Source organism: Equus przewalskii, chromosome 3, assembly GCF_037783145.1.
Source record: "Equus przewalskii isolate Varuska chromosome 3, EquPr2, whole genome shotgun sequence".
In the NCBI taxonomy this organism is placed as follows: Eukaryota; Metazoa; Chordata; class Mammalia; order Perissodactyla; family Equidae; genus Equus; species Equus przewalskii.
The window spans coordinates 9,938,340-10,006,483 of NC_091833.1; the positions used below are offsets into that span (position 1 = coordinate 9,938,340).

Below are 68,144 nucleotides of genomic sequence, written 5' to 3' on the forward strand. Positions count from 1 at the left end.
CCCTACTGGCCATCCCCCACCGGGCCCACCTGGCCAGCCCCCAGGCCACTTTCATCACTAACCGTCTGGCGTTGGGCAGCCCCTGGACTTCTCAAGGGCCAGCCCAAAGGGACTACTCAGGCCTGCCCTGCCCACCTCATAGAGATGGCATGAGGCTCAGACCAGCTGGTGGATGGAAAGGTCTTGTGAACGGGGTGTCAGGGGTGCGGGTGGAGAGAGCCCTGACATTCAGGTGGCAGAGCTAGGCTGGCTCCCTCCTGCCTCTGACCTCCCAGTGCTCTGCTTTCCTGAGTGGCCACAAAGGGCCAAACACTCCACACAGGTGTTCCACTGTGCCCTCACCCTAAGGCTGGAAGAAAGCATCACTGTCTCCACTCCACAGATGAGGAAAATGAGGCTTGGAGGGGTCCAGCCACCTGCCCTGAGCCTTGCTGCTGATGAGGGGCAGAGGCAGGACTCTAGCCGGTCTGACTGTGATGCTCTTATCCACGACACCACACCACTGCCACCGTGGTTCACGAGCACAGGCTCCACTCCCGGGAGCAGGGCCCGCTCCCACTGTCGCCCTGTGGGCCGAGCACAGAGCCAGCCACACGGTGGGAGTTAGACGAAGCTGTCAGGACGATGAGCTCCCTAGAAAATTTGTCCTTGGTGGGCCAGCCTACCCTGGCATGACTTCTAGGCCCCGGAGGAATGCCCCTCCCCCCCTTGCCATACCGCTTTTCCCAGCCACTAAAGGGAGCTCTAGTTTGTACCCCTAGTCACAGCGTCTGAAGCTCTCCATGAGAATGCTATGCTCTAAGAGAGAGAGAGATTTGCATCAGATATGGGACACAGGAAGCTGTGGGTTCCTGGGCAGGCAGGAGGAAGAGGTACGTGTGTATGTGACCAGGTATGGTGGGCAGCCACTTAAGCCAGTTGCTGCTGTTTCTGTCACTTACAACCAAGAGAGTCCAGACTGAGACAGGAGGGGAGCAGGCTGGAGGCCAGGAGAGGCATGGAGGGAAAAGGAGACACAGAATGACCCTGTCCCTTCCAGAACCACAGCGTCAGATTGCTGAGGACCTTCAGAGATCAGGGGTCAAGACCTCTGCTTCAGATGGGGAATTGAGGCCCCAAGAGGGGAAGAGACCTGCCTGGGGTCACTTGTTATCAAAGGGCTGGGACTTGAACCTGAACATCCAGGTTTCCGGGCCAGGGTTCCATTCACTGCCCTGGTTTTGGCCCAGGCTGCAGGAACCCCACTGCTTCGTGAGGGGAGGTGCAGGGGAGCACAAAGGAAGAAAAAGTCATCGCAGGCTCCATGTGAGCTCAGCCATGCCCAGCCAGGGCTCCTCCCGCCCCTGGCACGCGCAGACCATGCTCCATTCGGGAAGGGCCACCTGAAGCTATAAATCACCGAACACATGCCAGTGCCTTCCAGGAGTCTCTGCGAGGTGGCTGAGTTTTGCCTAAGGTCACTCAGCTAGAAAGAAGCTGGGATTCAGGCCTGGCACAGACACAAAGGGCCCTGGGCATCCTCTTGCTGACACCTGCAGGAAGGAACCACGGGGCTTTTCAAGGACAGGGTCCTCCCATGGCCACACAGAGGGAGTAAGAGGAGTGTGGGGTCCAGGTCACATCTGGGTCCCCTTTGCCTTTCCACAAAGCTGTCTACACCCAGGTTTGAGCTCCCTGCAGCATGGTGGCTCCCTGTCCTCTTGACTTTTTACCTTCACCTCCCCCACCCCCAGGGCAGGGTGTCCCTGCAGACCACCCTCCACTGGCTCTCAGATGCCCAGACCTGAGGAGGTTGTTTCTCCTCTCTCCCCACCTCCACCCTTACCTTTGAGAAAGGGAAGAAGCCTGAGTTGCAGTCAGCCCACTAAGGGACAGGGATGGGGCTACAGAAGAAAAGGTGTAGGAAGGCTGAGGTGGAGGTGGCTGGGTTGGGCGTGTGGACGGATCGTGTGCACAAGGTGCATGGAAGTGGGCCGGGAGCAGGTGACCCTCTGGGGCGGGGCCTGTCTGGCTGAGTCTACTGCCACTCCAGGCAGGCCCTGGTTTTCCACTGGGGGTGAGCAAGCTCTTATGCTTACCAGGCCCAGTCCCTGGCTTCTGACCATCCATGAGCCACTGTCCCTCATGGCCCAGCTCCCTTTGCAGGGGCGGTGGTTAAAGCCCAATGAGGTCAAGCGGCTACGGGCCCATTCCCAAGGCCCCAGGTGTCCTGCCCACAGTTGGGAATGTCAGCATCTTCACAGCTTCCCCACCAGGGCCTCCATACAGGATGGCACTTAATTCTCACAACAACTAAGCAAGACAAGGGCTTACCTCCCCATTTTATAGATGAGGCAACTGAGACCTAGAGAGGTTAGTGACTTGCCCAGAGTCACACAACCAGGACATTCAAAACTCAGGATTGGGACCTAGCCTTGTGTCCCAGTGCCAAGCCTGCCCCCTGGCCTGCACACCTCTCTCCCTCTCACGTCCCATCATTGCCCCGTCAAAGAATGACCAGAACAAGCAGGGCTTGGGTCTGTGATGGTCAATGTCTTTACTTCTAAAGCATACATTGGACTCACTATATATTAACATCAAAAGGGGCTATCTAAAATGGAGTCATTCTTTTTAAAAATCCAGATTCTCACATTTTTATAGAAGATCCAAAATGACATGAAATTAAACTATACAATGTTATGAATAGTATAACAACTGCTTTTAGAAAGCAAAATGAAAGGAAAAAATTAGCCGTTGAGACTGTTGTCAGCCTGGGTTCCCCGTCTTTTGAGGCATTGTGACTGAGAGCCAGCACCCAGGGGAGCCCCAGCCCCTCTCTGCAGGCACAGGAAGGGGACCCAGGCAGACAGAGGCGGCCCACGTGGGCTGTTTAGACTTAGCTGAGAGTGGGACCAGGCGGGTCTCCTGCTCCTCTGGGCCCTGGGTGCGTGCACTGATCAAAGTCATCTTTTAAGACCCACGACCAGGGGAGGGGGCTGGGAGATGGCAGGGGCACAGCTGGGTTCAAAATCATCTCTTTGATAATAAAGGTCCTCTGGGCTTCCTGAGGGCCCCTGCCGTCCAGTGAGATCAGTCGATTGCAGCTACCTACTGGTTTCCTTAACAACCCTCTTTCCCTGCCTGCTCCCTAAGCCCTGGACATCCTTGGCTGCACAAGCCCTCTGGGCAGCCAGAGACCCAGGGGGACCCTAGGAAGACCCAAGGGAGAATGCTCTGGCCTTGGACGTAGCTGGATGCTGTACAGAGCATCTTGGCAGCGCAAGCCCCCTGGGGTCCAGGCCAGCAGCCAGACTGATGGGGGAGGGTTCCCATGGGCTGGGAGGGCACTGTGCAGTCAGATGCCATTCCCAGAGTCCTGTCACCTCCCCCAGCCCCTCGCTACCCAGGCCTGGCCTTGGCCCTGAAGTAGGGCTGAGGCAAACTGACTGGGGCCATGCCCTTGACGCTTTGGTTCACACAATTCAAGTGGGAGGACACGTGTTCGCATCCACTGGGAAGATCACGGGCTCGGCCCTGCTTCCTCCCAGGCACCAGGTGGTCTAACAATCTCCTTCTTTCACATCAGCAGTTCTATCTGGCTGACAGCACATTCCCGACCAGAGCTAGGTGGGCACCTGCTGCACAGGCAGAGGGGCCCTTCCCAAGCAGCGAGATTCGACTCAGTGCAAAGGCCGCCTCTCCTCCTCTCCCTGTGGACCACACTCTCTGGCTGAGTGGTCACAGGAGAACCTCTCTGTCTCCTTCCTCCGGCTGGGCCAACAGCTCTCCAGGCAGATCCAGCCCATGGATGTACAGCCCTCCTATACGCCTCACCTGTCAGAAACAGAGAAAGCATCGCCCCCGGCTGGAGCAGCGAGGCCTGTGGCCCACAGTCTGCCCTCCTGGTCCCCAGGACCACATCACAAAGCTGGCCTTCTTACTCAAACAGCAACTCGAAGGGGGATGCCCTACATCCAGCCCACCTCTGGGGTCCAGCCCTTCTCCCAGGCCCCACCATGACCATCCTCTTTCCTAACCTATCTGGTTTCTAATTAGGCAAGGCTGGGGAAGCTTAGGCTGGTACCACCCCCTCCTGGGGGCAGAGAGAGGCCACTTGACTTCCAGCCTGGCTCCAGGCCCCCTGAGACAAGGGAGGCTGACGGCTCTCAAGAAAGCGAATCCTGTAATGGAAAAGAGGTTTGTGGAATCAGGACCAGTCACAGCAACCAGACTCCCCCCACCTCCAGGCCGGTACCAGGAGTGCCAGGCACCCACACCCTCCACCTGCCCCGTGCCCTTTCATCCTCCTGCCCTGGGCCTGAGAACACCCAGCTGGATGGAGGGCTGGGTGTGAGGAGGCTGGGCTGGGCTGGGCCTGGTGGGGGCCATGGCGGGACTCAGGGCAGGCAGGCGGCTACCTGGTAGGCGCCCTCGGCAGCTGCAGCGGCCGCGCTATGCTGCGCGCTGTGCTCCTGCAGCAGGGCCACGTCCAGGAAGCGCTCACCACACCACACACACTTGAACTGCTGCTCCCGGGCGTGCACCCCCTGGTGCTTGTTGAGATGCTCCCGCTGCTTGAAGGCCTTGTCACAGTTGGGGCACTTGTAGGGCTTCTCGCCCGTGTGCACCCGCCGGTGCCGCTGCAGGTCTGACGCGTACTTAAAGCGCTTCTCGCAGTCCGGGCACTTGAGGGGCTTCTCGCGGGCTGGGTCGCAGCGGTGCTGCACGAACTCCGAGGACGAGAAGAAGCGGCGCTCGCACAGCGTGCAGCGCAGCGGCTTCTCGGCCGCGGAGCAGTGCGCCAGCTGGTGCTTCTGCAGCGCCGACGCCCGCTTGTAGGCCTTGTTGCACACCGGGCACTTGAAGGGCCGCTCGGCCGCGCCCGGCAGGCACTTGTGCCGCAGCAGCTCGGCCGACTGGTCGAAGCCCTTCTGGCACACGGGGCACTTGAAGAGGGTCTCGAGGGAGTGCACGTGCTGGTGGTAGAGCAGGTGGCTGGGCTGCCCGAAGCCCTTCTCGCACAGGCCGCACTTGAAGGGCTCCTCGGTCTTGTGCGTGCGCCGGTGCCGCATGAGCGCGTACTGCTGCTTGAAGCCCATGGGGCACAGGTCGCACTTGAAGGGCCGCTCGGCGCTGTGCGTGCGCTCGTGCTGCCGCAGGTCCGACGGCCGCTTGAAGGCCTTCTGGCACTCCCCACAGCGGAAGGGCCGCTCCCCGCTGGGCGTGCACGGGTGCTGCAGCAGCTCTGACGACTCCTTGAAGTGCAACTCGCACACGTTGCAGCGGAACAGGTGGTGCTCGCCCGAGTGCGCGTACATGTGGCGCACCAGGTGGGAGCGGTGCTTGAAGGTCTTCTCGCAGACCGCGCACTTGTAGGGCCGCTCCGAGCTGTGCGTGCGCTTGTGGTGTACCAGGTGCGAGGACTGGCTGAAGCTCTTGTCACACAGCGTGCACTTGTATGGCTTCTCCCCGGTGTGGATCCGCTCGTGCCGCGAGAGCTCCGACAGGTGCTTGAAGGGCTTCTGGCAGATGGGGCAGCTGTAGGGTTTGTCGGCCTGTTCAGCAGGAGCGACTGCAGGTGGAGGGGCAGCTTGGGGCAGCGAGGGGGCAGCAGTGGCCGCTGGCTCAGCCGCCTCGGCGGGCTTGTAGGTCTTCTCACAGATGGAACATTTCACGAGGCCACCGGTGCCACTGTGCGCGCTGTGGTGCTGCGCCAGCGAGGTGAGCAGCGAGAAGCCCATCTTGCAGACCCCACAGACAAAAGGCTTCTGTTCGGCCTGCACGCACTGGTGCTCCAGCAGGTCAGTGGCCTGGTGGAAGATCTTGAGACACTGCGTGCACTGGAATGAGCGGTCGTGGCCTGCCAGGCACTGGTGCTCATGCGGGCTGGACAGGTGTGCCAGGTCGTGACCACACACACCACACTTCGGGCCCGGCTCGCCTGCTGCCTGCAGGGGCGCGTGCTGGGGGGGCTGCAGGCCCGGGTCGGGCTGCAGGAGGATGCCATAGACCGCACAGCCCAGCGGGTTCTCAGCTGTGCCCGGGGGCAGTGTGTGCTCGGCCAGGGCCGGTGGTGGCTCTGCGTGGTGCTGAGGCTGTGGCGGCTGAGGCTGCTGCGGCTGCGTCTGTGGCGGCTGCTGCCAGCTTTCCGACATGCTTGGGAAGATGAAACAGGGTTTGGAGAGTAATGGCTTCAGTTTCCCTGCTTAAGGTGACCCAACCCAGAGAGAGAAGTTGCCCAGGATCAGGTATGGAGAAGGACCTCAGACAAGGCACAGAAGAGGGACTGGTCAGACGGCGCAAGTCATTAACCAAGACGGACTACAAGGCTCTGCCTACAGGACGGGGGGGTTCTTCGAGGCAGGGTGCCAGCAATGCCAGGGAGCCTCTGCCTTCCCTGAGGACTGGTTCTGTAGAGAAGAGAGAAATCGTGAGCGTGAAGCAGGGACACACAGCTGTTCCCTGGGCCCTCTCCCTACGCTGCCTGCATGCACCACATTGCCATAAACCACATCAGGGAAGGGAGAGAGGCTCAGGGCTGGAGATCTGCTGTCTTCACACACTGACGAAGTCTGCTGGCAGCTCAGCCCCTCCAGGAAAGCGCATGGTGCTGTCTCTACCCTCACGCCCCCTCAGTTCCCCATCCCTGGGCCAGGGCACCCCAGCGTCCCAGCTTACTGCCAACCCCCTTTAGTCAGCTGTCTCACAGGTGAGAGGCTGGGGTGATCTGCTCACAATACAAAGAAATCACCGATTCTGCTCATGCTCCAAGGCAAGAAGGAGGGGAAGACCGACCAGTTAGGGCCATGGTGTCCAAAACAATAATTTTAGCGGCATAACTTTTTTTTGCAAATAAATTCTCACTTGGAAGCCCAATATAGAAGACAGATTAAAGCAGAGAGCCTCTGCTTGAGGCCTCCCTGGGGCCTGCCAGCTCCTCTCCCACTGCTGCCCTGAATCTTAACCCAGGACATCATTCCTCAGGAGTACAGCCTGCCAGGTCTAAGAGGCTAGCCCTCCCACATCTGAGGGCCCAACAGCAAACAGCCTCAATCAGTCAACATTGAAAACAACTACATGGAACCGAGGACCATCTCAAACAACCTTTTCCTGTGAGGGGCTGGCCCACATCCCTCTCAACTACCCCCCAGGCACTCCTCCCTGACCGTGCACCTGTTCTCTCTCCACAACAGGCTGGATGGCCTTGCAGGGACCTGAGCCAACACAGGATGGAGTTTAGACCATAGGTCCCCAGACCCACCCAGCCTCAATGTTTACACAGCAGAACTTCCCCACTCTAGGTATCTCCCCGAGCATCAAAAAAAAGTCCTCAGGCCTCTGAATCTGACAGTGCCGAGGCCTGCAGGAAAATGTAAGCAATTACGAGTTTGCCTCTGCAATGTGGGAAGTAGCATGCTAACCACAGAGCCTTTCTCCTCATCCCCTTTCCGGAGACAACCCTGCTCCCTTGCTCCAAGTCTCTAACATTCTGGGTAATCAATGGAACGTAAGGACCACCCGGCCCAGGCAAATCTCTAACTCACCACTTTGTGGCAGCATAAGGTAATGACAGTGAGAGGGAGGAACTTTCAGAATCAGATGCAACCCGCTTTCAGGTTCCGGGCTCCTCTGCCTGTAACATTGAAAAGTTTCTAAGTTTTCTCCTGAGGGAAAGAGGAGAAGGAAGGGGATGCCTTCGCAGGCCAGCCTGGCCTCTAACTGTTCTGCCAAGGAAACGTTACGAGTCAGGCGAACAGCTGTCATCCTCAGCATCTTCTGGGAAGGGAAGAAGGAAAGGAGCCGCGGCTATGGGTGGAGGCAGCAGGTTGCATGAGCAAGCAGGTACTGAAGCCTCCCCAGGAACGAGGCAAGCGGAGCTACTCTGAGTGCGGTCTAGGTCCGGCTGCGGCAACCCAACTGTTTTTTTCCGGCATGAACGGCTGCCAGACTCAAGGTCCTGGGCCCTGGGCCCCCAGTTCCACGGCCCACCCCGGCCCCCCTCCAGGAAGGTGCAGCCAGGAGAGGAGGAGAGACTAGGGTACGGGAGGCAAGGGGAGGCCCCCACCTGCGCCCCACCCCAGCCATTCCTCCTCCCCGGGAAACCGAATGAAAGCTGGTCACCTCCCGCCGGCACTGCCCGCCGGCCCAGCTGGGCGGCCTCCTGTCAGCCCGCGCCGGGAATGGCCTGGCCGCTGCGGCCGAGCGCCGGCCCCGCGGGCGACTGGGCCCGGGAAAGGCCCCGGGGCCGCGGGCTGGGCCCGGGAGCGGCTGCGCGTCGAGGCTGGCCTGGGCCGCCCAGGAGCTCGGGAGGCCACCGGGTCGCCCGGAGGGGGGCGGCCGGGCCGGCTGGAGAAGGGGTGCGGCGGGCGCGGGAGTGGCCCCCAGCCGCGGCCCCGGGCGCCCCGCCGCTCACCTGCTCCAGGCCGCCCGCGGGGTCGGGCGCGGGGCGAGCGGCGACCGGCTGCTCTCTCTGCCGCCCCTTTATTCCGGCTCCATCGGCGGCGGCGCGGCCTACGCGCGCTGCCAATCCCCGGCCTCGCGTAGCGGCGGCGGCCGGCCCGGGGGCGGGGGACGGGCTAGCGGCGGCCGGAACCGAGGAAGCGACGTGCGCGGCCGGGATAGCGGGGCCGGGGCGGAGGAGCGCCGGGAGGGCGGGCGGACAGACCGATGGCCTTGCAGAGACCGGCGGACAGGCGGGCGGCGCGGGGGCCAGGGAGGCGGGGCCGGGGGAGGAGCGGCAGCCGGGGCGGCGGCGGCTGCGGGAGGAGCGGGCGGCGCGGAGCGAGGCCGCCCCCTGCCGGGGACCCCGCGGCCGGGCCGGGTCGGACAGCCGGGCGCGCGGGGCGGCTCTCCGGTTGCCCGGCCCGCACGCCTGCGCCGACCCAGGGAGGGCGCTCCGCCTCCGACTACCCTGCGGGCCTCAGGGGAGGGGGCTCCCGGGGCCTGGCCCCCGCCTGACCCCTGCACCTGAAAAGAGGGGCCTCCTACACCCTCTGATCTGGAACTGACCCGCCTCTGACTCCTCAGCTTGCTCTTAGGGGAGGGGCCCCCGGAGTCAGACTTTGGACCAGCTTGAAGTGGGGTCTCCGGGACTTGCGATCCTGTCCGCGAGGGCAGGGATCTCGGCGGGGTCTAGCGCGCTGACCGCTGACCCCGGGACCGTCCGTGGCTGGGAGGCCTGGAACCGGGTGGCTGCAGAGCGAGCAGCGGACAGAGAGGGCAGGGCCCGAGCGATCTGTGAAATGGGCACACGAGGCTGGGGTTTTCCGGGAGGCTGCAGGCGGCGGGCAAAGCGCAGCGAGCGAGCAGGCAGCGTGCTTCGGTGGGTAGAGCCTTCTCCGCTGTCCCGCCGGGCCCCGCCCCTCCAGGCCCCGCCCCGAGGCGGAGCTAATCCTGGCCCCGCCCCCGGGAGGGCACTTCCGGCTCCGCGGAATTCCGGGCGCGGGTGCTGGCGGACAGGTCCTGTGGTCGCGGAGGAGGCCCCATGAGTGCGGCGCCCCTGGTGGGCTACAGCAGCAGCGGCTCGGAGGATGAGGCCGAGACCGAGGCCTGCGCCCGGCCGGGGGTTGGAGGCCGCCATCGGTGAGGAGCGAGGAAGGCTTTCTGGGGAGGGGGCGGGTGCGCGCGAGACCCCGAGGGGAGCCGAGCGTCGGGGTGGGCGGGGGTGCAGGGCGGCTCGCGAAGGAAGGAAAAGGGGCACCGGGGGAAAGGAAGATCCGGAGCACAGCCAGCCCCGGACAGAGCCCCCGAGTGCCCCCACCTGGCTAGGCCAAGGTCAGGAAGCAGGAAACGTGGGTTCGGGTCCAGCCTCCGCCGCTGGCCCACTCCATCGCCTGGCGCGCACCGCTGTCCCACCCCAGGTCTGTTTACTCACTTGGAGAGTGTTTTCATTCATGCAGTAAATATTCCTTGAGCCCTCCCTCTGCGCCAGGCTCGCGACTCAACAGTGTACACAATGATCCAGGGCTCTTACTTTATGGCGCTCGGGTTCCTCAGTGCCGGGCCTGGCGCTTGCTGAGTGCTTTTCCAGCAGAATCGCCGTTATCTCACAGTAGCTCCATCAGGTAGGGTACACTTTACAGGTGAGGAAACTGAGGCCCAGAAAGGGCACCTGACTTGCCTGAGACCACAGAGTTAGGAAGTGCCACTCCAGCTCAGGCTTGTCCGGTTGGGGAGTGTGACCTCTGAACCATACATGGCTGCCTGCCCAGTTGTTTCCCGTGGGGACCACCTCCCTGCAAAGTCTGGCTCCTCCAGCTGTTGGGAGACCGCGATGAGACAATACTGGGGAAAGAGCTTTGTACTTATCTAGAAGCTGCTTACAGCACCTGGTGGGAAATATACACACAGTCACCTGGATAAGAGGTTACAACTTTTGTGGTATGTACAGAGGTAGAGAATGCTGGGAGGATAAATGTTCTCATTTTCTTTTTTTCTCTTGCAGTGGACAGAGCCCCCTTCCCAGCCAGAGGTTGCCAGTACCCGACAGCGTGCTGCACATGTTCCCGGGCACGGAGGAGGGGCCTGAGGATGACAGTGCAAAACATGGGGGCCGGGTGCGCACCTTCCCCCACGAGCGGGGCAACTGGGCCACTCACGTCTACGTACCATGTGAGTGACGTGTGAAAGGCAGGTGGCTGAGACTGATAGGTGCCTTGTGAGGGAAGGAAGCTGGCCCCAACCAGGAGGAAGAAGCCAGAGACCTCTCACGCTAGTGGTGGGAAAGAGGTGGACTCAGAAGACGGAGAAAGAGTGTCAAGAATTGGGGAATTTTTCTGTAAACTTGGTTGCAGTTTAAATTCACTGCCTGAAATATTTTTTGTTAACCCTGAGTATAATGTTCTTCCTGCTCGTGAGGAGGTGACCAAGGGAGGGTCTTGGGCAGAGTGTCAGGGCCATCCCGGAATGCAGCTACAGCTGACACTTCATTTCTAAGAGGTCCCAGCGGGGTTCAAGTCCCACCCAGCCCTAATGAGTGAGTGGCAAGCAGGCAATGTCCAGACTTCAGTGTCAGAGCTGGTTCCACCACCCCACTGCTCTGGGTGCCCTTTACTAACTTACTGGACATCTCAGAGCCTCAGTTTCCTCATCTCTAAAATGGGGATAGTAGTAATACTATCTCCTGTGACTTCTGTGAAGATTAAATCAGCTAATCTATGTCAAGTTCTTAGCACAATATACAAAGTAAGTGGTGGCTCTTATTAGTTCATACTAGATTGAGTATACTCTTGGCACCTCCATATCCCCATCCACAGATTGGGAATGATTCTCTATACTGCCTGTTTACCAGGACTTTGGGACAAATTGAGTAACTCACCAGCTGTGAGCAGACTGTTAACCATGCAGCTCTAGTCACATGTTTGATAAAAAAATAAATATGTGAACATACAATGGTTGGCATTGTAGTGTTCTTTGTTTTTGTGAAAAAGTAGGAGCATTCTAAGTGTCTATCAGGAGATTTTAAATGTCTAATAGGAGACTGATTAAAGAAATACACTGTTTCTGGCTGTGGGTTACTGTGGGGCTGTAATCATGGGCTTGACAACTCTGTCCTGAGAGCAAGGGTGTGCAACAGGTAGTGTTAGATGAAGACAGCCAGCGGCAGAAGTTTGAATATATACATTAGTATATGCACTGAGACAAGGCTTTCTGACGGTCTTTGTCTGTAGGATGGTAGTCTTGAAAGTGGGGTACGTGTGCCCTGGAGGATATGTCAGGATTATCCATTAGGAAGAAAGTACTAGAACTTTTTTGTGTATTTCTTTTTATCTCATCTTCTTAAATTTCTGTTCTTAAGAGCATGCGTTTTATAACACACGTAACTTTACAGAGTAGCACGCATTTGTATTTATAAATAAATCCACGTTTATTGCAGGTATGTGTGCCAGCTTGTTTTCCTAAGGGCCTGTGTGATCACAGTGGTGTGGAGCCCACTGCTCTAGGTGGTGGGGTTTCAGGGGCCCCTGCTTTCTCCTTTGCATTTCCTTTTTACTTGAATTCTTTACAGTGAGCGTGGGTGTGTTACTTCTGTAATCAGAAATACCTATTAAAATATTATTACAATGTATAGATATAGGCTTCTGTCAAAGTAATTTTCTCATAAGACCCAGAGTGAATAAGGCCTTTGCCTCTGGGCTTCCCGAATCAGCCGTGCCACCCTGGCTGAGGGAGCAGCCCACCGTCCCCGCTCTCCCACTCCAGATGAAGCCGGGGAGGACTTCCTGGAACTCCTTGACGCGTTGCTGCCCCACGCCCAGACGTACGTGCCCCGGCTGGTGAGGATGGAGGCATTCCACGTCAGCCTGTCCCAGAGCGTGGTTCTGCGCCATCACTGGATCCTCCCCTTCGTGCAGGCTCTGAAAGACCGTGTGGCCTCCTTCCAGAGGTGAGTCCCAAGTGCGTCCCTCGGCCCCTCCTCTCCCTCCCCTGCAAGGCTCCTCCTCCCGTCCTGAGGTACTGTGGGGATGTAGGTGGGGGACGTGTTACCCAGCAAGCAGGCCAAACCTGGAGGATAGAACACGGAGCTCCCGGGGCTGCCGGCTGCACGTCCTGGGTGACCTTGGGCACGCCACATGACCTCTGGAGGCCCCCGAGGCCTTCTCTTGTGTGTGGGTCATGGGAGCGGTGGTGGCTGCCTCAGAGGGGACTTGGGAGTGAGGTGACATCATGCATGCCCTCAGAGTGGCACATGGCGAGAGATCAGAACAGGACCTTGCTTCTGGTTTTGTCTGCCAGCTGAGGGCTTTTTTTCCTTAACTGTTCTCATTCCTCTTCTTCCTACCAGAAAGGCTTTTCCTCCTAGACTTGGCCAGATCAAAGCCCTGCTCCTTCACTGAGGCTTTCCCGGTGGGCATCTCCCCCAGAGTCCCTCAGTCCCAGGGAACATCCGGTCCTGTGGTTGTTTACGCCCCTGGAGCGCATTTCGCTCCGTCCTCCTATCCGGTCATTCCCACGTCTGTCTCCCCCTTTGGAGCCCAAGTTCCTGCAGGCCCAGGGGTGTGCTTCTTGAATTAGCCCACATCTTTTCTCCAGGTGCTTTCCCCACTTCAGGCATCAAAGGCATGTTTGTTGAGTGACTGAGCAGGCAAGAGGGAGCCCAGAAATCCTGCTCTGGGGCCTCTGAATGTTGGTTCTAGGAGCCTAAGAAGCCATCAACGTGGTGGTCTTCTCACCCTGGTTTTGTCTGCAGAGCCCTGTCTTCAGATGAGGTGTACACAAAAGCCCAGATGTGTAGATGTGTAAGAGAGAGAAAAACAGAGTCTTCTAGCCAGAGCCCCTCCCCCAGAGTTCAGAAGGCCTCAGGAGGAATTCCGTGGAACTCCTCTGCCTGACTGGAGAACTGCCCATTTAGTTTAACCCCTTCTGAGGGCCAGCGGAGGAAAGGATTTGCTCCAATTCAGCCAATTAGCCAGAGAATCAGGACTGAAACTCATCTCCCCGCCTAATCCAGCCCCCGCCCCTTTTTTCATTGTCATTACCCAGTTTATTGAGCCATATGTCCATTCGTCTGGCTTCTCTTGATCTCAGGTGCCAGAAATCCAGCCTCGAGTCCTTTAAACTGAGAGGCCTTCCAGGCTGGTGTAACTACAGAGTTCAGAGGGGGCGCTGGCTTCATGCATGTGTGGATTGGGGTGACCAGACGATGTCAGATGGCACCCGACTCTCACCGCCTCTCGGCTCTGCCCCTCTCTGCGTTGGCTTCATTCTCACAAAGGCAAAGGAGGCTGCCAGCCTCTCCAGGCTGCTGGTCTACCATCCTGGACAGGCAGCCCTTTTTTCTAAGAGCTTCAGCAAAAGTCTCGGGAATGACCTTGATTGGTCCGACTTGGCTAACATGCTGTCCCTTTGTGAGTGGAGTTAACGAGACCCTTTCCCTTCTCTACATGAGCATGCTTCACTTAGCCTGCTTCTGGCTCTGTCCCCTGGATAAAGCTGTGTTTGTGGGCCACATCACTTATGGTAAAATGACTTACTGGCACCCCGCATCTGGGCTGGGAAGACTATGGGTGGACTAAGTCCTTGGCGGGAAGCTCAGCTCTGGGCTCTCTGCATACAGTGGTCCTTGAACTGGGCGAGTCCCTTGCTGGGAACTCTGGAAATTTTTCCCAAGGGCCATGACAAGAGATATTGGCATGGATGTAGCTTGTTCTCTTGCTCACTTGGGGACCAGAGAACAGCACCTGGACCGCTGGGTTGGCTCCCCTGATGCTGTCCTGAGGGTGCACAGTGTTTCCTGCCCTGCGTCCTGAACGAAGCTGGGCCAGGTGGCCTCTTCAAGTTTGTCTGGTTGAGCCTGAGATGACCACGAGCGGGCAGTGCACGTTTGGTTCTCTTGCTGCGATGGAGGGAATGCTGTGCTCTGATTGGCCAGGCCTGGGTCAGGTACGCCCCCTGGGGTAGCGGGGTGGGGACCACTCCACCAGCACAATGTGGGAGACAGCCCTCCAGTACAAGATACCAGAAGGGTTGTTGGTTGATGTATTAGGGTTGTCCGGAGGAACAAACCAATAAGATCTGCATGGAGGTATCTAAGAGGAGGTTTATTATAGGAATTGGGTCATGTGGTTCTGGGAGGCCGGGAAGTCCGCTATCTCCCCTCTGCAAGCTGGAGAACCAGGAAAGCAGGCGGTGTAACTCAGTCCATCCGATTACAAAGTCCTGCAAATCGGGGGCTGATGGTGTAAGTCCTGACATGAGCCTGGAGGCCTGAGACCCAGGAGCAGCGATGTCGGAGGGCAGGAGAGGAGGGATGCCTCATCCCAAGCAGAGAGGGAACGCCCCCTTCCTCGCCTTTCTTCTATTCCGGCCCTTGGGGATTGGATGACACCCGCCCACACTGGGGAGGGCCCTCTGCCTCACTCAGGTCCTCAATTCAAACGCTAATCTTTCCCCAAACTCCCTCACACACCTGGAGGTGATGCTCTACCAGCTGTGTGGGCGTCCCTTAGCCCCATCCAGTGGACACATAAGATCACCCGTCACGAGTCCGTCCCTTGTCAACTTGACACTTACATGCATCTCCTTAAACCAGGCTTGTTTCCAAGTTAAGACCATAACACTTCTACCTGACGGGACACAACCATGCTGTGTCCATCTGAAAACGCACTCATCCTTCCCCAGCAGTGGGGGGAGAGCTCCTGCATAATGTTTGCTCTCCTGATATCGCGTAACTTGCATACTATGACGTAAAATAAACAGGACTTCGATACTGAGGTAAAGTCAGTACCTTTTATGTTACACGATAAGGGAATAAGAGAAGTAAGAAAATAGTTATTTGCTTAATATATGTATGTATACACACAAACGTGTTCATCACAAAATAAGGGGGAAATACCATGACAGTTAGAGTCCTCGGTTCTGAAACCCGTCACGTGGTTGTAGCTGGTGTGTAACCACCTTCTCCTGCTCCCTAGTGTGTCTTCCATTTGCCTTCAGCAGGCACCTCAGCTGGTTGTGGTTCTTTCCCTGGGAGAATGACCCAAACCTTCATTCCTAAAGGGTCTGGCCCATTACTAGTCCTGCCTGGATGGGGTGGTTGTAGTTTTCCATTGACCTTAATCACGGGCCATGGTAACACTAAGAGACGCCCTGCAGGATCTCCTGTATTCCAGACGTCTCTTCCTTACCTCCATTGTGGAGGAGTCCAGTTTCTCCTTGATAGTCAGGATCAGTGACCCCAGCCAACACCACAGTTCCCTCGTCTGTTGATTCGGGGCCTGAGGAGCCCAAAGTACCCAGCTGGAGTCTTAAGTTCCTGTTCAGTGGGACCATTATGTCTCCTGGTGGAAGCATTTCTCCCTCTGGAGCCAAGACCTCTGGGCCACCAGAGCATAAAGTTGTGGGAACAGGAAGCAAAAATTCTGCTAATGGGTCACTAGGGTGATAGTGGTGCCACTCCCATTTCCACTCCTTGATTCCTGGGCCCGTGAATCCTGGCTCTGGGGGAAACAGCACCATTTGTTGCTTGCTGATTCAGAGCATATACCGCCTTCTGGAGAATCTTGCCCCGGCCCTGCAAGGTATGGCTACCTGGCTGGCACTGTAAGTGAGTCTTCAGAAGGTTGTTTCACTGCTCTATGAAGCCACCCGCTTCAGGATGGTGGGGAGCGTGGTGAGACCAGAGAACCGCATGGGCGTGGGCCACTGTGGCACTTCTTTTGCTGTGAAGTGAGTCCCTTGATCAGAAGCAATGCTGTGTGCAGTACCATGATGGTGGATGAGACATTCTGTAAGTCCGTGGGTGGTAGTTTGGGCAGAAGCACTGCATGCAGGGAAGGCAAATCTGTATCCAGAGTAAGTGTCCATTCCAGTACGAAGGAAGCACTGCCCCTTCTGTGATGGAAGTGGCCCAGTGTAATCAACCTGTCACAGGGAGCTGGCCGGTCGCCCCGGGGCATGGTGCCGTATCAGGAGCTCAGTGTTGGTCTCTGCTGCCAGCAGATTGGGCACTCGGTGGTGGCCATAGCCAGGTTGGCCTTGGTGAGTGGAAATCCATGTTGCTGAGCCCAGATGGAACCTCCATGCCTGTCCCCATGTCCACTTAGTTCATGAGCCCGCTGGGCAATGACGGGTGGCTGAGCAAGGAGGCTGACTGGTAGCCACAGGCTGGGTCGCCCCATCCACTTGAGTATTAAAATCCTCCTCCCTCAGGTCGCCCTTTGGTGAGCAGTCACATGGGACACAAATATCTTCACGTTCTTTGCCTATTCAGAGAGGTCAGTCTATATACTTCTTCCCCAGACCTCTTTGCCACCAACTTTCCAGTCATATTCCTTCCACGTCGCTGAGCGTCCAGCTCAGCCACCGGCCGCAGCCCATGAGTCAGTGTACAGTCATACATGTGGCCATTTCTCCTTCCCGGGAAAATGAACAGCCAGACGCCCTGCCCAAAGTTCTGCCCCCGGGGAGGATGTCCCTTCACCGCTGTCCTCCAGGGATGTCCCGGAGAGGGGCAGAGTGCCGCAGCTCCACCCTCAGGGGTGCCTGCACGTCGTGCAGAACCGTCTGCCAGCCAGGCCCAAGTCTTGTCTTCCTCTGTCAACCGATTGTAGGGAACTCCCCACGAGCCCACAGGTGCAGGCCGCGAGAGAGAAGACAGGGTAGGAGGGGTGGGGACCACGGGCATTTGGGCCACTTCTTCACGTAACTTACTTGTGCCTCGGAGCCTGCTCAGGCCTGGTTGTGTGTACTGTATCCATTTGACGATGGAATGCTGCTCTGCAATGCCCACTTATGACTCGGTGGGAGAGATGAAACCCAGCTCATGACGGGCAGCTGAGGTCACATGGTAACTTGGTGGCCCATGGTCAGGCATTCAGTCTCTACTAAGGCCCAGTAGCAGGCCCAGAGCTGTTTCTCAGAAGGAGAGTAGTGATCTGTGGATGATAGCGGGGTCTTCAAACTCCTGAAGGTCCACACTGCAGTTCACCCACGGGGCCCTGACAAAGGCCCCAGACAGCATCCCTGTTGGCCACGTCAGGCACCGTCGGATCTAGTGGATTGTGTGTCCCAGTGTCAGAGCGGCTCGCACAGCAGCCAGGAACCTGTTGTTGCAGAGCCTTCTCTGGTTCTGGGCCCCACTCAAAACCGGGGGCTCTTCAGGTCACTCGGCAAACGGGCCAGAGTAACACACTAAGTGAGGAGTACATTGCCTCCATGGTCCAAGGAGGCCCACTGGGTGTTGTGCTTTTTTCTTGGTCGTAGGAGAGGCCAGATGCAAGAACTTCTCCTTCATCTTGGCAGGGATAGTTCGACATGCCCTACTCCATTGGACCCCTAGAAATTTCACTGAGGTGGAAGGCCCTTGAATTTTTGCTGGATTTATTTCCCACTGTGTGGCACGCAAATGTCTTACCAATGAGTCTAGAGTAGTTCCTACTTCCTGTTCACTAGGTCCAGTCGGCATAGTATCATCAATGTAATGGACCAGTGCAATCTCTTGTGGAAGCGAAAGGTGATAAATTATGGCCTAGGGCTGGAGAGATGGTGCATCCTGAGCTCAGGCAATGAAAGTGTATTGCTGGCCTTGCCGGCTGAAAGCAGACTGCTTCTGGGCCTTATGGACAGGGGTGGAGAAAAATATATTTGCCAGATCAACAGCCGCATACTAGGTACCAGGGGATGTGTTAATATGCTCAAGCAATGAAAACACATGTGGAACAGCAGCTGGAATTGGAGTCACCACCTGGTCCAGTTTATGAAAATCCACTGTCATTGTCCGAGACACATCTGTCTTCTGCACAGCCTACACAGAGCTGAATGGAGATGTGGGCACCGCCACCACTGCATGCTTCAAGTCCTTCATGGTGGCACGGGTCCCTGCTGTCCCTCCAGGGATGTGGGATTGCGTGTGGTTTCCTATTCTCCTGGTTAGAGGCGGTTCTGATGACTTCCTCTTGGCCTTTCCCACCATAATAGCCCTCACGTAGCTGGCTGAACCTGATGGTCCCTGTGTAACTGATCGGAGTGGTGGATGGGTGGCTGTTTCTGCCCCACTTTCACATCAACAGAGACCACATCCCCTCACTAAACCATCACAGGTGAGAGCAAGGGCTTTGGAATCAGCAGACTGAGGTTCAAATCGGGGCTCACCAAATTCAGCCTCGCCGAGCTTCAGTTTGCTTGTCTGTGAAATGGGCACAATCATAGTGCCTGACCACAGAGTTGTGTGAGGACCCCCCGAGCTGATGTGCACACAGCCCTCAGCTCAGCCCTGGCACACAGGAAATGTCATTGTCATTGCTCAGGCTAGATCGGAATTGTCTTTTTTTAACCTGCTAGGAACAAATTGGCCCTTAAATGATCTATTATCACCAACTTGATGAATAAGACTTTCTCAGGTCCCATCAGTAAAGTTGAGATAGTCTCAATTGTTTATTGGAACGAGCTGCTATTAATAAACTAAAATTCTTGCTAGCATCCACATGAAGCTATTTGTTACTTGGACTGGGTAATTATTTAAGGCCTTGTCCAGCTCTAACATTTTAGGCTTCAGTTTACCACCTGTATAATAGGGTGACAATCCTAAGTGTGAAGCAAGTTAGCTATATTTTCAAAGTACTTTTTTTTAATATAAATTATTTTTTCTGATTTTTTTTTCCTTTATTATTCTTCCTAAAATGTGGTCTGTCTTCTTCTGAGTTTCAGATTCTGCTTTACTGCCAACCAGGTAAAGATTTATACCAATCAAGAGAAAACCAGGTGGGTTTCCCAGCTCTGCCCCCAATTGCTTCCAGAAGATTCTTTAGAATAATGATTGTCTGTCTCAGTTTTTTGTTTGTTTGTGTTTTAACCAACTCTATGACAACAAAGGCAGCAGTTCCCAAATCTGAACCTTTCATTAAGAAAAATAACTAGGGGAGCGTGGGGGGGAGGGGCAGAGTAGAGAAAAACATCTTGGTATAGAGAAAAAAACCTGAGACAGAAAGAAAACCTGGGTTCCTGCCCGGCTCTGTCCCCGATTTAAGGTTTAGCTCATCTCTTCACCTCTGTGACCTTCCGTTTCCACGCCGTCACACGCCTGCCCTTGGTACCTCCACCGTTGGGCAGCTGTGGGGCTCAAGTGAGCCAAACAGGTTTTGAAAAGTAGTAAAGTATTACATGAATATAAGCAGGAATTGTTATTATCAAGGCTCCAAAGTGAGCCTCCCTGTCTGATCCACTCACTGGGCTGCCTTCTTCTCTTAGCACCTCTGAAAGGAGGGCTCACTCATTCGTTCATTCTACGAGGCACAGATTTATTAAGCGCCTGCTTGAGCCAGGCACTTGCTGTACACTGCAGATTCAGCAGGAAAAGCTCCACACAGTGCCTGCTCTTGGGGATCTTCCATTCTGCTGGGGAGACAGATAATATAAGTAAATGAGATCATTAGTAACTGGTGTGATATGAGGGAGAGTCAGGAGCACGTGGCCAAGGAGGGCACCAGGGAGGTGGCATTTGCTGGTGCCCTTCCCTGAGGATGGGAAGGAACCAGGCTTGGGAACAGGTGCCACAAGAGCCTTCAAGCAGAGGACACAGCCAACCAAGTGCCTCTGAGGCAGGAGGAGCTAGGCGTGTTCAAGGAGGCCAGCAAAGTGGGACCCGGGGAGCACGTGGGAGAGCAGCAGGAGATGAGCTGGGCAGGGTTAGCTCATGCAGGGCCTTCAAGGTCAAGGGAAAGAGTTTGGATGTTCAGTGTCATGGAGGCCACTGGAGGGATGTGAACAGAGGAGGGATGTGATCTGACTGATGTTTGTAAATGTCAGTCTGGCTAGATTGCGTCTGTGTCTCTGGCTACTGATTGGAGGCAAGTTGTAAGGGAGCAAGGGTGGACACAGGGAGAGCAGAGAGGAGGCAGGTGTCACCATCCAGCTGGGGAACCAGTGGTGGATTTGGGTGATGGCAGTGGAAGAGCCAAAAAGTGGACACATTCGTAACATACTGGAGGTAGAATCACCTGGAATAACCAATGGGTTGGATCTGTGTGAAAAGTAATAGGAAGAATCAGAGAAATCCCTGGGTTTGGGGTTTGAACAACTGGGTAAATCATGGCCCCATTTTCCATATGGGAAACACCAGTGGGGTAAAAATCAAAAGTTCTGCTTTGTATGTTAGGCCGTGCTGCCTGTTAGACCCCTGGGTGGAAATGTCACATATGCAATTGGGTATACAGGAGAGATGCCAACTGGAGACAGAAATTTGGGATCCATCGGCCCGTGTGATATCTAAAGCAAGGCTGCGTGAGATCAGCCTGCCGGAGAGGGCTGAGGATTGAGGCCTGCAGCCCGTGGGCATTTAGAGGTTGGAAAGAAGAGAGTGCAGAGGACACTGACAGGGAGGCCAGAGGTGGGGTCACACCAGGACCGTGTAGTGTCTTGGAAGCCAAGAGAGAAGGTTTCCAGGGGGAGGAGTCAGCAATATCAGATGCTGCTGAGCAGCCAAGATGAGGACAGAGACGTGTTCTTCAGATTCTATAACATGGAGCTCGTTGGCAACTTTATGAGAGGAGTTCCCGGCGAAGTGGGTTGAAGATGGGAGGTGAGGAATTAGAGTGAAGGTAGACAAATCCCCTGAAAAGCAGGTTTACTGAGCGTGGGATGGGGGCTGGCTGAAGCTGTGGGCTCAAGGGAGGGTTTTTAAGGATGAGAGGGCATGTCTGAGTGCTGACGGGACGGTAGCTGGTGCCAGAGAGCAAAGTCCTCGAGAAAGGGTCGCGACTCAGGAGGGAGGATGGAGAGCGTGGTGCAGAGGCTTCGGGGCCTGTAGACCTGGCGCTGGCAGCTGAAGGCGTGCCCACGAGGGTTATTAGACCCTGGGAGGGAGGAGAGCCGTGTGGTTGGACTCAGGGAAGGAAGGTTCACAGACGGAGGAGAGGAGGATTGAAAGAGCAGCTCAGAGAGCAGGAAAATGATCTGACCCCAAGACAGGCATAGAGCCGACGGCCCAGGCCTGTGCGCTGTCTGTCTGTCTGTCGCAGCCTCTGCCCCAGCACGCGTGGTTTATGTTCTCAGAGGCTGCACCTCATGCCCTCTTGTCTCCACTTCTGTCTCCCCACAGGACCTTTGTTGGGCTCGAGGTCACCTCAGGGCACGCCCAGTTCCTGGACCTGGTCTCTGAGGTGGACAGAGTCATGGAGGAATTCGACCTCCCCACCTTCTACCAGGTAATGAACAGGGCTTTGTCTTCCCCATGGGCCCATCTGTAAGGGGAATAAAACCAGCCTTCAAGAAGCCCCTGTGAGAGGAAACTGAAGAGCCCTCCAGAACTTTCCCATGTCCCCAGTGCCAGCCTGCAGGGGACACACACCCCTGCAGAGAGGAGGGGTCTGGGGTGTGGTCAGATGCGGCCCACCCAAAGTCCCCCATGTCTTAGAAATCTTTTGTTATATCTAAAATATGCATGAGATTTATGCCTTCTACTCCATAATGTATCTGTGTTTATTTGTATACTTTTTAAGAAGACGCTTTCCCAAGTGTTTTTTAGTAAAAACTAAAAACACTCTGGGAAGAGTTGCAGCTCCACACACCTTCCCACGCCTTGGCCCGTGCCCTCCAGGGGTACTTGAACTCCAAGCTCAGTGTCAAGGCTTTAAAGGGCCATTGGTTTCAATATATTCTTTTAAAATCATGCTGAGGTATATAAGCATGAATTTGGATAGAAATAATTTACCGTTTCTTCATAACTTTAGACATTGGGGGTTTTGTTCATTTCATCTTAGAAAGTATGTCATCTATTGAAACGCTTTAGATCAGAAAATAGAGTCGGAGCCTGGGTTCGCTTCCACGTCCCAGATTTAATGACTCTGCGACATGTAAAGAAGAGCCTCTGAGAAGGGCTGTCTTAGCCAGCTCACGCTGCACACCATGCGCCACAGCCTGGGGGCCCACACAACAGAAATTTACCTTCTCACCGTTCTGGAGCCTAGAAATCCAAGGTCAAGGTGCCGTCATGGCCAGTGGCAGGGAGGACTCTGCCTGGCGTGTAGACAGCCGTGTTCTTGCTGGTCCTCACACGGGAGAAACAGGAGGCAAGCCCTCTGCTGTCTCTTACGTGGGCACGAATCCCGAGGGCCCCGCCTTCACAACCTCGTCTGAAACTAACTCACCTCCCCAGGCCCGTCTCCAAATGCCATCACAGTGGGGGTTAAGGTTAAGCATACAAATTTGGGGGGGAACACAATTCAGTCCATAGCAAGGACCAACCCACGGCAATGTTATCTATCTGTGGAGGATGCTTGGGATCAGTACTGAAGCTGAGCAGTTGACTAGTAGGTCGACACTCTGGTCTCCCCCGGGGCAGGCCAGGATCCAGCAGGGCTACCACGACAACTCTGTCCGAGACCTGCTGTGACGTCTGACCTGCCTTGGCGTCCAGGTGAGCCCCTGCCTCCCTGCTGTCCCTCCGCAGGACCCTTCATTCCACATCAGCCTGGCCTGGTGTGTGGGCGATGCGCGGCTCCAGCTGGAGGGGCAGTGCCTGCGGGAGCTACAGGTGAATTCCCAGTGCGGGAGCCCAGAGGGTGCTGACCTCCAGGAGTGATGGGCTAGATGGTGGGGAGTGGGAGGGGGGCTGATGGCCCTGAGGATTAGGCATGCAAACCTGAATCCCTGGGAAATCACGGAGGTGGCGGGAGACCCCAGCTCCTAAGCTGGCTCCTGGAAGCGCAGTCCCAGACCAGCAGCCTCAGCATCACCTGGGATCTTGTCAGCAATACAGACTCTTTGGCCCCAACCCACACCTAAGAAATCAGACTTGCATTTTGGCAAGGTCTCGAGGGATCTGTGTGCACGTTAAAATCTGAGAAGCGCTGCCCTAGAGCACTGGTCTGGGAGGACGCTGCAGGCCTCCCCAGAAGTCCTAGCCTCTTGCCCAGAAGTCAAAGGCTTGCGTGCCCACAGGGGCCTGGCTGGTGTTGGGAATGAGCGAGGCATGCCAGGTGTGAGAACATCCACCCTCGCTGACTCCCCGCCTCTAGGGGAGGAGACCATGGGGAGGGTTGCCCTGCAGGAATGTGGACCTGGTGTTGCTAGCACTTCTCTTTCAAGAGAAGCCAGAAATGCAGATTTTAGCATGTAACCTCCCTATTTTCAAAGGTTGGCAGCTAATATGTATTTTTAAAAAAAACATTTTGTAAGCCAAACAAAACATGTGCAGGCGGGATCAGGCCCAGGGGCCCTCACCAAACAGCCACCTCGGCTGTGGCCTGATCACGCTGGCGGTGGCAAGGAGTTCTGGTTTGGGGCTCCAGCAGACCCAGGGTCCGGTCCTGGTTTTGTTGAGTTCTGTCATCCAGGTCTCTGAGCATCCATTTCCTCATCTGCAAAGTGGGGATGAAAGGCCCCACCTCCCAAGACTGCAGAGCTGATAAGACGAGAGAACCAGGCTCAGAGTCTGGAGCCTGCATGGGCCTCGGTCTCCCCCGGCAGTGCCCTCTGGGTCCCTGATTCCCATTAATGTGACTGTCCTCTCCCGCTGCTGGTTTCAGGCGATTGTGGATGAGTTTGAAGACTCCGAGATCCTGCTGCGCGTGCGCGCCGGGCAGGTCCGCTGCAAGTCTGGGAACAAGTTCTTCTCGATGCCTCTGAAGTGAGCACCAGAGGCCCTCCTTGTCCCAGGCCCCTCTGCAGGCCAGGCAGAGATAGAGGAGCCTGCTCAGATCGATGGGGATGCTCCCCGCCTCCCACTGGGAGCTGGGCCGCAGGCCCAGCCACTCCTGGTTGTCCCTGGGGGCTGGTTCTCTCCTCCGCCTTTTAGGTGGCAGGTCCCGTCCCACTGTGTTGTGGTCATTTCCAGAAATCACCAGTAGAGGGCAGCCTGGGCCTCCTAGTTCTAGGTCTGTGGTGGTTATGCAAAAAAAAACTAGGGGTCACCCGGTGAGCCCACCCAGACTCGGCCAGAATCCCCACTGTAGTCCCTCCAACAAACGGCCCCTCCCCGCACCCCCCTTCAGCTGCTCGCATTTTGACGCCATTGGCCTCAGACCAGGGTTTCTAAAACCATCATGCCCTGGCTCATCCCTGCTCAAGCCAGGCCCTAGGGTGCTTCGGTGGGCCTGTCACCATCCTTCCTTGAAGCCTGTCGCTTCTATTTATTTATTTTTAGTTTCACCCCCTCCTATGCAAGCAGAGGCCATTTCAGGGCCAAGGTACAGGGTGCTAATTTGTGGTTCAGCCTCAGTTTTCTCCGTTCCTTCCTCCCACTCGCCCCCAGCCAGGTGCCTGGGGAGACGAGCAGATGTTTCGTTTTGGCCTGGCTCAGGGCTTTACGCCAGGCCTCCAACTCTCTGTGACCTCTGGCTTCCCATCGGCTTTCCCAGAGCGGCCGGGAGGCGCCTTCTCCAGTCAGAGTTCTCTGTCCGCTGCCTCCAGCTGCCTGCTGTGGCTGGTGGGCATCCTAATGGGAGGCGGAGGAAGGACTGGGGTTGCACAGGATTTTTATTTTTCATCAAGCCCACACCAGAGCAAAGGACCAGCCCTCTCCAGATGCTATCCGGATTCCTGGTGGTGGATGAAGAGATATTTTTATGTTATAGCTTTAAATTATGTTCAAATAAAAATGGTGAATTTTGTTTTGAACTGCTTCTGTTCAACTAGGTGAAAAGCTGAGATTCCTCCATCCCCACCTTGTCCAGTGTGCTTCACAGCCTAAGGGACGCTTAGGAGTCCCTGTTATGACTTGTAAGGTGGCCTTGAGAGGCGTTAATGATGCCTGAGTGAAATGAGGGTGGCTCACGCAGCCGGCCAGGCCTGCACACCAGAGAGGTCGACATAGCACATCTGGCCCAAGGCTGGGCACGTGGCAAGGGGTCGCCACCCGCATTTCTCATCAGTGTAAGCACAGACGTTCAGACCTGACACGGCTCTCGGACTTTCAAAGGCCTGTCAGGCCCCTGTCACCTGTTCCTCCCAATAGCCCCTGAAAAGTAAACTGGCTAGGAATGATTATTCCACTTTTACAGAAGAACAGGTGAAAATGACTTGCCTGGGGTCACTTGAGAACTCAGAGGTAAGGCCCTGGGTCTGCCCTAACCTCCACCCCGCCTGCGAGGCCTGCACCTGCCCCTGCTCCAGCCCAGACTGTGGCTCTGGCCCCACTCTGCCCCCCACACCTCTGCTTCCTGAGGCGAGCTCCCAATCACTGCTCTGACAGACCTGGGAGCTCACGTTCTGTGCCTTGTTCCCCAGCCCCCCTGCATTGATCTGCAGAACCCACTCTGACTGGTCAGTCGGTTCTTCTGGCTTTTGAGGTCACGCTAGAGAGAAGAAGCCAGGCTTCCTGGCACACAAGGAACACAGCAAACCCACTGTGCAGCCAGCACTTACCGACACCCGCTCTGTGCCAGGCCCTGAACTGGGGCAGTTGGGTGAATCAGACTCATGGGGCCTTCTGGATGCTCACAACTGGGTGATGGGGGGACGGGCAGGGGGCGGAGAAGAATCCCCATCCCCACTCTGCTCCTCAGACTGGGAAGTACAAACAAGGCCACCCAATTCCCTGCGGGTTCCAATTTCAGGATGGAGGCCAGCCTCCAGCAAAGCAGGTTCTGTGGGCACAGACCACCATATTGTCCTTATCAGAGACACCAAGCCGCATCTTGGGACTGGCTCTTCCTGAGAGGGGGCCCACGTGTAATGGAGCACCACCATGAACAAACCCAGGAGGACTGGCCCGGCCGGTCCCCTGGGGGAGGATGTGGCACGGAAGGAATTAGAGTGCAGCGACTTTGAGGAATGGGCCAAGATCAATAACCAGCTCTTCAGTGGAGAATGGAAGGTGGTGATGGAGGAAGGAAGTAGGAGATTCACTGGGGGGAGGGGTCGGCAGGCCGGGGAGGCTGGGCGGCAGGGGCTTGGCGGGTGCCCAGACATTGAGCGAGCATGCTGCTGGAGAGGAGCGCGTTCCCGAGCGAGAGCGCTCCGCTGACAGTGCAGATGCAGCTGGGGCTCTTCCATAAGAGGAGATGTGCCTGGAGACAGAAGGCAAGAGCAGAGCAGGCTGGGGTCCACCCCTAGGCAGGCTGGCGAGGAATAAAGAAATGCTCTCGATGGGGGTTTTATCACACCACGGAGAGTGCAAAATCAACACATCTGGCCCTGGTGTCCTCAGATGTTCCCTGCAGGCGAGGGGAAGGATCATCTCCCAGCCCGCTTGGCTCGTGTCCACCTGGCATTTGGCTCTCTCCACACGCCTCTCCAGACCACCCCAGCTTTGTTTCCAAGGAAGAGGGAAATTACCTCGGCTTGTTTGTTTATTCCTTGTCTTGGTACCAGGAGCCTGAGGGGCCCTGGGGGGCAGCCTGGGGTGGGAGTGGGGGCCCTGGGCCTGGTGCCAACCCACAGCACCTTTCCTTTACCAAACAGGGGACCTTGCACCACCTGAGCCAGAATCTCCCTTTTACAACTGAGGAGACAAACCCAAAGAGGGGAGATAGCTTGCTCGAGATCGCCCAGTAAATTCGTGCAGGGCAGGAACCCCATGGCCTGCCTTCTAATCCAGAGCCATTTGTACAACCCCTCACGCCACATCAGGCTCCCAAAATGAAACTGTGAAATGACGTGTCTGGGCTTTAATTCAAAAGACTCCAAGAAAAAAGCCAATGGGGGAAGGTTAGGGTCTAGATGAAATGATATTGGCCAAATGTGGATAATGTTTCATACGGGTTGACTGAAGGGCTGGTGTTCACACATGTCGGTCCCACTGGTCCCCACCGGCCATGGGTTCTGGCCAGCCCCAGTAGAACCGCATGTCCCTAGGATGGATGGATGTACAAACCCACCACGGAGCCCCAAGGTGTCTGTAGGGGACAGAACAAATCACTGGAAGCTTCGAGGTCTGGTCACGGGGATGCCCTCTCCTTAAGGTAGGATTTTCCCCCAAGAGAGGAGCCTCCGTGAGAGAACAATGACCCCTGTCTGGCTGTGGCCTCTAAGAGCACTGCTCCCGGTTCCTGGGCTCCCCTCTTTACTAGATAGCCCCATAAACCTTTTTTTCATCGGCTGATTGGGGATAAATATTGTGAAAGATTACAAGTGTTCAGTTAAACTGACACAACCCTGTTGTCCGTTTCTGATGACCACTGTACATTTCCTAAATGGAAATTTCCAAGCAAAAAATTTAGAAATCCATTTCCCAAAGGAGGGACCCCCAGAGAAATCAGTTGGTGGAAATGGATGAAATTGCCCCAACCTCTTCTCCAATCCCCAATTTTGTTTCCCCGAGGAAGCTCTGCCCAACACCAGGCAATGTCCACCCCCCAGTGGGGCTGATGAAGACTCTTGGCTTGACCAAACTTGAGTCAGTCTCCCCTAACCCTCTCCCCAGCAAGGCCCCTCCCTGTACTTCCTGTAGAATCCAGTTTTAGCAAGAATCCTGCCAAATCAGGTTAGTGAGATTCCCCACCCTGATATCTGATCAAACTCCATCCCCACCACTCCCAGAGGATCTCCCATCACCCTGCCCGAGATCAGCAGAATCCCCCAGACTTGATGTCTCCTCTTTGTAATTTTCCATCCACCAAGGCCCTCCCCTCCCCACCCCCACCTTGCTCCTTGGCTCTTAATCCCCACTTGTTCTGGTTGTATTTGGAATTGAGCCCAGTTCTATACTGGAGTCTTTCTTCCCCTATTGCAATAGTTTTTTTAAATAAAATCTATCTTCACCACTTTAACTTCTGTCCAACTCTGTTTCTCTTTAGCAGTTTTTGGTGCTGTGACTTGGATCCGGATTGGAACCATCACTGGACCCTCAGACGTGACAAGCAGGCCTCCCAGTGCACACCTAGACCTTCTGTCTCCAGTCTGCTTGCTGGTTTGGGAACCCAGTGGCGAGCCCAATTCCAAAACCCAGCGCTCCGGATAAATGTCCACTGAAGCACAGCAAGGCCAGGTTTTGATTCTTAGGATTCTGAGAATATTCTAGAAGCTGGGCGAGAGTCGCCGACAAGCCGAGGCCGGGTTAGAGTCCTGGGTTTCTCTGTAACCAGCTGGGTTAGAGTCCCAGGTAAACAGAGGGTGGTGAAAGTCCCAGGCTTTTCTGATTGCGAGAGGTGAGTCTCTGTAAGGAACAGAGGCTGGGTTAGAAGCCCACGCTTCTCTGTTCACAAGTGTAACGTACACTGTTCAAGAACATGGGAGCCTCTTAATGGACTGAAACCTCTCCTTCTCAAACTCCTGCTGCCTATATGCTTCTATGACCCTATTACTGCCCGCTTTCCTTCTCATCAGCAAAACTTGACTAAAACTCTCTTGAGCTCCAGTGGTCCCTCTGGGGCTTCTGGGATATCCCCACATTAGTCCACCTAAGGGGAGCCCTAGGGCAAAAAGGAACAAAGATCTCTGATGAACAATGGTCCGCTGTTTTCACTTGCTATGAAGAAGCTGAAAAGCAGCTAAATGATTCAAACCTCAAAGTATTGAAGTTCTTAAACAATGTCTTCAGAAAATTTTTTCTGACCCTGTCAACCTTCTAGAATCCTTCACGGCACCCCCATATTCCCCTCCCAGCTCTCCTTTCTATCTCTCCTTCTCTCCCAGAATGTCCTTCACCAACAGCACCCCAGCCCCTCAACTGCCCGTAACTGTAAGGTTCACCAGATCCCCGTCTCTGGTAGATGGAGCCCAGGGTGCGGTCAGTACCCGTTCTCAAGTGAGGCCAACAGAAGACAACATTTAAACCTTGGTTTCGGTCAGAATTACGTCATCATCGAGAACCTTCCTGACTCCTGAAAGAAAAGGGAAAGATTTATTGAACAATTTAGGGTTGTTCTAGGAGCATGTGCTCCAGATTCCCCGATTTATATCAACTTATCCACCTACGGGTTGGCCGTGGGGATGCCCCCCTTTGGTTTAGAAAGGCCAATGGAACATCATTCCCAAAGACCCTCAAGGGTCTCAGATGACCCCTGGTTCCCAAGAGAAAATGAGAGAAGTAAGAAAAAATCCTTGGAGCCATCTCTCAGGTCTCTCCCACCAAACCCGATTGGTCCTGTATTCAAAATTGTAAACAACAAAGAGATGGCACTGGGGTAACTATTGCCATCAGTTAGAGACAACATGGGAAGCACATCGGGGCTGGAACTGACTTCCCCAACAGCCTTTGCTCTGGCCACAATCTTCGTCAATGGTCTCAGACCAGAGCTCCGTGACCCATTCCAGGGAAATAATATTAACCGGCAAAATGCAAACATGTCTGAGCTCCAGACATTAGCCCAGCATTATAATGACAGTATTTCAAGAAAAAATTGGAAAATACACAACACAAGCTTATGGCATAGCAATTAAAACAGCGAAAAAGACCTGAAAAATTTAATCTACGGCCAGCTCCAAAATCATGGTCTCCCATTGATCAACACACTTGCCGAAATTGAAAGAAAAAAAGACACTGTGTCCAGGAGTGCCCAGACCTCAAGAGGAGAGAAGAAGTCCAAGCCCCCTCCTCACCAGAAGATTACTGACTCTCCACTGGAGCATAAATGTCCAGTGCCCTCAAGTGCCACCAAACTCACAAGGGGAAATAACCCTACAAGTTAAAGGGCACCCACCACGCTTCCCATCGACACCATGCAACACATTCTACCCTTAGCACCACCTTGTCTCCTGCCCCCTTCCTCGGAGTCACCAAACCTTACCAATGGTGAGTTTTGATAATTTCCCTCATGATTTGCTCTATCTCAACCCCTTAACATTTCTATGGGACCTCTTAAACCTCGACACAACCTCCTTCTCAGTTCTACTGCCCCAGGAAGCCCGTTAGGAAGGAATCTTCTCATGAATTGGGGTATAAAAGTTCATCGTGTCCCCGAAGGACCCCTTCCCCAGGACGCTCGCTGACCCTTCCCCTTCACGTCTACGTCCCCTAAGGGCTTTGTCTGACTTCCCTCAGGGGCTCTGCCCCCTTCAACTAACACCTATTTCACGGAAGATTTAAATCAACTATTAGACAGAATTCCCTCTTCTTTATGGGCAAAACCTCCACCAGGTTGGACGCATATGGATGCAGAAGCCGTTAAGGTAGAACTAGGTCTTTCCAGGCCCCTCCCCAGGATTCCCCAATATCATCAAAAACCGGAAGGACTTAAGCGGTTCCGCTCCATAATCCAAGGCTTATTAGACAAAAATCTCCTAGTCCTCACTTCTAGTCCATGCAACATTCCCATTTTTGGCCGTCAAAAAACCACATGGGCAAAGACATTGGTTAGTCCAAGATCTGAGATCTATCAATAAAGTTGTCAAACCCAGATTCACCTTGGAGCCGAATCCTAATGCTATCCTGTCTGCTTTCCTTCCAGCACCCAATATTTCATGGCCTCGACTGATGTTCCGTCTTGTTTAGGATTCCCCTTCAGACGGAATCCCAACGCTTGCTTGCCTTCACCTGAGATAACCCATAATACACCTGGACTGTGACGCCCCGTGGATGTTCCGAGGGTCCTACCTACTTCTCGCACACCTGAATCCCATTTGGGGGGGGGGGGAATTAAAATTCCCAGGAGACTCCACCTTAATCCAATATGTAGATGACCTCCTTCCATGTCCTGACAGTTACGACTCCTTGTGGACACTGAACACCTTCTTCAGGCATTAGCAAGAAAGGGCCACAAGGTGGCTAGAGACAAAATTCAGCTCTGCTCTCTGTGTGTCTGATATCTAGGTCATGATGCTCAGCTGCCGGTAAAACCATCTCCACAGACCAAGCCCCTGCTATTCGACATTTTCCCCTTCCTGGAAGAAAACGACGACTGATGGGTTTTCGGGGTCTTGTGGGGTACTGTAGGACGTGGATACCTAACTTCTTTATGGTTGCCTTACCCCTCTACCACGACCAGGGAGGCATCCCCAGACCCAGTAGTCTGGGGCCCCCTATCCAATGATGCTTTCGAGAACCTGAGGCCGCTCTACTTTCACCTCCCACCTGGGACTTTCCAATTACTGCCTGCCTTTTTCCTTATTTGTCCATGAACAAGAGGGTCGTGTCTTTGGAGTGTTAACCCAGAGGCATCATGAACACCAAAGACCTCTGGGATATTAGAGTTTGACCTTCAACCCAGTAGGGAAGGCATAGCCCCCTTGCCTGGGAGCCACAGCTACAAGCACCAACCTTGTCCAACCCACCTTTGACTCAGTATTAGGTCATCTGCTTGACATCCATGTTCCTCATGCTGCATGGACCCTATTGCTTAATGAAAACACACAGCCCTTTTCTGCATCTTGACTTACCTCTTACGAAATCTTACTAGTCTCTCGCTCTCGCATCACCATACCTTGCTGTCAAAACCTGAACCTCGCACCCTGCTTCCTTTCCCTCCGATGGGACACCCCACGATTGTGTCAGTAACACTAAATCGTTATCCTGTCCTAGGCTAGAGTTATCAGAAAACCCCATCCCTCAAGTTGACCTAGCTCTTCATGTCGATGGCTCCCACCTCCGGAATGAGGATGGGGCTTTCCAGGCTGGCCGTGCCATCCCGAGCAACACGAACCCCTCGAGTTCCAAGCCCTGCCAAACGTCAGTTCAGCCCAGGCAGCCGAGGGAGTTGCTCATACCTGGGCTTGGCTAAGAGCAGTAGGAACAGTTATATCGAACATTTAACATTTATACTGATAGCCACTGTACCTTCGGGGCACTGCATGATTTTGGTATGTGATAGAAACAGAGAGGATTCATGGCGTCAGCTGAAACCCCAGACAAAAATGGACCCCAAAACACAGAACTTCTAGAGGCACTGTGATCACCCCAGCAGATCACGCCACTTAAAACTGAGGGACATAGCACAGAAAATTCAGACAAGGCCAAGGAAATAGACTGGCTGATAAATATACTAAATTAGCAGGCTCTTCCCCAACCCCCAAGAAATCCAAGTGGTTTCCAAGCCTTGGGACTATGCCCCTGCATCCCGCTTTGAGGCCCTAGATCCCTGGTGGGATTACTCACCTTCCCTTGAAGGACGGCTCTAATTTAGGACGACTCCTAAGGAAATCATAAAAGAGATCCACATGACCCAAATAACAGCTTCAGACTCAGAAGAATTGGATGGGGAAAAAGCAGAATGTTGAAGCCAGTCAGAGGGACTTTGAAATTACGAAGACGGCTGTTGGTAGCTGCTACGTTCATCTCTCGCGTCATCGTGTATGGTTTGCACAACACGACCCAAATGGAAAGGACAAAATGCAGGATATAGTAGACAAACAGTAGTTTGGCTACTTTGGCTTTGATTTGGATGAAGCAGTTGCCACGTGCCTCAACTGCCAGAAACATAACCCTGGAAAAACTGCAAAAGTAGGGGAAGCAAGGGGATCAGCGCCACCCCGGCCCCTTGCTTCGCTGGCAGAGAGATTTTATCCAGTCACCAAAAAGTGCAAGGCTACCACTGTGTACCCAACCTCATCTGAATGTTTTCCAAATGATTAGAGGCTTTCCACTGCCGAAATGCCTCAGCAACATCCGTTGCCGATGTGTTCTTGGAACAAATCTTCCCCACTGGCATATTCCCTCTACCATCTCCAGTGACAGAGGATCACATTTCATTGGTAAAATTATACAGGAAGTTGAAAAAGCAACACATTAGTCAAAGACTCCCTGCCTTTCCATCCTCAGTCATCAGGCGCCATAGAAAGAGCCAACGGCATCCTCAAGACCAAACTGGCTAAACTATCTGAAGAATTGGACTTACACGGCCACCAGTGCTCCCCATTGCTCTTCCGACTCTCAGATCCCTATCTCCACGTAAGCTATCCCCTTTTGAAATTATCATGGGAAGGCCCAGGAGCACGCCTTATTCATCTTGTCTAGTGGAAGATCCTAACTTCATTCAATACTACATCCTTTGGTACAGTCGAAGATTAACAGAATACACTCAATCCCATAATCGACAAGTCAAGGCTGCCCTTGACTGCCTTCCCTTTAGAACGTCCTGGTCATCCCTCCCATGACTTACCAGCAGGGCATCTGGTATTCTGGAAACGCCACCATCAGAAAACTAATCTTGAGCCCAAATGGAAGGGACCTTACGCCATTTTACTCATTGCTAACACTGCTGTCCAATTATAGGGTGTTCAACCTTGGGTTCACGTTTCACAACTAAAGAAATACAAGAGCTATTTGGACTGTTGGAGTATTCCAAGTGGAGACCTCAAACCGAGGCTCTACTGACAGACTCCAGGAGCAGAGGACAGCCAAGAGAGACAGCTGCCCCAAGACCATTGGATCAAGTAGATGACATGAGGAGGGAGCCAACTTCCACTTAAGACCAAGGAACAAGATGCACCTGGGTCCCTCCTTTCTCCTCTGCCTCTTTATCCTGACCATTTGGCTGGAGACCCTCCCTGCGATCAGTCAGGATTCTGATTTGCTATCATCCCTTCCTCTTGCTCCCTCTGCCGTTTTAAACGGTGAGGAACACCCGCACCTATTCCAGTCTGTCCTCACACGGTCAGGTCGTCTTCCATTGTAATTCTTCCATGGGCCCCTTTCTCAGAATGAGCATTCAGCAAGACACTTACCCAGCTGTCACTAAGTCAACATAAAACCCCCAAGCCACTATCCCTCATATAAATGGAAATGTCCCACTGCCCCTCCCAGCCTCATTTCTCAGACCCAGCCCAACCATATGGACGACATCTGACAAATCCTTTCTCTGCTTTCAAAATTAACATTCTTTGGTTACCCTTGGCCATCAGATAACTATTTCTATGACTCCTGGCTAACTCTCGATGATTCTCATTTTGTCTGTGGAATCCAATCTTACCGGCTGTTACCTGCCAACTGGATGGGATCTTGCTGCCTTGCCAATCTTACCGGGCCCTTCATCCTACTCTAGCCCCACCATCTTCTTCCTTTCCTAAACTGTCTCTAAAACAATCACTCCCTCAGCTTCACCTTGTTCTCACTAGTGGAAGATGAGATATTCAGGACATCACAGACACCCTTGTAGGTGATCTCGGTTCCTGGGGAGGCCATTTAGAAAAAACAGCTACAGAACTGGGCCTACGTCCCATCCACAACCTTACTACTTTTGGGGGAAAGGTTTGCCACCTTTTGGGTACCATCCCCAGGACTCTATCGCCTGACTCAAGATGTTAGACTCAACAACAGAAGCACTTACTCATGGCTGGAGCATTTCACCTTGTCCCTGGATAACACCACCACTGGCCTCCAACTGGTGGCTTGCCAACTCAAGAAACCCAGTGTGCTGTTCTCCATAACTGCCTCACCTTCAATTTGACCCTGGCTGCAGACGGGGGCACTTGCACAGTGATCAGAAGCAACTGCTCCCCCTTTGTTGCTGGCAATCCACCTGCCATCTCTGCCATACACAGGAAGGTTCCAGAGGTCAACGAAGAAATTGTGCATCACTGCCACGGCGCTCACACCACCAAGGAAGAATAACAGGTCCTGGGACTTCTTCTGGTAGATCCCTGATGATCTACCAAGTCGGGCACACAGATCAATTCAACCTCAAATCTTGACCTTTCCATTTATCTTCAAAGTATCCCTATCATTGAACGTCTTGCGGGTCGTACAGCACAGCAATTATCAACTGTCACCAAGCCTCAACGGATGGTTCTGCTGGTTCCACACAAATGGGAAAAGCGAGCAAACGAGAAATGGACTCCTGTTGTTCAGAGGAAAGAAGGCGGCCTCTTCTTCCCTTGAGCAAGAAGGGAGCCTGATGAAGACTCTTGGCTTGACCAAACTTGAGTCAGACTCCCTTGAATCCTCTCCGCAGCAAGGCCTCTCCCTGTACTTCCTGTAGAGTCCAGTTTTAGCAAGAACCCTGCTAAGTCAGTTTAGGAGAATTCCCCACCGATATCTGATCAAACTCTGCGTCCCCACTACCCCCAGCCGATCTCCCATCACCCCGCCTGCCTTCAGCCAGAATCCCCCAGACTTGGTGTCTCCTCTTAGAAGTTTTCCATTCACCAGTCCCCCCCCACCCCCAACTTGCTCCTTGTCTATAAATTCCCACTTGTTCTGGTTGTATTCAGAATTGGACCCAGTTCTATACTGGAGTCTCTCTTCCCCTATAGCAACGGTTTTTTAATAAAATCTATCTTCACATTTTAACTTGGTCTGTTCTCTTTAACAGTACTTTTTCTTCACACCGCAGAGGGGTGGACAGGCCAGTCCTAAAGCTCTGCCAGATGTTTGCTGATTTCCAGGAGGCAAGGCTGCTGGGCGCCCCAGGGCCTGCTCTAGAGAAACCTGCCCTCAGGTAAGGAAAGCTCCAGTTTCTGGGCTGGGCTGGGCTGGGAGGTGGCAGACGACAGGGAGGTTCTCCGCCCTCGGGCCCTCACAGGTGCCTTCACCTCCTGACCCCACGGCAGTCTGTTGCGCTGGGACGGCCCTTGGTCTGGACATGTAGCCCCTGTGGACCTTAGACCTAGGGCCCTCAGCTCAGGCCTTCTGCACCCACACCGACTGGATCTCAAGCTTCTCCTGGAATAGAATTAAATCTAGCACTTTAAGCTCCCTCCCAAGGAAGCTGCCCACCAGCCCAGCACCTTGTTGGCCACACTGTCACATTTCACTTGCCAAAAATAGTGTCCTCTGCCTGGATACCTAATGCATGCTAGGCCAGGAACCAGAAGCATACCCACCCTCACCCCAGCCCTTGGTCTCACCAGGTGAGGTCCATGGGAGGTGAGGTCCAGGTGAGGACATGGAGGCTCAGAAAAGTTAAGTAACTTGCTCATCTCCATGTCCCCAGTAAGTGGCAACGCAGGACTGCAACCATGTCTCTCCTAAACCAGTGCCCTGTCCCACCGCACTGCATACCCAAGGTACCCACCCTCCCACTTCGCACGCAACTCAGAAAAGTCACAACTCAGAAAAGTCACGGAAGGGCCAAAGATGCCTCGAGGCTTTTAAAAAGAGGCCTCAGACCAAGGAATCTCTAGATTTTTATCTTTTTTTTTTTTAGCCTAAGGCAAGACTCGGGTCCCTCCTACCCCGACTCTCCTTCCTCCCCACCGCTGCCTCAGTATCCCCACCCACCCACTAGGTGGGAGAAAAAGGAGTCTTCATTTTCCTTGTTCCATCCCTCTTGGGGAGTCGCTTTGGGGGGTCAACCCCGCTCCCCTAAAGCAAGGATGGGCGGGACAGGGGCGGGCTGGGGAGGATTCCTGCCGCCTGGAAAGAGTAAAAGGGCCCCGTGTCCGGCTCCACGGCCGGCACCTGCTACCCAGAAGCCGCCGGCTGAGGTACCGCCCCCGGCCCTGCCGGGTCCGGGCGCGGAGGGCGCTGGCCCTTTAAGAGCGGCGCGGCCGCGGCGCGGGGCGGGGGCGAGGGCCGGGAGCGCCCCGAGCTGCGCCGAAGTCGCCGGGGACGTCGGGCGCCGGCTCCCTGCCCGCGCGCTCGCTCGCTCGCTCCGAGCGGCTCCCTGCGCCGCCGCCCGGCACTGCGCGGGGGCCCGGCCCGGCGGGCGCGGGGCGAGCAGAGTCCCGGGTCGGGAGGCGCGCGCTCGGCCAGCGCCCGGCCCGGGCATGGACACAGGGAGCTGGGCGCGCAGGGGGCGCCTCGGGACCGGGCGGCCGGAGCGCTGAGCCAGACAAAGGCTCGGGAGTTGCGCTTGCTTTCAGGAGCCGGGCCCCGGGCGCCGAGGCTGCGGGACCCCGCGGCGGGCGGCTCCGGCCGGCCCCCTCCCCCGCGGGCCGGCTCCGCGCGCCCGGCCCTGCCCTGCCCGCTTCTCCCCGGGCGTGGGAATTTGCCGAGGGGACCTAAGCGGCTCCGGCGGGGACGGGCACCGGGAGGGCTGCCGCGCGCCCGCCGGGCGGGGAGCCAGGGAGCGTCGCAAGTTTCGGAGCCGCGTGCGGGGACCCGGCGCCGGCGGGCGGGCGAGCCCCGCGTGCAGTGCCCCGGGCCGGGCTGGGCGCCGAGAGCATGGGCAGCGACCGGAGCGCGCTCGCACGGCCGGGCCGGGCGGGCAGCCTCCTCGGCGGCCGGGAGGCGGCGGCGCGGCCGCGAATGCTGCCGCTGCTGCTGGTGCTTCTGGGCTGCCTGGGCCGCGGCGCGGCGGCGGAGGACGCAGAAGTCAAAGCGGAGGTAAGGACCCCCACCCAGGCCCGGCGCCGAGGGCTGGGGCCCTTGGGGGTGGGGTGGGGAGGGAGCCACGCCCGCAGCCTGAGGCTGGGAGGTGGGGGGCCCGGAGGCAGGACCCTGTCCCGGAGATGGGGGCGGGGAAGAAAGGGGACCGGGCCAGCTGCCCCTCTCCAGCTCGCCCTCTGCGGCGCACCTCTTCCAAAACCCTGGAGGGCGTGGGGCTCGCGCCCCCTCTCCACCGCTACAGCCCTGCCCTGAGCACTGATGCGCCCCAGACCGCCTCCCGGGAGCCTCTTCTGCCGTCCCCAGCCCCTTCTCTCCTCCTTCCCTCCCTCCCGGGCGGCTGATTCCTCGAGAGACCTGCGGGCGCGCCGTGGCGTTCTTTGCGAGTGGGGAGGGGGCTGCCCTGGGGCACCGCGGGCGGAGCAGGCAGCACTACCGCCTAGGTAACCTCCGGTCTAGGTGACACTGAGTCGCGCGCGGCGGGCCCGGATAGGAGGAAGGAGTGCGAACCTCCGAGGCAGCAGACTTGGGCTGCGGGGGCGCTTTGGCGACTTTCTTGGGCTCCTGCGCGGAAGCCGCGCCACGGCCAGGGGGGGTCCAAGAGAGAGACCCCGTCTACCCCAGCGCTTCCTCCCTCCAGCGCCCCTACGCCCAGGCCCGGGTCGGAGAGGGCGGACTCCGAACTTCTTTTCACCAGGAGCCCGCCTGACATCCCCACGGGGCCCCATCCCTGGATGGGTCCCTCGGGTGGTCAGGCCCGGCCTCCTGGCGCAGAGCTGGGTCCAGCCAGCTCCCCCGGCTCCATGGGGTCGCCTAGCGCCGTCCTCCGGGGCAGGGATAGTAAGGGCACCAGCTCCGTGGCCCCAGAGCAAAAGCGGGGTCCGTTCTTTCCCGACTTCTAAGACCCTGCTCCGGACTAGGAGAGGAGGGGATTGGGCGGGGAGGTATGAGGACCCTCGCCTCTGCGCCCGCCCGCGTAGGCTCGGGCCTCGGTGCCCTTGGGCCGGCCTGGAGCCTCCTGCCGCCTGGGCTGCGGGCCTGAGTGCCGTTTCTATTTGCAGCCTGCCGGTGCTCCCTCCCAGCCCCCGGCGGCTTCGGCGGCTTCCCCACCTCCCCGGCTGCCTGGGAGATTTTTCCGATGGAAGCCTGCCCTTCCCCGCCCTACTTTAATAAAAGCATGGAGGAAGGGCAGGGAATTCCTCCCGGCTCAAGTTACACCTCCCAGCCAGCTCCCCACCTGCCCTGCCCTCCCTGCCTGGCCTGGCCAGGGAAAGCTGCAGGCAGCCAGGCCCTGGCAGGAGGCAGAGTGGGAGCCCAGCCCCTGCCCGGTCCTGCTGTCCCCGCCCCGTTCACACAGGCAGGCAGGGGCTTACAGGGGGCTCCTGCTGGTGGAGATCTCCCCTCAGCCTGCCATCCAGGTACTGGGCAGAGAGGGCTGTTTGCGCCCACCTGCCACTCTCTGGAGTGGAGTACCAAAGAATTGCAAGTCACAGACCCACCCTGGAGGAGTTTATAATCTATTTAGGAGTCGCATCTCTGCACAGGAAGCAATTACGGAGCAAATTGGAATTTGGTGGCCATGCATTGTGAATCGGCATCATAGATAGATGGCTGGGAGCTGGGCCGCCGGGACCTGTGGTCTGAGGGGCTTCATTCTCTCTTTCCTTGGCTTCTGCTCCTCCATCCTCCTCCTCTCCCAGCTGAGGGAGTCCCCTTAGGCCCAGGGCCAGCACTGGGGCCACAGACCCTGGCCCTCAGCCTGTGGTGGCACTGGCTGGAGAATCTGTGACTGACCTGCAGCCCCTCTTCTGGGGTAAAGCTCGGGTTGGGCTGCTGCTGCAGGAGACTCTGGAAGGTTCAGGGAACCCTTGAATGCTGGAAGCCAAGGTAGGCGGAGGGCTAGAGAAGGTGGGCTGCCCAGATCCTAGGGTTGGCTTTGGGGTACAGGCTGTTTCTTGGAGTCCCATCAAGTCTGGCTGGATGTGGGCCCAGAGTCCAGTGGCTTCAGGAGCCAGCCCATTTGCCAGGAGGCTGTGGGAGAACTGTCCCCAAAGACCAGCCTCAGAGCCTCCTGGGCCTGGCTTGCACCCTGAGTCCAGGGATCCTCCCTCCCTGAATCCCCACAGCTCCAGACCTCAGGTCATGGGACCTTCTCTGAGCAGCTTGGTGATGGAGCCAAGGCCAGCCCCTGCCCCGCCCCCTCCCTCGCAGGGCAGGAAGCACAGGAGTTCCGTCACTAAGGAGCTGGGGAGTCCTGCATGCGGCCGGAGCCGGCAGACACCTGCAGCCTGCCAGGCCCCAGCTCGGAGAAGGCTCTCTTCCTTGGGGAAGCTACCACTGAGCTACTCTGCCCTGCCTCACTCCTTCCCTTGGATGTCAGGGCCCGGGCTCCAGCCATCCTGGACTGGAGGCCCCCTCCCCTGCATGGACCCGAGCCCCTCCTGACGGAGGTGCCAGCTGTAGCTCCTGGCCTCCCTGGCCTGGGCGTCTGGGCCCCCCTTCAGATCTCCATCCTGTTCTCCCTGGCCACAGCACCTAGCCCACTTACGTGCCATTGGTTTTCACAAGAGAAGCTCTGGTTTCTTCCTCCTCCTCCCCACCCCCTTCTCCCAGGAACAACTTCGGGCCCTCAGCCCTTCCCGCCCCTGGAGGTGACTCAGGCTGCCAGAGTTCACAGGTGTGGCACCACTGCCACTAAAGCGCAGACACACCTACCTTCCCTGAGCAGATTCCTGCATATCTTCCTTGCCCCTACCTGGCAGCTGAGCAGGATGAGCAAAACGAGGGGTGAGGGTCAGCCTGAATTCTGGTTTTGACTTTCAGGTCTGACTGGTGAGCCACAGCCCCGGGCTTCCTGTGCTCCCCTCTCTGCCGAGCTTCCATGCTGGCTCCTGGGGGCCCCACTGGTGCACTCTTTATTAATGCTCTTTCTTAAATATGGAGCAGAAACCACAGAGGCCCCGTGCCCACCCTCGAGGAGAAGGGGTAATGGGATGGCCTTGTCGTGGGAGCCCACAGAAGCAGAATCTTCTCTCCTCCCTCCCATGTCTGCTTTTAGTCTGTTCTCCTCTTACTAACAAACCACCTCTCTCCATACGCTGTTTCAAAACCCAGAGAAAACTGGGCTGGCAGTGCACCCGGGGACCCCTGATGTGATTGGGCTGTGCCCTTTGCCAGGTCCCTGCGTTGGGGCTGCCCTGGGGTCCGGTCAGTCAGCTGCCTCCTTGCAGAGAAGAGCCCAGTGTGTGCTCCTTGTCTGAACCCTGTATCTGTCCCGCCTGCCCACGCTCACCCCTGGGTGCAACGCCTGCCTTTGCGCCGCCCCAAGGAGGGTGGGAAGCAGACAACATAGAAACACACACAGACCCCCAAAGAAGACTTCCTCCGAAATCCCTTCAACGCTGCCCAGGGCCTCTGACGCCAACTCAGAGTGCCAGTGCTGCCCTCCCTGCCAGGCCCTGGGTTCTGGCTGCTCCCCCATGCCCCTTTGTCGCTTGATCCACTTGTTCCCTGCCATCTTCACCTCTGCCCAGCTGGGAATTTGACTTCAGCCTGAGGCCAGCTGTGGTGGCTGCTGCTTCCCAGCTCAGATTAAAGGCGGTGCCATAGACGGAATGTTTGTGTCCCCCGAAAATTCCGATGTTGAAGCCTAACTCCCAAGGTGATGCTGTTTGGAGGGGGGCCTTTGGGAGGTGATTATGTCACGAGGGCCATTGGTGCCCTTATAACAGCTGCCCGGGGAGGCTCCCCTGCCTCTTCCGCCGTGGGAAGACTGCAAGACGTCAGCATTCTGCAGCCACGAAGAGGGCCTTCACCAAAAGCTGACCGTGCTGTCACCCTGACCTTGGACTTCCAGCCTCCAGAACTGTGAGAAACAAATGTTTGTTGTTATAAGCAACCCAGCTTATGGTATTTTTGTTACAGCAGCACAGATGGACTAAGACAAATGGCATCTTCAGTATCGTCCCAAGATTTACGTGGCTCACACAGCCGGCCACCCTCCAAGCCCTGTGGCCAACTCTGCCTTGGGCATGGAGCTGTGTTCTGTGAGTCAGCAGAAGCAGAGATGGCTTGGGGACTCTCTGCTTGGGTCCTTCTCTATCACAACGAGCATCCTGGGAGGACACCACTGATGCATGTGAGGACCTGGGACCCTGAAAGTGGCTGAACGTCCCAGGCCTGTGGTACACAACAGGCTCCTTCTGGCTGGACAAGCCCCCGCAGTTAGGCTTGCATGAGGCCGCTCCCCAGAACACTGGTTCCGGGTATGTCTGGACCCTTCAGGGGAAGTAGCACAGATTTTGCAGCAAGAGCAGCAGAGCTGTGCGACCTGGGCCTGGATCAGAGAGACAGAGGGACGCCTCTTGCCAGATCTCATTCCCTCTTGGAAACAGCAGGAAATGAGCAAGAAGACCCAACTCAACCCAACTCGGTATCTGGACAGACAGATGAGGACCTGGGTCCCAGCCATTAGCTGGCCCTTGGAGATGCCCCACATCCTCCTGCTATCTGATGGTGGAGCCTGGAGGCCAGGGTCTGGATCAGCTCTCCAGGACTAGCCCTTGGCCCTGGGCGCCACCTCGTTCTTCTCCCGGGAGTGACCACCACCCTGGAAGGGGGAGAGCTCAACTTCATGACCAGCATTTATGAGCATGGCGCCTGGTACATAGGAAGTGCTTGCAAAATGGTGGCAAGACTGTGACAGTGAGAAGAAAGTGGCATTTGCTGTTGGGCAAGTCTGGAACCTGAGCCTCAGTTTCCTTATCTGCAAAATAAGAATAGTGATGGTATCTACTGGGTGGAATTCTTGGGGAGATTCAGTGCGTTTACATGTGAAATGCTGAACACCGTACCCAGCGTCCCTCACATGGGGACCGCTGAGGGTCACGTGTTCTCTTTGAGCACCTTCAACATATTCACTTCTGTCCTGGGCATGGCCTCAGGGTGTAAGCATTTTCACATTTAATCCTGGTAGTAACCCTGTAAGTGTAGGTACCATCATTAACCCCATTGTGCAGAAGAGGAAACTGAGGCTGTTAGGAGAGAGAAATTAGCCCAGATTCCCCAGGCAGGGGTGGCAGAGCTGGAATTTGAACCCAGTCAGTCTGGCTTGGAGCCTGAGCTCCCAGCCCCTGTGCTGCTGGGTTAAAGGCTGCAGGTCAGAGGCCGGGTGCCGTCCTGTGAAAGTGCCACCAGGACTGGGCCTGAGCCCAGGGGAAGGAGGCCATGGAGGTGGGGCCCGAGCTGCCCAGGGAGCCTGGAGCCCTTGCCTCCGCCTCTCCAACCCCGCAGGCTCTGCCCATGGACAGCCCCATCTAGGAGACGATACCTACACGGGGGTTTCCAGGTGAGGCCCCAAGGCCTGGCCCCAAGCCAGCCTTGAAACCACAAGCAATCAGGGCTCTGTTCAGCCTGCCCACTGGCCAGAAGGCCCGTCTCTTTTGTCCTCCAGATTGAGAAGTGCCGGGGCAGGCTGGGAGGCCGCAGAGTAAAGAAGTGGTAGGAGCTCCAGGACGTCTACTTCCTGCTTCCCGGCTGGCCCTCCCCCACCCTGCCCGCCCTCCTCGCCACCCAGAGCCCCACCTGCACCTTTCCCATAGTGGGGGGCAGACTTGAGCCCCAAGTAAGCAAGTGTGTTCCTCTAGAACTGCCTGATATGGACCATGCTGCCTCTAAACGTAGTAAATGCCCCACCGAGGACGGGGTGGCCTGGCCTGGGGCCCAGTCTCTTCACCGGCCTTGGGGCTAGTTGTGTCATCTGTGTTCTCATCCCTGGGGGGCAGCTGGGGAGCCATTGTTTTGACCCCGTTTTGCAAGGAGGGGACAGGGGCTCAGAGAAGTAGTCTAGCCCTCTTCCATTACTCAGAGGCCTGCTATGCGGACGGTCAGGACCAAGGGGCAGATGCCACTGGGTGGCAGGTTTCTGCTCAGCCCGAGGAGGAGCTTTCTAACAGGCATTGCTGCCCAAAGACGGGATGGGCTACCTCGGTGGCAGGGGGTGCCCGTCTCTGCAGGGGCGCAGACTGGATGAGGCCTGGGCCTGGCTGTGGTCATGGAGGCTCCAGTGAGGTAGTTGGACTTGATGGCCTTGAGGTCCGTTCTGGCCTGAGACTGATGAGCCTAGGTCTTGCTCACCTAGCTGGTAAACGGGCTCCTGACTCAGATCCCCTGGCCAGAGGTGGGCCCGATGGGCCTGGAGTGCGTGCCCTGCCTGTGCAGGGTCTGTGGCTGCTCCGGCATGCAGCATCCCATTCAGCCCCAGCTCTGTGCCCAGCATGGCTGGGAGTGCGGAGCCGGGCGAGGCCTTGGCCTGCTCCCAAGAGCCGTCAGACCAGGCCACGGGAGATGGGCACGGTGAGGACCTCACAAGGCCATGAAGGGTCCGGGTCCATCACCGGCAAGCCCAACAAGATTCCTTTTGTGCCTGGCTGGCAGCCCTGCCAGGGTCTGCTTGGACTGCAGAGAGCCGTGGGCGACAGAAGCAAAGCAGAGCCCAGCAGAGATTGTCCTTATCGCTCGGGGTCTGATAAGGCCGTGGGGGAGGGAGCTCCACTGATCTGAGCCCGGGGAGCTGGCTGGAGGGGCTGGCTGTGGTGGCAGCATGGAGTTCGCCCCCACCCCCACCCCCCACAGCTGCTTAATGCACAGTATTGATCTGGCGGCGGCTCCTTCTCAGACACATGCTCTCTGTGGGCCTGCCTTGGTGTTGTCTCAGCAGTCCTGGGGGGCAGCCCAGCTGACGTGGCCCTGTGCCCAGACGCTGTCAGAGATGTGGGGTGTGGGGAGGATCAGACGCCCTCCCCCGGTGCTGTGCCGGGCACTGTTCCTGAGAAGGACCTGAGCCCAGTGTCCTCAGCCTCAGGCCAAGGGGAGCTCGTGCTCCTTCACAAACAGCCTGGTCCAGTAGCACTGCCTACTAGTTCCAATTCTAGCCCAGACCAGCTGTGTGACCCTGGTTGGTCCACTCATCCTCTCTGAACCTCACCCTCTGTATAATGCGGATGGCAACATATTTACCTTTCAGAGGTACTTGTGGGCATTGAGTGGGATGATGAGAATGGATGGCCTGACCTCTGGCAGAATCTCAGCCCTCAGCTGCTGTGTTTTATAGCCTGGAGGGTCAGGGGGCCCGCATTCTCCCCTCAGACTCCTGGTGGTCCCACATCTCCTTGCCTGGGGCCAGCCACTCACCTGAAGCCTCTATGCACACTTATGCAATGGGATCTGGAGCTCGAGAAAGAACTGACTGAGAGAACCAGGGTGGGTGGGGTCTCCTGCAGCAAGCCTCCCACCCTGGGCCACAGGGAGGAGGGGCTCATGACCCCAGAACCCCTTCAGAACCCTCCCTACCTCCCACTGGACAGTGGCCCTCAGGGAGGAGGTCCCCCTACTCTGCCACTTACTGACCTCCCCGAGCCTCTGTTTCCCCACTGGAGAGAGCAGCTTCACCTGCTTGGCTCACCCCACCTGTGAGACTCAAGGTGACAGGGAAGAGAACGAGGCCCCTTATGTAAGGGACAGTCTGCAGCCAGCAGTAGGAGCAGCAGGGGCTTGGACACAGCCCCTCCCCCACTGTGAGACCCGGAGGTCGGTCATGACCTTGGGGGTCGCTCCCACTTTTGTCCCATGGCACAGAGCACCTCGGCAAGCTGCCCCTCCTCACCGGGGGCGGCAGCACCTGCCATGCACCTGTTCACCCTTGTCCCAGGCTGTCTTCTCCCTCCATGGCCTCACCTCCCAGGCTTGTCACACTTAGCAAGTAGGGTGGCAAGACCCGGACCCTGGGGAGAGGAAGAGCCCACAGCCCCACGGGTGGTGTCCACCGCTGCCCAGCAGGTGGACTGGCACTTGGCATTCAGCCCCGAGCACGAGTCTGCCGGTCAGGCAGCCTCCGTCAGCTTCTTCGCCTTGTCATCTGGGGCTCGGCTGCTCTGGGCCAAGGCCACCCATGCCGTGGGTCCTCAGCTTCGGCTTCTCACCCTGGCAATGTCCCCGAGGCGTTTGTCACCAGGAGGCTGAGAGTTCAAGGCTTGACTGATACTGAGTTGGAGATTCCTGGCTTCCCTGGGACTTGCAGGGGACTTGCCTGTGTGAAGGAGGGTCCACAGGCACCCTTGGGACCTTCCCGTCAGCCCCTGAGCTGCCCCTGGGATGGAGGGGCCCCTCTGCCTCCTGCGCTCCGCTGGGCTCTCGAGCTCCTCGCTGCACATATGTCTAGCTCCCCCCTGCCCTCCCCAGGGCCCCAGCCCGAGCCTCCCCGCCCTGCCTTCCTGTCACTCTGCAGACACCGCTAATCAGCCCCTTGGTGGCCTGTGATTGCGCTCCCTGAGATATTTTTACCTTATGCAAATAGGTGATGTGGAGGTGCCCTCATCTGTCAGCAGGCGGCCGCACACCTCCCCTGACTCCGGCTGGATTCCTTTCACTTTTAGAGCATCATGACCTTGCCTTCTAGATGTCTCCAAGCTTCTTCAGGAAAACCATGTCCTTAATTAAGGGTGGTCAACATCCGCCCCCCACCCCCGCCCTTCCATATACAGAGCTTCAGGAAAGGTGTTCTGTGCCTGGGAAGAACAGGGAGGGTGCCCAGGATGCTGCCAGCATCTGGTGGAGCTGAGGAAGGAGCCTTGGACCAGAGGGGTGAGGGGGTCAGTGGGGGAGGCCACCAGGGCTCCCACCTCCCCCAGCTGCCCTGCCCTCACCTGAGGCTGCCCAGCGCTCAGCCCCCTTAGTAGAGGTCAAGACAGCTGCTCGGGGCACAGCCAGACAGGCCCCAGCCTCATCGATCATACACCCGCTCAGCGCTCTCCCCTGCCCAGGACAAGGCGGAGCGCCAGTGTGGACTCCCCGTTAAACCCTCCCCGACGCCAAGGAGACAAGCAGCTCCTAACACAACCCCTTTCACTGATGGCAGACTGAGGCACGGGGAGGCCACACCTCAGAAGTGGCTGGGCCGGGATTTGTCCCCACTCTGTCACCAGAGCTGAGGGTTGTTTCTCAGCTCCGTGCCTCGGCCTCCTTGTTCTATGGCTGTTTACCTGGGCCCTGCGAGGCTCGGAGGCCGTGCCTGGGCGTCCTGTCTCCGGCTCTGGCAGCTTCTTTGGCTCAGAAAGCCACTCCTTCCCAAGGCAGCCTGGGCACTGCTGGGCCAGGCTCTGTGGGCATCCTGTCCCCACCGGGGGCCTGGCCGGGTACCAGGGCTGGGCTGGCAGATGGCACTGGGGGAGCAAGTACCTGAGGAGCTGGATGTGACACTGGTGGCAGACAGGTGTGGGCGTGGCCCTGGCCGGCTGACACGTGGCTGTCCGTCCAGAGCAGTCACCACATCTGGCCACCATCCTGCCTGGTGGAGCCATGATGCACAGGCCTCCCCTTCCCAAGCCTCGGAGAGCAGCCCCTCAGGTCCCCTCCCGCTCACGGTCGCGTCTGCTTGCAGACTCGCAGGTGTGCATTCCTCTGGGTGCACCGAGTCTCCCCAGGGAGGTCAGGCCCCCCAGCCGTGGTCCTCCACAGCCTCCAGCTGGCATGGTGGCTGGCACAGAGGGGGCGCCCAGGAGCATTTAGTAGGAGGGTGAGCAGGTGGATGGATGGACAGATGGGCGGGTGGATGGATGGATGAGGAGACCTGGTCAACAAGCTCTGGAAGCGGACGGCACCCTCACTGTGCCCCGGCTGCTGTTCCCGGGGCTGTCTCGCTCAAATCACACCCCCCAGAAGCCCCATCCTTCCCTGTTTTGCAGTCGAGGAAACAGGCCAGAGAGAACAGAGAGTCTGTGACAAAGCAGGGACTGGACCTCAGGCCTCCTGTCCCGCCCTCTCGGCCCTGGGTGGGCTGTCCGAACCCATCTGCTCTCTTTCCAGGAGATTTAGGGTCTGTTGGAGAGCAGTGTGAAGGGGATGGTTTTCCTGCTTGGTTAGGCCTCAAGAGGTTCTGAACCCCTTAGGGTCCCCAGCAGTCAGCCTGGCGTGGGAGGGGGCCCAGCCAGGAGGAGCCAGTGCAGTAATAAGGACAGCTACTGTGGATGGTCCTCATGGACACAGCTTCCGTCCTAAAGGGGGAAGACAAAGGATAAATAACACCCAAGTGAAACACACAGTGTGTCAGATGGTGACAAGTGCAGGAAAGGAGGGGAGGGAGTGCAGGGTACAGCAGGTGGGAGGGGGGAGGTCTTTTTTACATAGCATTGTCAGAGAACACCCCTCCCTCAAGGTGAGGTTGAAGCAGAGGCCTGAAGAAAATGAGGATGGATGTCTAGGGGAGAACACTCTGGGCAGCAAACAGCAAGTGCAAAGGCCCTGAGGCAGAAGGTGCAGGGCTGGGGTGGATGGGAGGAATGAGGGGTGAGAGCTGAGGCAGGAGGAGGTGCAGCTCTGACCCGATGGAGGTGGCATGGCGCAGGCTGTCCTGCACGGAGGTGGCTGTGCCGGGTCCTGCTGACCATGGCATGGCCTCTCCTTTGCAGAACTGGCTGCGGCTCTATGGCTACCTGCCCCAGCCGAGCCGCCACATGTCCACCCTGCGCTCCGCCCAGATCCTGGCCTCTGCCCTCGCCGAGATGCAGCGCTTCTATGGGATCCCTGTCACTGGCGTGCTCGATGAAGAGACCAAGGCGTGAGTCCCTCCGTCGGGCCCTTCCCACACCTCGCTGGCACCTGCCCTCTGCCTGGCCTGCTCTGACGAGGGCTTGGCATGTGGAGTCTCCAGAAAAAAGGGGCCCAGATAAGAGATGGCAGATGGTTCGGTCCCCCATGCTAGCTCTGATTGGTTAGGAGTCGCTGCTGAAAGCCTTGTGTTGAGAGAGCTCCTGAGGCTGAATCTTGGCTTGGCCACAAGGCACAGAGGGTTGATTAGTGATGTCTGCCACAGGCATGGGAGTGGAGAGGTGCAGCACACATACCCTGGATGGGACATCCTAGCTGGCCTTGTTCTGAACCTGACAGAGGGGATGTGACCCAAGGCCACGTCCTTGATAAGTGTGCACGCTGCATAACATGCCAAGGACGGGGGGCCTCAGGAGTCACTCTCCCATTCCTGGGTGACACTGGTGAGAGGGGTCTCAGCTTGGCAGAGCCGCTGCTGGGCGCTCAGTCTTTTGGTACCAGATCCTTGTACCTGTTTTCTTGATGAGGAGATTGCAGCTCAGAGAGTCTCCCCCACCCCACACACTCATCCAAGGGGCAGAGGCAGGAGGGGCCTGGAGGAGGCCAAGCCAGCACAGGCGGGAGCCGGGTGCTGAGGGAGGCGTGTGCTCACTGCCTGCTCTGCGCCCCAGGTGGATGAAGCGGCCCCGCTGCGGGGTGCCAGATCAGTTCGGGGTGCGCGTAAAGGCCAACCTGCGGCGGCGGCGGCGGCGCTATGCCCTCACTGGCAGGAAGTGGAGCAGCCACCACCTGACCTTCAGGTAGGGCCCGGCTGCCTGCAGGCCGTCCTTCCCAGGGGCTCGTCTGGAGGGCTTCCTTTCCCAGCAGCCCACTCCCGGGGTCCGGCGTGGACAGTCTGCCCGGCTCCCACGCGCCAAGGTGGGCCCCACAGTCCAGGCGGCTTCCCTCCAGAGGAGGTTGGGACCCTGGGGGCTGCTTCCGCTCTATCCTCCTCCCCTCCCTGCCCCTGCCTGCCAGCAGCCCAGGGCCCAGAGGGGCTCCTGCCCCAGGACACACTGGGGCCCCCCAAAGCTCAGAGCTGGGTCCTCCAGGTGGGATGCCAGCATCTGCATCTGTAAGCCGAACAGGTAGCAAGTCACCTGCAGAAACCCTGGCTCAGTGACCCTCCTGCTCTCTGCTGAGTCCTTGGGCAAGAAGCCCCTCTGAGCCCCTAGCCATGTGGTGGTCCCCAAGGGCTCCCCTTTCTGTTCCCGTCCAGCCAGGGCCCCACCCGAGCTCCATCTCTCCAGGAAGAGCAGCTCCCGCAGCCACGGAGACCCCAGGCCCCCAGGGTGACTTGCGGTCCAGCCGCTGTCGTGGAGCTCTGTCCAGCACACAGAAGCTCAATCTGATTTATACATCTGAGAACAGGCCTCCTCAAGCTTTTATCACGCCCAGGCTCAGTCACACATGTGCGACATGAGCTAATTCATTTAATCCTCGCAGAGGCCCCATGAGGAAAGCGCTGCCCTCCTTTTCCCATTTTACAGATGGAGAAGCTAAAGCTCAGAGACACTTAAGTCACTTGCCCAAGGTCACACAGATAACGTTAGAGCCCGGTCTTGAACTCGGGTTGGCCTGACCCTGGAGCCCAACATTCAGAACCACTTGGCTTCTGTTTCCTGAACCTCAGGCATTTGCATCCCACTTTCTAGGTCTTTCTCTTGGCTACGTATCACCTATACATTTATTTAATGCTTTTCTTACTTAAAATAAGCTTATTTGGCACAGTGCAACTTTATTCGGTGACAGCCTAATGAACTCCTGGGTTTGACAGCTTAGTTCTCTTGTTCGAACTCACCACAGAGTAAACTAAGGGTCAGTGTTGACGGGCACTGTCCGTGAACCCGCTTGGATCTTGTGCGCGTTCCTTGGGACCGTGTGCCCCTGTGCCCAGCCCGGTGGGTGATGGAGGTGGACGGGAGCCCAGGCCTGGGGCTCACTCACACGTGTCCGTGTCCCCCTGCAGCATCCAGAACTACACGGAGAAGCTGGGCTGGTACCACTCGCTGGAGGCAGTGCGCAGGGCCTTCCAAGTGTGGGAGCAGGCCACTCCCCTGGTCTTCCAGGAGGTGCCCTACGAGGACATCCGGCTGCGGCGGCAGAAGGAGGCCGACATCATGGTACTCTTCGCCTCTGGCTTCCACGGCGACAGCTCACCGTTTGATGGCACGGGTGGCTTTCTGGCCCACGCCTATTTCCCTGGCCCTGGGCTGGGTGGGGATACCCATTTCGATGCCGACGAGCCCTGGACCTTCTCCAGCACTGACCTGCACGGTGAGGACAGCTGGCCGGGGCGGGGGGCGGAGCCAGAGCCCCAGGGCTAGGAGGGGAGAGCCTCCCCTGTGCCGTCCTCTGCAGCACGGCACTTGCTCTCTGTTGTCCCGTGATCTCCGAGGGGTGGTAGGGAAGAGAAGGTATCATTGTACCCATTTCTCAGACGGGGCACTTAGAGCCCAGAAGTCAGAGCAGCTCAGCCTCTTCGAAGAGTGAAGCAAGGGCAGGCTCTCTGGCAGCCTCAGCCCACAGCATTTGGGGGGGCCAGGTCCCGGGCTAGGCCAGGGCTGACAATGCTGCTGCCCCCCTGCAGGGAACAGCCTCTTCCTGGTAGCAGTGCACGAGCTGGGTCACGCGCTGGGGCTGGAGCACTCGAGCAACCCTAGCGCCATCATGGCGCCCTTCTACCAGTGGATGGACACCGACAACTTCCAGCTGCCTGAGGATGACCTCCGGGGCATCCAGCAGCTCTACGGTGAGCGGTGGCGCAGGCAGCGGGTGGGGGGGGGGCTCTGCACGCTTGCTCTCAGCTCCACCCCACGAGGCATGGGTACCACTGCTGTCCCCATTTTGTAGATGTGGAAACTGATGCCCAGAGACGATTAGTGACCTGTCCGTATCACTCGGGGAGTAACTGGTGGTGCTAGAAATCACAGCCAGGGCCTGGCCCTTGCCCAGGGCCCACACCCAGAGCCCTCGGGGTGGCTCAGTGGACCCTCACTGACCCCTTTCCTCCTCAGCCTCAGTGATACTCTTATTAGACCGCGGGTGCCCCTGGGGTCCCAGGACCCCGTTCCTCCCACTGTTGCTCCTAGCCCAAGCCTGTCCGCACTCTCCACTGCGTGTTGTCCATCTCTCACTTCCCAGTGGCTTTGAGGCAGGTGGCACCGCCCTCCCAGGCCCTAGCTGAGAAAGCCTCCAGTGGCGAGGGCCAGTTCAGTGGGTCAGGCACTGGTGGGCACATGACAGACACTCCCTCACTGTATCCCCAGTGACCTGGTAACCTGATGGGCACTGGACAGAGTTCGCAGAACTGTATTCTTTCCTCTGTGAATGTCCACTGCCTCCCGGAGTCTCCCCGGAGGAGGCTGGCATCCTGAGGGGACCGTCCCCAAGGGAAGTGGAGCCAGGGGCAGCATCAGAGCGCAGGGACCCAAGCCCAGTGTGGGGCGGTCAAGGAGGGGCCTGTTGGAGGAGGATGGAGGTCCCCCTGAGGGTGAGGGCAGGTGTGGGGGAGGGGACTGTTTGGAGGAGGATGGAGGTCCCCCTGAGGGTGAGGGCAGGTGTGGGGGAGGGGACTGTTTGGAGGAGGATGGAGGTCCCCCTGAGGGTGAGGGCAGGTGTGGGGGAGGGTCTGTTTGGAGGAGGATGGAGGTCCCCCTGAGGGTGAGGGCAGGTGTGGGGAGGGGGCTGTTGGAGGAGGATGGAGGTCCCCCTGAGGGTGAGGGCAGATGTGGGGAGGGGGCTGTGGTGGACAGACAGGACTTTTCACCTGGGTGGGCCTGCCCCTGGGGCACATGTCTCCACAGGCTGGGGGTCCCAGGCTCCCAGGGTACTGAGTAGAAGAACTTGGTATCGTGGCTGGGTTCCAGGGTAACCCCCTCACTTCCCACTCCCCACCCCAACTCTGCAGGCACCCCGGATGGTCAGCCACAGCCTACCCGGCTCCTCCCCACTGTGACTCCCCGGCGGCCAGGCCGGCCCGACCATCGGCCCCCCAGACCTCCCCAGCCACCACCGCCAGGCGGCAAGCCGGAGCGGCCCCCGAAGCCAGGTCCGCCAGCCCAGCCCCGAGCCACAGAGCGGCCTGACCAGTATGGCCCCAACATCTGCGACGGGGACTTTGACACAGTGGCCATGCTGCGTGGGGAGATGTTTGTGTTCAAGGTCTGGCCCCTGCCTGTGCCACCCCCCAGCCCCTTGGCCCAGGCCCAGAGCGGGAGAGCACCTCCACCCCCTGAGCCTGGCCCCACCTGGCTGCTCAGGTACCCCCAGCCCCCGGTCACTGCGCAGCCCCCCTCACTGTGCAGCCCCTGGGAGCCAATGGACCCCAGACCAAGAAGAAACCAGCCCGAGGTCTTGCCTGTGGTCACATGGGGGTCCACCCCCACAGCCTTTGTCCCTGGTGGGGCCCTGGCTTTCTGAGCTGCCCCTCAGCATCTCAGTGGGCTCCCCCGGGACCTTCCATGACCTGGGAAGGGGTGGATGAGGAGGGCCCTCTCCCAGGCTTGGGTGGCCTGCACGCTCTGTCCGCTGACCCCACGCCGTCCCCAGGGCCGCTGGTTCTGGCGTGTCCGGCACAACCGCGTCCTGGACAGCTACCCCATGCCCATCGGGCACTTCTGGCGTGGGCTGCCCGGTGACATCAGCGCTGCCTACGAGCGCCAAGACGGGCGCTTCGTCTTCTTCAAAGGTGAGCTGGGGTGGGGGGAGGGGCTGGGCAGCCTTCCTGCCCTGACCTCTGGCCTGGCCTCTGACCCAGCCAGGCCCAAGGGAGGAGGGGGGCGACAGGCTGTGTCACGTCCTGTCCTGTTGCCCACTGTGGGCTCACCCTGGGGGTACGAGTCCTCCGGGCAGCAAGGCCGGGGTGGGGGAGGTGGACAGAAGCCGGGGGCGACCCTGGGGGCCAGAGGCTGCTCTGACTTGGGGCGAATGTCCCTCTTCTACAGCATAGGGTCTCTGCGTCGTTTCCCTCTTTCCTTGCCTCTTGTGCCTTCTGCAGCCCCTCCTCATAAGAACGGGTCCCCAGAATCCACACTGGGGCAGGATTTCTGTGGTCTGTCCACAGGGACAGTGGAGCTCCCTACCCCACCAGCTCTCTCTCTGGGGCCTGCCTCCCTGGGGAGGGCCTCAAGCGCAGCACCCTCTGATGGATAGGCTGTGTCCCCAGCCCTGCTGGCCTGAGCTTCAACAAGACAGGAGTTCTCTGAGGACAGGGCTGGGCTGACACTAAAAGTGGGGAGCCCTGGGCCATGCACTGGGTGCCCCCAGGATGCAGCCCCTAGACCAGAGGTCAGGCACGGCTCCCCATCTTTCCTCTCTCTGTACAAGAACTGGAGGGGGCGGGGGGTGGACATTCACATGGGAATGCAGGCCCATGTATCGTGTTATTGGGTGATGTGTGTACAGGTGTGAGCGGGTGACGTGATCGTGTAAAGGAGTGTCACAGGTGTGTGTGAGCGTAGGGTGTGAGATGCACGGGGGAGTTATGTTGTGTGTTGTGGGTGTGTGGGTGTCAGCTCCTGTCCTGTGTGCAAGGGTAGGAGTGTGAGTGTGTGTGTGGTGAGTGGGGCAGTGGATGTGAATGGATTTGTGGGCCCAGAATAGTGTTCCCTGTGTCTCCTCCCCATACACCCCCCTCAGCCCCAGGTCTGTCTTTACAGGTGACCGCTACTGGCTCTTCCGAGAAGCGAACCTGGAGCCTGGCTACCCCCAGCCACTGACCAGCTACGGCCTGGGCATCCCCTATGACCACATCGACACGGCCATCTGGTGGGAGCCCACGGGTCACACCTTCTTCTTCCAAGAAGACAGGTGGGCGCCTCTTCCCCTGAAAGGAGAAGTCCTCAGCAGGGCCCCTTGCCCCCAGGCCTGCCCAGAGAGGACCCACAGCCTGTGGGGATGGGCTTCAGCCCGAGCAGGCTCACAGCCCGGTGCTTTTGGTCACAGGTACTGGCGCTTCAACGAGGAGACACAACGCGGAGACCCCGGCTACCCCAAGCCCATCAGTGTCTGGCAGGGGATCCCCACCTCCCCCAAAGGGGCCTTCCTGAGCAACGACGCAGGTACCAGGGCCAGCCCCTGCACTCTGCCCAGCTCTCACATGCCCCCTCCACATGCAGGGGACAGGGCTTACCCGAGGTCGCCCGGCGGTGTGATGGCACATATGGGGGACACAGCTGTGACAGGCCCTGGGCTGGGAGCTCTCAGAGCGTCACCTCCTGGTCTTCCCTGCATTGGCACCATCCCCTTTTTACAGACAGCCCCTCTAAAGCAGAAAGCTTGAGCAAAAGGCTCAAATCCCGCAGCTGGGGCATCGTGGAGTTCGGGGTCCGGCCCAGGCCTGCCTGTGTTCTGAGCTGGTGCTCAGAACAGCCCTGCTCCCCGCAGGATCCCCGCCCCTGGGCAGCCCGCAGGGAGCTGCAAGCCCCAGCGGAGTGAGCTTGGCTCAGAGCGATGGGGGCGAGAGTCCTCGCAGGGTGCCCACTCACCCGCCTGGAAGGGAAACTGAGTCACAGAGAGCTGTGGCTTCTCTTTCTCCAGCAGGGTCTCTGGTGAGTTTAAGAAAACCCATTAGCCCTGGGCCTCAGGCCCGGGGGAGACCCTGCTGCCTTCGCCAAAGCTCAATGGGTCGCACGGCTTCTGTGATGGTGTCACTGCAGCTGCTCTGATCTCACTGCTCGGTGGAGCATAGACTCACCCCGGGGTTCATGCCCGGACCATCCCAGGGGCTCCTGGGACGTGGGCAAGGTGCCCAAGGCCAGAGAGCTGGTCCAAGGCAGTGCCAGGCCTCACCTCGGATCTGCTGCAGCACGTCTGTGTGGCCGTGAGCAGGACACCGGCCTCTCTGGTGGGGGGTGAAGCCAGTCCTGGGACGGGGTCGCAGGGCCCCCTGACCGCAGCCCCCAACCTGGCAGGCTGTAAGACCCTTCTTCAAGGCTCTCCCGCTGGCGGCTGGGGCACAGCCTGACGCCACTCCGGCCTGCTTGCCCCCGCAGCCTACACCTACTTCTACAAGGGCACCAAATACTGGAAGTTCGACAACGAGCGTCTGCGAATGGAGCCTGGCTACCCCAAATCCATCCTGCGAGACTTCATGGGCTGCCAAGAGCACGTGGAGCCGGGACCCCGATGGCCCGACGTGGCCCGCCCACCCTTCAACCCCGACGGGGGTGCAGAGCCCGGGGCGGGCGGTGACAGCGAGGAGGGCAGTGAGGGCCCTGCGGCAGGCCCGGGCGGCGGAGAGGGGGACTTTGGGGTGGGCACGGATGGGGACGGGGGCAGCCGCGTGGTGGTGCAGATGGAGGAGGTCACCCGGACGGTGAGCATGGTGATGGTGCTGGTGCCCCCGCTGCTGCTGCTGCTCTGCGTCCTGGGCCTCACTTATGCCCTGGTGCACATGCAGCGCAAGGGCGCACCCCGCGTGCTCCTCTACTGCAAGCGCTCCCTGCAGGAGTGGGTCTGACGCCCCTGCCTGCCCCTCACGGTGCTAAGGGGGCCTGGCTGGCCGTGGCGCCTGTGGTTCTGAGATGGCTCCTCGGGGTGCCCAGCAAGAGCCTTCAGTGGCTCCCTCGGCCCCCGGGTGGGGGCTCTCCGGGCCTTCCAACATCCCCGCCAGCCCTGCCTCCGTCGTCTATTTATGCCCAGGTATCTTTTGTTTTTGCACACTAATTCAGCATCTGTTTCTACTCCCTGGACTGGGCGGTCCCTCAGGGCAGGGGTTAGCGCTTCCTGAATGTCCTTCTGCTCCGGACAGGGAGCTAGGCCCCCACCCCGCTCTGCTCGCACAGCCAGAGAAGTGGGGGCTTACAAGGCTGACTTGGAAGACTGGGAAGAGCTGTGGAGGTTCTTCCGGCCTGGATCCCCTGCACCCTGAGTCCAGGGCCGACCGTGGGCTCTGGAGACGGGTGGGGCCCAACGGGTCTCCAGCCCCTGAGCCTCTCTGCCGTAGGAAGACCCTTCCCCCAGTGCAGCCCCAGGCCGGAGGGGACAGCAGGGGGAGGGGGCCCACTGGCCGTGAGTCCGTGTTGAGTTCTGGCTCCTTCTCAGCGCTCCTCTGACAACCCCAGCAGCCCGGCTCCTTGTGCCTAACAGCCCCGCCGCACCCCTGCCAGCGAGGGGCCAGCAGCCCCCAACTCCCACGTACCCCTTGAGCCCACACCCCCTTCCCTCTCTGGAGAAGGGGCCCTGGGCCTGCCTTACCAAGGACCAAAGGGGGTCTGCCAAGGCCCCTCCAACCCAGGAGCCCGTCCCCCGCCCCCCACCCCTGGCTGGGCTTCCGGCCCCTGTCCACTCTCTCCTCTCTGAGCTATGACCCACCTGGGCCCCTCCCACCCTCTCTCATCCACATCACCATCCTCAGGGCTCTCAGAACCCTGCAGCCTCAGGCTCCAGCTGCCCGTGTCCCCTGGAGAGAGAGGGGCTGACGGCTGCCCAGGCCGGGGTGGTGGATGTCCACAGGCGTCTGCCCACCGGTGTGGGGGCCCACAACCCCAGGCTTGGGGGCTTCCTCCCCTCCGGTTCCCTGTCCTTCAGGGCACTGGGAGAAGGGACAGTGGTGGGGAGAGGCCAGCAGCGCATCCCTCCGTGCGGACTGGGGGAGGGGGCTGTGGAGCCTGGAGGGGCCCCCTGTGGTCTGGAGACTGCCCTCCTGGGCTCAGCCCTGAGGGTGGAGACGCTTCCTCCCCCTCTTCCTCCCCAAGGCAGGCGGGAGGTGAGGCTGCCGCGGAAATGGTACTGTACAGCCGGCTCTTCCCCAGCCCTGAGCAAGCGGTCCGCCGCCCAGAACCCCCAGACCCCAGAGGGAGGGGCATCTCATGGGCTGGCCCCAGCACAGGTCCAGTAGCTTCCTCCCCCTCCATCCTCAGAACAGAGAGCCAGCCAAGGGGAGGGGGGGTCAGTGCCCACCCCCGTATGTTTCTTTCTGTAAATAATCTGCACTGATTAAATTGTTCTGCCGGCGAGTGTGCGTCCTTTGTCAGAAGCCTGGGTCTGCAGCTCACAGCCAGAGGGGCTGCAGGTGAAGGGGGCCGGCTGGGGGGGACCGGCTGGGATTAAGGGGCTTGTCCCCCAGGCCAGAGAGACCTTGTTCCCAGTTCTGTAGGGGCTCCTTCTCAATGGCCCTGGGAGGGGCAGAGCTAGGGGAAGAGTGAGGGGGGCTGGGCCTGGGACTGGGGTGGCCCTGGTGGGTGGGGCAGAGAAGGAGCCGGAATTTACTGGCCATTCATTCATGGTGAGAAAGGACAACCAGGCACCCCCACGGCCTGCCCATCTAGGAGGGGTGGGAGGACCAGGCCAGGCCCCCCAGCCCCCTCACCCATCCAGACGGGGCTCTGGGCAGCCTGAAGACCAGCTCGGACAGGAAAGAGGGATGGGATCCGGTGCCACTTCAGATCCTGAAAGTTCCCCTCTACGCAGGGGACACAGTGCCCAAGGCCAGAGAGCTCTGCTCAGAGGGTCAGCGGGGCCCCCAAGGTCTGCCCTCTCATCTTTGAAGAAGCAGGAATCTCACCCCGGGCAGGGTGCAGAAGTCGCCCAGGAGAGGAGACAGGTGTTACTGCCCCCAGGGCCTGGCTGGCAAGCCTTGACCCCGGTCCATCCTCTGGGCCAAGCCTATTGGGACTGGCCTGCACCCCCAGGAATGCATTTATCAGCCGGCATGAGTCCCACCCCAACGGTGGGGCCCGGCCGGGCTCCTAGCTCCTTGGGCAGCGTCCTTCAACCTGCCCCAGGCCCCTCCCTCCCCGCAGCTGCGCACCTCCCCCTCCCCCCCAGCCTCCTTGATCCACCCTTTCCTCTCTTTGTGTTCAGACCTGGCCGAGGAGGGTAGGAAGCACTGGCCTCGGAAGCCCCACGGGCCTTCAGGCTCGGCAAGGAAGCACCCGCGAGCCCCGACCCCAGTGCGGGGTCTCGGCAGGCTGCCCGGGGACCAGGGCAGATGCCAGCTCTCCTGTGGCAGGAGCCACAGGACCCCCCACCCGGGTCTGCCTGAATCTGGGGGTCACCCAGAAGCGCAGAGGTCACCGGGCAGGGGGAGGGCGGTGTGGGGGCGCAGGGACAAGGAAGGAGGATGAAAGGCCCCTCGTGGAGCTCTTCCTCGGAGCCCAGCCCAGAGGAGAGACTTGGCAGAGGCCTCGGCTCCTCAGGAAACTGCCTGAGGAGCTTCCACCCCGTCTGAGAAACCCAGGGCTGAAGGAAGAGCGCATCTCAGGAGCCCCGTGGACGCTCCCTCTGGGCCCATATTGGGGAGGGAGGTCTCTGAGGAGGGATGGGTGGACACCTCAGCCCTGCCTCCCCGTCCCCAGAGAGCCTTGCAGCCCCGCGGACGCCCCCTCCTCCCCAGGGTTAACTGCATCTCTACACTGGGTTTTCGCTCCATGGGGCCATAACCTAAGCTCGCCCTGGGCCCCCACAGCCCCCTCTCCTTCAGTGTCTTTTGTTCCTTCACGTTTTGCTAGTTTCCAAGTAAGACAAATAAGACATTCCAGATAAAAAGAAGAAAAACACGTCCCCTGAATCCCCCGGCCAGTGTGGACAGCTTGGCGGGTTTCCTTCCAGGCTTTTTTCCCCTGCATCTGCACGGTCTGGAGTGTTAGAGTCTAAGGCATCCTGGGCTTCAGCCCCGATGCTGCCAGTATTCAAACTTGGGTGGAGGGGGTAATACGGCCTGCCTCACAGGCTGCTGGGAGGGTGAACAGACGACGGTGTCTGTAAAGTGCTAGCGACAGTGCCTGGCCCTTGGCAAGTGCTCAACGTGCCATGCAACTCTAGTCAACTCGCACACTCCCCTGCTTAGATTTCACTCATGAGAAAAATGGGGCTCAGAGAGGTGAAGTGACTTGGCCAAGGTCACACAGCTAGGAAATGGCCATGCCAGGATTAGAATGCAGAAGGACCAACTTGCACAGCAGCCCAGGCCTCCCCATCCTGGTGCTGCTGGAGAATCGAGACAGGGACGGGAGGCCCCTGCCCACCCTGGCCTTCCCACCCCACACATTCTAGGCATCGAAGACCCCAGGGACCCCAACAGAGCTTCTTTTCAGGCTGGGGCAGGGCCGAGCCGGCTGCTTCCTCCCCCTCCAACTTGGCAGAAAAGCCTTTTTGTTGTGGCTCACACAGAGGCCATTCTCCTCCGACTCACGGGAAGGAGTGGCTGGCTTCCTGTCCATCTCCAGCCGCCCAGACTGCAGGGGACTCTGTGCAGGTCCGAGGAGTGAGGCGTGCTGCCCCTCCGCACCCCCAGTCCTGCCTCTGGGGCCGGAGGCTGCCTGGCTTTGTCCCCACCCATGAAACCACACAAGGGGGCAGAGGTCAGCCACCCCCTCGGCTAGCCCGGAAAATGCTGGAGATTCCAGGCCTCAGGGCACTTGCAGGGCACATCAGTACCACCCTCAGCCAGCTGCTCAAGTGGCCTCGTGACCCACAAAGTGTTGGCAGAGGCCCCTGCCAGGCTGCTTGCCCTGTCCCAAATGTCCCCAGCACTTCGTGTCTCTATGCTTTTGCTTATGCTGTTCCCTCACGCTGGAAAACCCTTCCCCACACATTTCATCCTGCCCAAATTGCACAGATCATTCAAGGCCCCGATGATAGCTTGCCCTTTCCAGAGTCCCACCTCTTCTCCTCAAGGTGGTTGAGTTTCCTTCCAACTCTAACTCCTCCCGCACGCGTGTCCTGACCATACCTTGCCTTTGAGCCCAGCCTGCCCATCCTTACAGGGACCCAGATGCTGACTGTGGTTCCATTGCTCACAGGCTGTGTGTCCTAGGCAAGTCACTTCACCTCTCTGAGCCCAGATGCCCCATTTGTAGAACGGGGCTAAGAGCCATGCCTGTTTCACACAGTTGTGAGGCTTGACAGAGCAGATGGGTGTAAACGCTTAGAAGAGCACCAGCCCATGGAAGGCTCTCACCAGTTTGATATGAATCTCTCTATTTTAGGTGCAGGTACCCCAGTGGACACTGAGGAGGCCTCCCTCCTTGCTTTCCTCTCCTGGAGGCTCTGTGGCATGAGGTCAAAGGTCGAGAAGCCTGGGGACAGGTGCCGGGAGGAGGGACATTCCTGTGCCACCAGCTCCCCTCCCAGCTGCCGAGGCCTCACCCTGCCGCCCTTGGGGCGGGGCTGCCCTGATCCCGCCTCCCCTCACCGCAGCACCAGCCCCTCCTCCCAGGCCCTGGACACCGGGCCCAGCTCGGGTTTCCTCCCCAGCGCCCGCACCTCCCGCCCTTGCATGTTGCACCCACCTCAGTCTTTGCCAGAAATAGCCTCCGAACCCCGCTTCCATTACAGCCCAGCTAACAGGCCCCTCCTGGAAAACGCTGTCATCCCTGTGTCACCATGGATCACAGCAAGAAACCACTCCACGAAGTCAGCGGAAAGGGAGGGGCAGCTGGACCCCAATAATTTTACCCAAAAGTACACAGCACCGCCCTAAAACCTGTCGGCTTCAGCCACATCAGCGTTCCTTTACGGATGGGGATACTGAGGCCTGGATGGGGGCCTGATCACTGCCTCTGACCCGTGTCATCCGATCCCCAGGCAGGACTCTCCTCCCGCCCCCCACTTACCCCCATCCGCCCCACCCCCACCCCCGCGTGGGGGCCTCTCTCTTCTGCTCTTCGGAAGAGCTGAGGGAGGGGGTTGTGATTAATCGGGTTTTCCTGATGAAGGGCATTTCTGTGCTCTGTGGAGCAGAGTCTTCAACACCGCTGGTGGGGAGGAGCTCGCCCCCTGCAAATAGCCCCATATTGTCCCGTGAGAGCAGCTCCTCCCTCCCCCTCAGTCCACGGATTCTGGTGGAGCTGATTCCATCCCTTGATCTTGTGCCCAGAACCAGCCAATCAACACGATCCAGGGGTGGGCAGGAAACTCAATTCTAGCCAATCAGGGCCTCCCTGTGACTTTTTCTGGAGCCCCTGGGAAAGGGAAGCCCTGTGTCTGCTGGGATTGCTGAGCTCCTGGAGTGTGAGCCTGGAGCCGCTGATGGGTCATCTTGTCACCACACAGAGAGAGCCTGCCTCAGAGCAGACCCAGTGCAGAGGAAAATAGAATCTTAAAGATTCTGGAAGACATCATTTGAGCACCTGGATTCAGCCATACCTGAAGCTCTAGGGCCCTAGGCTTTCAGTTACATGTATCAATAAACTCTCTTGATTTCTTAAGCCAATGTGAGTTGTTATTGGTTTGGGTTTTGATTTTTTAAATTTTTTGTCCTGACTGATGCCAAGGGTACCCTGAGTGCCAAACTTGTGCTGAGCTTAACTCAATCTTCCTGCCAATCTAGGACTCTTCTCAGGATAGCACCAAGCCCCAGGACCGCAAGGCACCCATCTCCACAACTCTCGAAAGTTGCTGAGGACCGGGGCTCACTCTAAGGTCCCTGGCACAACCCCCAGCCTCAATAATGCTGCCTAAGACAACATGGGACACCTGAGTCTTCACAGAGGCCCTGGGAATCAAGTAGCCAGCTGGTGGCCAGTGAGGGGAGTGGGGAGGCTCGGTGACCTGCCACACGGGCTTTTCAGAGTGCAAAAGGTGAGACACGGATCGGCCACCGGGGACACAGAGGAAACCACAGACAAGCCAGAGATGGCTACGAAAGATGCCGGCAATTTCTACTCACCTGCCAAACAACCTTAACATTTTAATGTGGATCCCCGGGCTTCCCCTTATGAATGTATATGAACATATTTAATCTTTAAAAAGTGAGTTCATAGCAGACACGTTTTTTACCTGCCTTTTTCATTTAGCAGAGCGTGAAATTCAGACGGGAAACGTGAGCTATAGGACACTTTCACTTTATTTGTTGCTTGAATTTTTAGGAGCCTGCGTTGTCTGCCCATCGTGGTGGAGTCAGTGAGTAAACAGCATGTCTTTAACCCTTTTTTGTGTCCAGTCTTTGTTTCCACAACATCCTTTTGGTGGATGCGTTCTATGGATGACAGAGGAGTGAGTTTCCTCAACCCACTGCAGGAGTGTTACAGCTAATATTTTGGAAACATCCATAATTATTGGAAACAGTTCTCGAGGGTTCTCTCTGCACCAGATAGTTAATCCTGATAAGAACCCCACGGAGTAGTTCGTCTGTTTGTGCTTCACACCAGGGGAGTCCAAGGCTCAGAGAGGTAAAGGAGCTTGCTCAAGGTCACACAGCTAATTAGTGGTGCAGCCTGAACTCAAGCCCACACCTGCTCTGAACCATTCATTTATTCAGTGACCATCTACTGATGTCAGGGGTCAGGCCAAGGATCCGGCAGTGAATAATCCAGAGACCCTTCCTCAGAGGGCTAGATGAGCATCCCAAACAGAGAGAATAGCCAGTGCAAAGATCCTGAGGCTGATCCGGCCTGGCAGGTTTGAGGAAGAGGAAGGAGATGAGCAGGGTGATGAAGGGGGTGGGGGCGAGAGAGGGGGCAGGGCCAGGCTACGGGGTCAGGAGAGGGGTTTATTCTAAGCCTGACGAGAGACCTCTGGAGTATTTTGAGGAGTGAGGAGGAAGGTGGCATGCTCTCTGGTTTTAGGAATATTTCTCCGGCTACTGTATGTTTTGCTAAACTACCTTTGCAAACATCCGTGATTCCCGCCTTCAGAGAGAGTCCTGGAGGTGGACTCAAAGTGGAGTGGCCAGCCCACAATGTTCGAAGTCTCTGATTACATTCCCGCAAACTTCCCTCCAGAAGGAGAGCAACCTTGTCTGCGCTCCTCCCCGAGGTGGCCGAGTGCCCACCCCCCGCACCGGGCATGAGATCATCGTTATCAACATGGTGGGTGAAACCTATTGTTGGGTTTCCCAGCATTCCTTTGATTGTCACTGAGTCTGAACATTTTTCTTATGTTACTTGTGGACATTTTGGGGATTTTTTAAGGAAGGGGAGGATCGCCTGCTCAGGCCCGTTGCCCAGTTTTCTTTTGGGGCGTTTGTTCTTATTGATTTGTAGGAACTCTTTACAGAGTGAGGAAATTGACTGTTGGTTCGTCAATGAGTTTTAGAGCTAGAAAGTTCTTAGCCCAAGCCCCTCATGTATAGATGGGTAAACTGAGGCTCGGACAGGCATGGGTACTGGCCCTAGTCGGTGTTCTCAGTTCCCTGGAGCCATGCCAGTTCCAGGAGGATGTGTCTGCCGGCTGTGTTCATTGCCTAGAGTGATCCCCCCTCCAGCCACGCCTGTGTCTATGGAGTTCTTTCCCTGACCCCACCCCGAGTTCCCCACCAGAGCCTCTTACTCAGGTCCTAACGGAGAGGAGGACATCCTGCAGACAACTGGCTCTGTGCGCAGATGATGTCACCCAGGGAGGAGCCGGTCCCAGAGGACAGAGCTTAGTTTCCTGGGTGGGGTGGAGGGTGGGAGGTGAGGGGGTGGTGCCCCTCTTTTCTCTTGTCCCCAGAGACCAGAAGAGGCCACATAATTTGATTGGGACGCTTGCCACATGCACGCCCTGCACTAGCAATCTGTTCTAGGCAGTACGAGACCGCAGGACGTTCAAACAGTAAAGGGACATCAGAGAAGAGGCGGGGGGGGCGAATCAGAAAAAGTCTTAGATCAGGGCTCAGAAATCCTAGGTTGGAGCCCAGACCTGTCCGGGCAACTTACTTGAGCTCTGAGCCTTTGCCATAAGGTGGGGATTCAGTCCCCGGAGTTGGTGCTAAGAATCAGCCAGTGACACAGTTAAATACATGCAGACATGAGGCTGTGCTTGCTGTGGGGGGCGTCAGTGGTTTTGCCTGTCCGGTACCCCTCCTCCCATCTCTTGGCTGCACGCCCTGGTTTTCTTCGAGGCAGCCACCTCTCTCCCAATCTGAGTCAATGATTTGCAGAAAGGCTGCCCTTCCCCCAGCTCTAAGGGCAGGTGGGACTCAGGTAGAATCAGTCCCCTATCCCTTCCTCCATCCCCACCAGGGATGGGCGATGGGCGGTGGTCCAAGTCATCCCTGGCCTTTGTACACACATAGGAAAAGCCTGCATGAAAATGAGCAGCACACAAGGGAACAGAGCTGTGAGACAGAAAAATGGCATTGTTTGTGCCCCTGGATACAGCCAGACCTGACATCCCTGCCTCTTATTCTTTTGTGAGAGCCAATAAATACTCTCTCTGGTCAATCCAATCTGAGTCAGAGTTTCTGTGATTTGTAACAGAAAAAAATACAACCAAACACAACTGTCACTTAGTCCAGTCCTTCATCTCCAAAGTCTGGGGCTCAATGAGGAGAACAGATTTGTCCCAAGTCACATACAATTTAGCAGCAGAGCGAAGGCTCTGGAAGCCCAGACACGTCCATCCCCGGTCACCATGCCCTGCCAGTTTACACGTGTGCAGTCCCCGTCACTCTCCCTCACATCCATGTGAACTTGCAAGTTAACATCAGGTTTCTCAAACATGAGCTTGTGCGATTTCATAAATGAATCAAGCAGTTTGGGAATCAGTACGAAAGGAGTGTATCTTCAAAACATGGGAAAACATTTGTGTACAAAAATGTTCAATCACCTTTATCTGCAATGGGAGTAACTGGAAACCGAAGGATCCAGTAACAGGACGTGGATTCGATAGTGGTGGCTCTCTGATGGAATATCGTGCAGCAATTTAAATGGCGATTCTTGAAATCGTTCATGCAGTGACATGGAATATGGCCACCACAGCAGGCGAGACTCTGCTGGGGACTAACAGAGGACAGAGGGGAGAGGCAAGTGAAATTAGCACCAGGAGGGGGAGTGGAGAGGGCCTTCCAGAGCATCTGGTCCATGTTCTAGTTGGGGAAACTGAGGTCCAAAAAGGTGCCCGTGACTTGCCCAGGGACACAGAGAAAGTTAGTGGCAGAGTTAGGCTCAGATACGGTCCCTGGAGGAATGTCAGGGCCCAGCCCTCACTCTGAATCACTGAAGCGCCATCTGTGCAGCCATTCTCTGTGTATAAAGTGAAAACATGGCAGATGAGGCCAGAATCGTCACAGGGACCCTCGCTCTCCCTGTGGGGGACTTCCTTCCAGACCGCTTCTGTGCATTTGTGGACTATATGTCTGTATATTCATAACAGAGGCAGCATTTGTTTCGTGACTGGTTTGTTTGTCTAACATGTTATCGTCTTGTGCGCAGTGTTGTGCATCTTTTTTTTTTTCACTCATTGTTACATCCTGGACATCCTTCCCTGTCAGATGGACCACCTGAAGATGGACCTCGCTCTCTTTGACTACTACCCATTTTGTGTCGTAAAAATGACTAGGGATGAAGACAGCATGTTTTCTTCTCCTCCGGAGTGTACGCGAGGGGAGCCCCACCTGCTTTGTGTCTAGGTGGGGCCCACGGGCTGCAAGGAGGGAGGACCGGTGTTGCCTCTGGTGAAGGACTTCCTGGGGCCGGCCCGGTGGCGCAGCGGTTAAGTTAACACATTCTGCTTCTCGGCGGCCCGGGGTTTGCCGGTTTGGATCCTGAGTGCGGACATGGCACTGCTTGGCACGCCATGCTGTGGAAGGCGTCCCACATATAAAGTAGAGGAAGATGGGCACGGATGTTAGCTCAGGGCCAGTCTTCCTCAGCAAAAAGAGGAGGACTGGCAGTAGTTAGCTCAGAGCTAATCTTCCTCAAAAAAAAAAAAAAAAAGAAGAAGAAGAAGGGCTTCCGCCCTCTTTGTCTCCCCCAGGAGAGTTGATCCTAGAAGCTCTGGTTGAGAAGGTGGGGCCCTATGAGATGGAAGAGACTGCCGCAGCCTGGGTCCCTGAGTGACTGAATGGCCCCAAGGACTCCCCGCCACCAACCCCAACCTGCGCTGGACCCAGCAGCTGAGCAAAATACAGCTCAGTCGCGGAGATTTCTGCAGCTTGATGCTGCCTGCCCCCGAGGCCACAGTCTGGGTATAATTGCCTTTTAAAGCAATGGCCTCCCCGGATAGGTGGCTCCTGATGTGCGTACATTACGGACGCTGGTACAACTGCTATTCCTGTACCAGCTCCGCACATTCTCCAGAGCATCTCTCTAGACCGTCCTCCGCTTGTCCCTCTGCAGGCGTGTCTGCTCTGCTCCACCTGCCCCGGGAGCCCCGCCCCTGCAGATCGCTTTCCCAGTGGGCTCCCTCGCCCTCTGGCTTCTCGTTGGGCTCCACCAACAGGAGGCACTTGTGGGAGACCAGAGGGTGGAGGAGAGGGGGTCGGGGTACTTTTCCCACCCCCTCCCTGCTGCAGTTCAGAGCGTCTGGTCAGAATCTCTGGCCGTGGCCACACAGCTCCCTGCAGGCAGACGCTCACGGAGGCCGCAGCTCTCCCCGGGCTCAGGTAATGCTCTCCCTCCCCATCCTCTAGGCCCAGGGTGGCAATGGCACCCCACTGGGCTAGTCTGGCACCTTGACTTCCCTCGGAGGGTCCAGTGACCCTGATCACACCTCTTAAGTCACTACAACTCTGCCTTTGGTTTGGCCTGTCTAGACTGAATTATGTATCCTGCTGGGGCTCAGACATACAGCCGGAGAGAAGGTGAGATTCCCACATCCCTGGAAATGTGTGTGTCTATTTTTTTATTTTTATTTTTTTTGAGGAAGATTAGCCCTGAGCTAACATGTGCTGCCAATCCTCCTCTTTTTGCTGAGGAAGACTGGCCCTGAGCTAACATATGTGCCCATCTTCCTCTACTTTATATGTGGGACGCCTGCCACAGCATGGCTTGCCAAGCGGTGCCATGTCCACACCCGGGATCTGAACCCACAAACCCTGGGCCGCTGAAACAGAACGTGCGAACTTAACTGCTGTGCCACCGGGCCGGCCCCTGTGTGTCATCTGTTTTAATGCATGCTTCCAAATTGCCCTTCCAGGTCACGCTAGAGCTTGCCTGACTGGGCCACTGGGCAGCCCTGTGGAGAGATGGGGATCTGGGGCTCCCGCCGTGGGGCTGGGTGTCTGGCTCCTGAGTACAACCTCCCGTTCTGGAGCGAGTGTCTTGGCTGATCACAACTGCACACTGGGGCCACCTCTGGCTGGACGCAGGCCCAGCAGTACGTGAGGGGCCCAGGCCACTGCCAGCCACTATCGGCCACTGTCAAGTGAGACCAGCCGGGGCCCTTTCCTTTGTCCTGCTCAGATGCAGGACAGAAACCTGACAAGCGGGTTTTCACTGACCTGAGAGTTTCGGCTCCTCTTGGGAGACTGTTTGCGTTTCGGTCACGCAGTTGGCTGACCTCACCCCCTTCTCTCCTCTGCCAAAATGATAGTCCCTGGGCCGCCAGACCTCCAGGAAGCTGGCAGTTCCTGCCCTGAGCTGCCCAGTAGGATTCTCCTTTTCCTATTCCAGGCACTTCCGGATCCTCTGATACGTTTCATTCTCTCATCAGAGTCCAGCAAATGGGAGGTATTGCCTTCATCTTCCAGACAGGGAGCTGAGGCCCAGCCAGGGAGAGCATCTTGCCCAAGGTCACACAGCAAATTAGGGGCTGGGGTAAGGTGAAAACTGACCCCCAGCCCGGTATCCACCCCACCCACCCACCAAACAAACTCAACCACTAGACAGGGATCAGGCCTGGCAGCAATGCCCCCTCTCCAGTCTGTGCATTCATTCAACAAACACTGAAACTCACCAGGCACCAACTGCAGAGGGTTGGCCCTCCACCAAACCCTGCCCCCCGCCTGTTTTCGTAAACAAAGTTGTGTTGGAACACAGCCACCTCCGTCCATTTGAGCGTCCTCCACGGCTGCTCTCAGCTGCAAGGGCAGAGTTCACGCACAACAGAGACCGGCTGGCCCCCGGCCTAAAATGCACGTGACCAGGGCCAAACTACAACTTTCTAGGGACTTTTGCACCATCATGAGTTCCTTCTTTGTAAAAAAAAACTATATACATATATATATATAAAAAATTATATTTTATGACTGTGTTGGTATAAAGACAAATATAATCGAGGCTGGATGGTGTTCTCTTTTTTCCTACTGTTTTTAAAGAAATTCAAACACTTCCCTGGGCCTCTAGGAATATTGTGGACCCTGCACCTGCTGTGGCTCATGGAGAAGTCGGCCCTGAGTTTGCCACACGTGTGTCCCCCA

General features: G+C 57.4%; 3 protein-coding genes across 10 annotated transcripts; 2 read left to right on the forward strand and 1 right to left on the reverse strand.

Annotated features, from left to right (window-relative positions):
* Positions 1 to 2,512: 2,512 nt before the first annotated feature.
* ZNF319 (zinc finger protein 319) lies at positions 2,513 to 9,307 on the reverse strand. Of its 4 annotated transcripts, none has more exons than XM_070611997.1 (4): positions 8,989 to 9,307; positions 7,524 to 7,612; positions 4,398 to 6,389; positions 2,513 to 4,160 (listed from the first exon to the last, which is right to left on the reverse strand). In XM_070611997.1, the coding sequence occupies exons 3-4, from the start codon at positions 6,132 to 6,134 to the stop codon at positions 4,146 to 4,148; spliced, it is 1,752 nt and encodes a 583-aa protein (XP_070468098.1). In that variant the 5' UTR covers positions 6,135 to 6,389; positions 7,524 to 7,612; positions 8,989 to 9,307; the 3' UTR covers positions 2,513 to 4,145. The 4 variants fall into 4 exon arrangements, with proteins under 4 accessions (XP_070468098.1, XP_070468097.1, XP_070468099.1 ...); XM_070611996.1 differs by lacking the exon at positions 8,989 to 9,307 and adding an exon at positions 8,393 to 8,807; XM_070611998.1 differs by lacking the exons at positions 7,524 to 7,612; positions 8,989 to 9,307 and adding an exon at positions 8,393 to 8,704.
* A 7-nt stretch (positions 9,308 to 9,314) lies between these two features.
* On the forward strand, positions 9,315 to 25,032 carry USB1 (U6 snRNA biogenesis phosphodiesterase 1). 5 transcript variants are annotated; one of them, XR_011537940.1, is made up of 7 exons: positions 9,315 to 9,561; positions 10,424 to 10,590; positions 12,181 to 12,364; positions 19,126 to 19,179; positions 21,515 to 21,620; positions 22,757 to 22,948; positions 23,943 to 25,032. XR_011537940.1 is itself a non-coding variant. In XM_070611999.1 (7 exons), the coding sequence occupies exons 1-7, from the start codon at positions 9,464 to 9,466 to the stop codon at positions 24,045 to 24,047; spliced, it is 798 nt and encodes a 265-aa protein (XP_070468100.1). In that variant the 5' UTR covers positions 9,315 to 9,463; the 3' UTR covers positions 24,048 to 25,032. The 5 variants fall into 5 exon arrangements, 4 of the variants coding, with proteins under 4 accessions (XP_070468100.1, XP_070468102.1, XP_070468101.1 ...); XM_070611999.1 differs by having other exon boundaries at positions 22,865 to 22,948; XM_070612001.1 differs by lacking the exon at positions 22,757 to 22,948.
* Positions 25,033 to 37,181: 12,149 nt separating this feature from the next.
* MMP15 (matrix metallopeptidase 15) lies at positions 37,182 to 57,096 on the forward strand. Its single transcript, XM_070612004.1, has 10 exons — positions 37,182 to 37,495; positions 47,959 to 48,107; positions 48,769 to 48,897; positions 50,106 to 50,413; positions 50,727 to 50,888; positions 52,047 to 52,300; positions 52,688 to 52,826; positions 53,797 to 53,947; positions 54,083 to 54,198; positions 55,132 to 57,096. Exons 1-10 carry the CDS (start codon positions 37,334 to 37,336, stop codon positions 55,596 to 55,598), a joined length of 2,037 nt encoding a protein of 678 aa, XP_070468105.1. The 5' UTR covers positions 37,182 to 37,333; the 3' UTR covers positions 55,599 to 57,096.
* The last annotated feature ends 11,048 nt before the right edge of the window (positions 57,097 to 68,144 follow it).

Excerpts from the sequence above, each read along its gene's own strand:
- ZNF319 (XM_070611995.1), bottom strand. The coding sequence starts at position 6,134 with ATGTCGGAAAGCTGGCAGCAGCCGCCACAGACGCAGCCGCAGCAGCCT.
- USB1 (XM_070611999.1), top strand. The coding sequence starts at position 9,464 with ATGAGTGCGGCGCCCCTGGTGGGCTACAGCAGCAGCGGCTCGGAGGAT. Across the intron at positions 9,562-10,423 it reads GGGGTTGGAGGCCGCCATCG|TGGACAGAGCCCCCTTCCCA; the intron begins GTGAGGAGCGAG and ends TTTCTCTTGCAG. Across the intron at positions 19,180-21,514 it reads ACCAATCAAGAGAAAACCAG|GACCTTTGTTGGGCTCGAGG; the intron begins GTGGGTTTCCCA and ends GTCTCCCCACAG.
- MMP15 (XM_070612004.1), top strand. The coding sequence starts at position 37,334 with ATGGGCAGCGACCGGAGCGCGCTCGCACGGCCGGGCCGGGCGGGCAGC. Across the intron at positions 37,496-47,958 it reads ACGCAGAAGTCAAAGCGGAG|AACTGGCTGCGGCTCTATGG; the intron begins GTAAGGACCCCC and ends TCTCCTTTGCAG. Across the intron at positions 48,108-48,768 it reads CTCGATGAAGAGACCAAGGC|GTGGATGAAGCGGCCCCGCT; the intron begins GTGAGTCCCTCC and ends TCTGCGCCCCAG.